The following is a 72,089-nucleotide window of genomic DNA, read 5'->3' as shown; positions in this document are numbered from 1 at the left end:
TGCCACAAATTGGACAACTTAAAAGAAATGGATAAATTGTTAAAAGCATATAACACACCAAAACTAAAGCAGGAAGGAATAGAAAATTTGCACATTACCAGCAATAAAGCTGAATCAGTAATCAAAAAACTACCCACCCAAAAAAAGTCCAGGACCAGACAGCTTCACAAATTCTACCAAAAATGTATATCTATTCTATTAATATCTAATAATATCTGTTAGTATCTATCCTTCTCTATTTCAAAAAATAGAAGAGGAAGAAAACTTCCAAAATCCTTCTATGCTGCCAGACACCAAAACCAAATAAAGATACCACAAAAAAAGAGAACTCCAGGCCAATCTCTCTCATGAATATAGATGCAAAAATCCTCAAAAAATATTAGCAAACCGAATCCAACAATACATTTTAAAAAATCATACACCACAATCCAGTGGGATTTAGTCCCAGGATGCAAGGATGGTTTAATAGTCACAAAACAATCAGCAATGATATGTCACATCAACAAGAAAAAGGATAAAAACCATATGTGAGAGAAGAATCCATCAAAATCCTAGAGGAGAACACAGACAGCAACCTCTTTGACCTTGGCTACAGCAACTTCTTGCTAGACACATCTCCAACAACAAGAGAAACAAAAGGAAAAGTGAACTATTGGGACTTCATCAAGATAAAACCTTTTGCACAGCAAAGGAAACAGTCAACAAAAGTAAAAGGCAACCTACAAAATGGGAGAAGATATTTGAAAATGTCTTATTAGGTAAAGGGCTAGTATCCAAAATCTACAAAGAACTTATCAAACTCAACATCCAAAGAACAAATAATCCAATAAAGAAATGGGCAGAAGACATAAACAGACATTTCTCCAAAGAAGACATACAAATGGCTAACAAGCATATGAAAAAAATGCTCAACATCACTTGGCATCAGGGAAATACAAATCACAACCATAGTAAGATACCAGCTCACACCTGTCACCATGGCTAGCATTAACAACCCAGGAAACAACAGATATTGGTAAGGATGTGGAGAAAGGGGAACCCTCTTACACTATTGGTGGGAATGCAAACTGGTGCAGGCACTCTAGAAAACAGTATGGAAGTTCCTCAAAAAGTTAAAAATAGAATTACTATATGACCCAGCAATTGCACTACTTGGTATTTATCCAAAGGATACAAAAATACTGATTCAAAAGGGCACATGCACCCCAATGCTTATAGCAGCACTATCAACAATAGCCAAATTATGGAAAGAGCCCAAATGTCCATGGACTGATGAATGGATAAAGAAGAATGTACACACACACAATGGAATATTACTCAGCCATCAAAAAGATGAAATCTTGCCATTTACAACAAGTGGATGGAACTAGAATGTATTATGTTAAGTGAAATGTCAGTCAGAGAAAGAAAAATACCATATGATTTCACTCTTATGTGGAATTTAAGAAAGAAAACAGATGGGGGCACCTGGGTGTCTCAGTTGGTTAAGCATCTGACTCTTGATTTCAGCTCAGGTCATGATCTCAGGGTCCTGCAGTTGAGCCTTGCTACAGGCTCCCTGCTCAACGGGGATCTGCTTGTCTCCCTCTCCCTCTACCCCTCCCCCTACTTGTTCTCTCTCTCTCTCTTAAATAAATAAACCTTAGAAGGAAGGAAGGAAGAAAAGAAAAGAGAGAAGAAAAGAAAAGAGAAAAGAAAAGAAAAAAGAAAAAGGAAAGAAAGAAAGAAGGAAAGAAAACAGATGAACATAGGGGAAGGAAAGAAAAAAATAGAATAAGATAAAAACAGAGAGGGGGCCAAACCATAAGAGACTCTTAACATTGTTTAGAGAATAAACTGAGGGATGCTGGAGGGGAGGTGGGTGGGGAGATGAGCTAAATGGGTGGCATTTGTTGTGATGAGCACTGAGTGTTATATGTAAGTGATGAATCACTAAATTCTACTCCTGAAGCCAATACTACACTATCTGTTAACAAATTTGAATTAAATTTTAAAAAATACAATGTCCATATATAAGTGGACCCATGTAATTTAAACCAGTGTTGTTTAAGGGTCAACTGTATAATTTCATAAAGACATATCTTGAAGTAACAAAAATGATAATGTAACTAAGAATAAATCTAATAAATAATTGGTTTCCTAAAACAAACAAACAAACAATGCAATATGGGCAGAAAACTCCCCATTTTGGAGTATGTTGCAGTCTATTGCCACCAAAGACTAAAAGGTGAGGTTTTTTCCATAACCATACATAGACACAATGAGGGACCTTGCCTCCTAATGTTTGGCACAACACTCATAATTAACCTGATGGTCTAAACTAGTTCTCAGAAAAAGGAGCACCTAGGTGGTTAAGCGTCTGCCTTTGGCTCAGGTCATGATCCTGGAGTCCTGGGACCCCTGTCAAGCTCCCTGCTCAGTGGGGAGTCTATTTCTCCTCTCCCTCAGCTCCCCCCTCCCCCCACTGCTTGTGCTCTCTCTCGCTTTTGCTCACTCTCTCTCTCTCAAATAAATAAAATCTTAAATAAATAAACAAACAGACTAGTTCTTAGAATGGAGACTTCTTATTCTGCTGGGAAAAATTTATCATTTTAAACAGTCTTAGAAACTAAAATCATGAACCAATTTTCCTTATAGAGTCAGCAATGTAGCACTAAATGTGGCAAAAAAAAAAAAAAAAGGTTCCTGTTCCTGGGGACTTTACATTCAAATGCATGGAGAAGACATTAAACAAACACACCAGAAAGGAAATAACCTGATAGTGGTGAGTGCTACAATAAAAATATAAGTGTGATATACTGGAAAGGGATGGGGGAAGAGGCTGCTGTGCTAGGTGAGCTGGCCAGGGAGAGCCTTTCTGAACAGGTGGCATTTCAAGAGATATCTGAATGTCTGGAATAATCCCACTATGTGAAGATTTAAAGAAAGAGCCAATAGAAGGCCACAAAGCAGGAAGAGGATGGTGCACTAAAAAGCAGAAAGGAGGAGGACAAAGCAGAAAGGCCACTGTGGCAAAAGAGTAGTGACCAAATAGAAAAAACCCAAAAACATAGGCAAGATAGAGAGGAAGGACCAGATATAGATCAAATGGCAACTGGTCATCATTCTATTTAAGATGTTATAAATAGAGGAGTGCCAATACCTGATTGACATTTTTAAAAGATTATTCTGGTTACTAGTAAAGAATGGGCTTAGAAGGCAAGAGTGGAAGCAAGGGAACCAGTTAGGGAGCATTTGACGTACTGTAGACAAGAGATGATGGTAGGTTAAGCTAGGAGGTGGAACAGGAGATGGAGGGACAATTGTATATCAAAGATATGTTTTGGGGAAATAGTCAAGGGGAAAAGAATGGGATTAAGGGGCATAGAGCATATTCCAAAGGTAATGATAATACCCTTATTTAAAAAAAAGTTGATAGGTGTGCCTGGATTTGTATTCTTATAATTTCTTTTTAAAAATTTTTTATTTAGGGGCGCCTGGGTGGCTCAGTTGTTAAACATCTGCCTTCTCCCTGGCTCAGGGCATGATCCCGGCATTCTGCGATTGAGCCCCACATCAGGCTTCTCCGCTGGGAGCCTGCTGCTTCCTCTCCCACTCCCCCTGCTTGTGTTCCGTCTCTCGCTCTCTCTCTCTCTGTCAAATAAATACATAAATAAAATCTTTAAAAAAACATAAATAATTTTTTAAATTTAAATTCAGTTTAGTTAACATATAGTACATTATTAGTTTCAGGGATAGAATTTAGTGATTCATCAGTTGCATGTAACACCCAGTGCCCATTACATCAAGTGCCCTCCTTAATGACCATCACCCAGTTACCCCATCTCCCCACCCACTTCCCCTCCAGCAACCATCAGTTTGTTTCCTGTAATTAAGAGTCTCTCTGTTTTTATCATTTTTTTCTTCCCTTCCCCTATGTTCATGTGTTTTGTTTCTTAAATTCCATATATGAGTGAAATCATACGATATTTGTCTTTCTCTGACTGACTTATTTCATTTAGCATAATACCCTCTAGTTCCATCCATATTGTTGCACATGACAAGATTTCATTCTCTTTGATGGATGAGTATGTGTGTGTGTGTGTGTCCATTCATCTGTCGATGGACATCTGGACTCTCTTCATATTTTGGCTATTGTGGACATTGCTGCTATAAACATTAGGGTGCATGTGCCCCTTTGAATCACTGTGTTTGTATCCTTCGGATAAATAGCAAGCAGTGTAATTGCTGGGACATAGGGTAGTTCTATTTTTAACTTTCTGAGGAACTTCCATACTGTTTTCGAGAGTGGCTGCACCAGTTTGCATTTCCACCAACAGTGTAAGAAGGTTCCCCTTCCTCTGCATTGTTGTCAACACCTGCTGTTTCCTGGGTTAGTCATTGTGACAGGTGAGAGGTGGTATCTCATTGTGGTTTTGATTTCCCTGATGCTAAGTGATGTTGAGCATTTTTTCATGTGTCTGTTAGCCATTTGTATGTCTTCTTTGGAGGAATGTCTGTTCATGTCTTCTGCCCATTTCTTGACTGGATTTTTGGCTTTGTTGGGTATTGAATTTGGTAAGTAGTTTATAGATTTTGGATACTAGCCCTTTGTCTGATATGTCATTTGCAAGTATCTTCTCCCATTCTATCAGTTGCCTTTTAGTTTTGTTGACTGTTTCCTTTGCTGTGCGAATGCTTTTAATAATAAATATTAGAGCAGAAATCAGTAATAGAGAAATCAAAAAAAATAGAACAGATCAATGGAATTAGGAGCTGGTTCTTTGAAAGAATTAATAAGACCAATAACCCCCTAGCCAGACTTACCAAAAAGAAAAGAGAAAGAACCCAAATAAAATCATGAATGAAGGAGGAGAAATCACCACCAATACAAAAAAAATACAATTATAAGAGAATGTTATGAGGAACTATATGCTAATAAATTGGGCAATCTAGAAGAAATGGATAAATTCCTAGAAACATAGAAACAACCAAAACTGAAACTTCAAGGAAGAAATAGAAAACCTGAACAGACTCAAAACCAGCAAAGAAACTGAAGTAATAATCAAAAATCTCCCAACGAATAAGAGTCCAGGGCCTGATAGCTTCCCAGGGGAATTTTACCAAACGTTTAAAGCAGAATTAATACCTATTCTTCTGAAGCTGTTCCAAAAAAATAGAAATGGAGGGAAAACTTCCAAACTCATTTTATGAGCCCATAATTACCTTGATTCCAAAACCAGACAAAGACTCCTCTACAAAGGAGAATTACAGACCAATATCCCTGATGAACATGGATGCAAAAATATATCATTATAATTTCTATGCTTAGCATATCTCTTTAATAGATAATAAGACTCCATAAATAATAAAAGAAGTGCTATAACGAAATTTTATTTAGTTGAGTAAAAAACTGAGAGAAAGTTTATAATAATTGCTTCCTATGTCATTTCTAGAAGACAAAGTCTGTTACTAAAGTTGTAATTAAATGATTGAAGTACAAGTCCTAGAAAGGTCAATTAAGAAAGATAAAACTTTTAATCACTACAATCTGAGTTGAAGAAGAGGAAAGAAGGTATATACTAATTTTATCTTTGCTCATAACGTGGACCTAAGAGATATTGCCTAAAAATTCCAGAAATGGTTTTATTATATGATATAAATATAAACCCCGGAAAGGTGCTAATATGGTAGTCACTCACCACATGTGACTATTGAGCTCTTGAAATGTGGCTATAACCTGAGGAAATTAATCTTAAATTTTATTAGTTAAAATTTTAAAAGGCACATGTAGCCAATGTATTGGATAGCACAGCTCTAGAATAATATAAGAGCCTTTACTCATTTAACTTAACAGTCCTTCCAATCTATCTGCTATTTTTCATTTTAACCTTTTTGTTTTTTCAGTGTTCTGGAGTGTCACCCAAACCTACAACAGGCTTTATGTGAGAAAGAAACTTCTGATGTGTAACACCAAAGAAATTTTTCTGTCATTTCTATGGTGTAACCTATCAAAACTGGTAACAACCCAAAGTTAAAAGTAAATCCGCATCCTCATCATCTTCTAGAGAAATATAAGGACTACTACACTTAACTCCAATCATACAACTCTTAACTTATGTAAATATTATTTCCATGAACTTTGGTTCTTAACATTTTTCTAGACTTCAGAAGTTTGTTGTCACTCTTGGTAGTTAATACAGTAGACGTTTGTTTAGATTTATCACATACTTGCCATTCTTTTTCTGTCACCTCAAATCTCCTAGCTGGGATCACTTTCTTGTTTCAAGTATATCCTATGAAATTTCTCTTAGTTGATTGTTTGCGAGTGCAAAACTTGTTTCTGTTTTTCTAAGGAGTTTTTATTTTATTCTTACAGAGTTGATAATTATTTTATCTCTGAATATTGAATATAATTCATCATCAGTTTACATTTTTGCTGTTAAAGCAATCTGCTGTTAACTGCCTTTCCCTAGAGAGTAATCTCTGCTTTTGTATTCAGATACTTTCAACATCTGCTGAGTTGTCTTTATGGATTTTATGATGTGTCTCAATGTGTGTTTTTAGAAGTTTTTCCCACAAATATTTTGGTGGGGTCCTTGAGTATGGAGATTAGTGTCTTTTGTTGGTTTGGGAAAATTTTCAGCTTTACGTCTTCAGAATTGCCTCTGCCACCTATCCTCTCCTCCAGGAACTCTGAACTTCCAGTTCTCAATGTCTCTTACCCTCTGTTTCATTCTTTCTATCCATTTTGTTTCTGCCCTGCATTGTCGGTAATTTACCCAGATCTATATTCTAGATTCCTGTTTCTCTCTGAATGTGTCTAATTTGCATTGAGACACATCTGAAGGATTTTTTAACTGAATCTAAGTTCTCTTTGTTTTTCATATAATTTTCCTATTTGTTTTATAGTGTCCTCCTCCTTTTTCATATTTCCAGCCCTTTTTTTATTTCTTGAAAAATACTAAATGTATGCAATTTATATTCTGTGATTCTTTTGTGCTTTCAGTTCTTCTTTCTGTTGTTCTTCTGGCTCTTGCTCCAGAGCCTTGCTGTCTTGTGTGATCACTGATGTCAGACTGTAAGCTTATTTCTTATCTGTAGAATACTTTAAGTCCTGGAATAATGGCAGCATCCACCATAGGGTATTTGTAGTTCCTTCTATCAAGAGGCATTACATCTCTGGAATCAGACACTGTGAATAAAATTATCAGCTAGCAGTGATTCAGACAACTCAATAGTATAAATTCAAACTCAAAATACATGTGTGATTCCACTTACAGTTTATAATTCTTTCTTCTCTTTTTAGCCTTTCAGGTGGTGATTTTTTTAAAACTCTATTTCACCATTACCCTGAGAATATATCTTCTGAGATCTCAGCTTGTTGTGGAGGATTTCCTTGTGAGTGCCCTGGGCTTTGTTACCTATGCATCTCTGTCTCTACCATCAACACAGTGGCCTTAAAAACAGATCACAAATTTTCACAATAAAAGCTGATTTCTAGTCAGCATTTATTTCTCTGAGTTCCCAGTTTCATTTGATTTCTCAATATTTTACATCGCCTTTTTTTTTTTTTTGGCTAGCTAATCAAAGTATTTCAAAAAATGTTATCCAACATGTATATTTGTTTTTAGTGACAGGTTCTGTAAAGCTCTCCAATATGCCACCAGGTGGAAATGGAATGCAGCTCTCTCGTTTCTGTGTTACCGAGGCATGTGGCACTTCATACTGTTCAATCATGCAAATCATCACATCAGTTTCAGTCTTAGATGTAGTTTTAATATGTTTAATATTCAGTATCCACCTTTCTGTCCTTTTTCAGTCTCCTTTCTCAGTCTTCGTGACTGAATGATTTATTGATAGTTTCTTCAAGAAGTTCTTGGAAACAACATTCCCAGAATTCTGTTTAATGTTTGAAACAGTTGGTAGCCTTTTAAATTAAATGCCACTTTTGCTAGGTATATAATCTGAAGGTTACCCTTACTTGTCTGAAGATTTTTATTCCACCTCACCTCAATTTATTGTTAGTTCATTATATTTTATAGCAATGCAGACAGGCAAACTGGCCTGCTTCCAGTAGAGCTGGGTGTGTGGGACTTCACAAATTTTGTTACATGAAAACCCCAATCCCTAGGGAAAAAGAGATTGCCAGTAATGTTTGTTTTTCTACTTACATGTTCATATATTTTTAATTTTTAATGAACATATTATTTTATTAGTTAAAAAACAGAAGAACTGTATTTTTGTTTGGATAATAAAGATGTTTTTTACCAAATGTTACGGTAAAGTTCATCTTGTTAATATTGAGATATTGTTAATATCTTCATTACACTGCTGTGTTTGACATTTTTTCTTCTTATTCCTAGCTTCCCTATTTTCAATAAATACCCTTATGTAGTAGCAGTGTAATGGTGTTTGCAGAGCATATTGAGTCAGTAGTCTTTTCCCCAAAAACATTAATCCTAGCTAAATGAAGGATAAGTGACAAAATGAATAGAAGTCTGACTATTTCAGATACAGAGAAATAACAATGAGGAAACAAAATCTAGAAACATAAATCATTTTTATTATATATATGTACCTATATATCTATATATATTTTGTATGTTAGATCCTCTTTTTCATGCTCTGTTGTGAAATATTAGAGAAGTCTACTATTTTATTCATTTCCAGACAATGAGCAGTCAACTCAAAATTCAGGAGTCATCATTTCCATCAGTGTATCTGGGTTCTTAGAAGAGAAGTCACTCTAACTTTGAAGATGAAAGAGGGTCGTCAAAGAGAAAAAATTCCCAAAGCAAAGAATAAACTTTATGTGCAATCATTCCATCCTGTGTACCTGAGGTTTTCATCATTGTTTCCATCATTCATTTATATATATTCATTCCTGATGCTGACAGATACCTGTTCCCCTCAAAGTCTAGTCATATTATATTATCAAAGAAAACATAAGACTAAAGCTCAGAACACACAAAATCCTCTCACTCTTTGATGAACACTATCCTAGTTTTGAAAGTGGAAGTTAATATAAGTAAATAAATTTATACAAATTCAAATATACTAGTCTATCTTTTATATTCTGAAGCAAGGTCAGTAATCAGGTTCTTAGTATCAGGGAATAATAAATTGATCTCTACTAAATAATTCACTAAAAGATTCTGAGAACCAGTACACCCAAGTCTCTGTCATAGGTACTTAAAAAAAAACGGTTTAATGGGAAAGAACTCTAGATTATAGGGCTAACAAAAGCAGCACCTTACTAATGTAATTTTAACATGAGAAACAGAATTAGAAAATACAGAAAACACACAAAAATGACAAAGGAGATAATCTTTTAAAAATCACACAGCTAGATGTCTGTCAATTCCAGTCAACCTAGACCCCCTTTCCTCCAAATCTGCTTTCACACTGGAGGATGTAAGTAGAGACTGGCTATAAAAACCACTACTTGACTGGCAACTTCCTCTGGAATGTTTGTAGTAACCAAACTCTGCTATGAATTCTTAAAAATTACTTCTAGGATATGGCAAAATCTTGAATTCTATCACCGATCCTTATTTCAATCTCAACTTCTTTGCTTTTTCACCAAATAGAGGGAAAAATCTGAGAATTTAAGAACTCAGATGAAAAGAGGTAGTGAAAGCATTATTACTGCCGCAAATGCTTCCTACTTTAGGACGATGACCTGGAAAGATTGTAGAATATGCCACTTATCTTTCACTTCTCTTTGCATAAAATACATCTGTTGACCAACTTCCTCATGGCTGTCTTTACTTCCTTATTTCGCAAGGTGTAGATAATGGGATTAAGTAAAGGGAATATCACAGTATGGAACACAGACACCACCTTATCTAGGGAAAAAGAGTCAAATGGGCGAGCATAAATGTAGATGGATGGTCCAAACATAAATACCACAATGGTGATGTGGGAATAGCAGGTGGACATGGCCCGGCTGGTACTCTCACCTGAGCCTGAGTGTTTCTTCAGCATGGCCAGGAGGAAGGCATAGGACATTAGGAGAGCAATGAAACATACCACAGAGATCAGACCACTGCTAAAAATCATCACTAACTCCTCTGGGAAGGTATTGGCACAGGCAATCCGGACTACCTGCGTGATGTCACAGAAGTAACTGTCTAACTCATTGGGCCCACAGAAGGGAAGTCGAACAATGAGAGCCACTTGTATTATAGAATGAATAAAGCCCCCCAACCAGGAGAGAGCCACCAGGATACAGCAGAGACGTCGATTCATGATAGTAGCATAGTGGAGAGGGCGGCAGATGGCGGCATAGCGGTCAAAGGCCATTACTGTGAGCAGGAACATCTCAGAGGCCCCAATGAAGTGCAAGAAGAAGAGCTGTGCAATGCACCCACCAAAGGAAATTCTCTTCCTTTCCACAAAGAAATCCACGAGCATTTTAGGGGCTGTGATGGAGGAGTACCAAATGTCAAGGAAAGCCAGATTAGCCAACAGGAAATACATGGGTGAGGTCAGATGAGGGTCAAGCCTGATGGTGCAAATAATAAGAATATTCCCTGGAAGGATGAACAGATAGAAGGATAGAAATATGACAAATAGGACTAGTTGTACCTCTCGAGTCTGGGATAAGCCAGTGAGAACAAATTCGGTCACCCTGGTGTAATTTACGGGTTCCATTTCTTCACTTTTTTTTAAAAATAATATGGCTATAAAAAATACAGAAATTACAATTATTCCAAATAGCATTTAACTAGATTTATTTTACTGCTGTTGAAATCATCAGATTGTTCTGTGTCATTAAGGGACTGTATTAGGATACATTTGATTGTTCCATTTGATGTCTGATAAGCCAAGACAGGGAAAGAGTAAGTGATGACCTGAAAATTAGAAACACTGAAACCATATGAAGTATGTCACATATCTGAAACCAAAATCCCAATCTATTACTGTTATTAATTTCTATTTTTTATGAAACTCAGCAGTGCACTGATCCTTTCCCCATATATCTACCTTAGTAAGCATTATGTGTAACTACTTATGAGAGAAGCTAAATTGTAGACTGGTAACAAGTAAATCTAGTTATTTCTAGATTTTTTGTTGTTGACAAATCTAGCAAACTTGAAAACTTATGCTTCTTGTCTAATATCAGGTACACTGATCTGGCAGTAGTTTCATTTTAATCTTTCAAAAAGATCTCAGGGTTTCATGTGTGGTGAATAGACATTTTTTTCCTTAACCAAAGCCTATACAGCTTAATCCTTGGCAATAGGTAAGCAGCCACAATATGCAACAATGCAGGGCCATATATGAAAATTCTTCGAGCTGTAACCAGATGTCATTATTCCACTGACCATGCAGTTTATCCACTGTTCCATGAAGGTAGGAAGAAGATATAGTGATCTGAGGAATGGGTATGATTGCCACCCAAGCTAACCCATTCTGCCAATTCAAGGTGACAGTGGGAATAAGATTATTGCTAAAATTTTGCTCAAGTCCTAGTATTGAACCTACCACTATAAGATAGAACAAAACCCATCAAATAAAAATAAGATAATCATTCACTTTACCAGATATGCTTCTTCTTTTAAGTAATATAAAAACTGCCCATCAAAGCAAGTATTTCTTGTAACCAACAGCCAATACTGAAGAGTTGTTTCTGTTCTACTGATGTGCAGTTTTATAATATTGCCTCTCTTCAGGAGGTAAGCATAGAAAAACAAACGTAAGATTTTATAAAACAAAAAAACAAAACAAAACAAACAAACAAAAAAAGATTCTATAAAACCAAATAGATTTAACAGCATCCAGGCACTAAAGCTTATGAATACTATTGACTAAAGAAACCCAATGTTTCTTCCCTGCAATCTACTGACTCAATTTGTGCATAATTTTATCAAACATAGACATATGCCTTCCTGATCTGTTAAAAAAGCATTCATAAAGAAGGGATGGTTCACTACAAGTAGACACACAGAGAAAAGACCAGTAATTAGCAGCAATCTGACACAAAAAGCAGAAAACAAAAACACTCAGAAAGCTCAGCATTATGGGACTATTTAGCAAAAGGGTAAATATTCCCACATCCATGAATAGCCCAGGGTGGGCCTCAGTGATTTAATTAATCATGTTTAGTAAGGAAGGAAATTTAAAATTCAGTTTAGAAAGATTTTAGTCGAAAGAAAGATAATGCTGCCAGTTTTCAATCCTCAACTTTCTTAAGAGCATGATTATCCAGAATGACATATTTCCTAGCAACCCAGAAAGCAATGCTTTCATCCTATTTACCTGGAGAAGGTGACTGATAGCCTCCATAAAACTTTACATATGACATTGAAAGCTCTATCCCAAAATAAACACCTTCTGTGTCACTTCTATAAACTGTTTATTCAGCAAGTATTTAGGGGACATCTACCATGTGCTAACTGCTGAGAACAGAACAATGAACAAGGAAGACTCAGTTTCTGCCTCACTGAACTTCCACTTTAGAAATATAGACAAACAACTTAGTAAACATCAATAAGTAAATGAATTATAAATAAGCAAAATAAATAATTACCACTATTAATAAGAGACAAGAGGGAAATAAAAAGGGAATTATGATAGAAAATAAATGGTAGTGGCACATGGTACTGATGGTGAGGATTTTTTTAGAAAAGCATCTTTCAACTGGTGACATTTCAACTAACTTTGAAAATAGGAGAAAAGCGTTTTAGGAATAGAGAATAGCAAATAGGAACTACAGAAGACCTGCAACTTACTGAAGCACAAGAACACAGTAGAAATAGCCAAAGACCAAGTAATGTGGTCAATAAAAAGAAAATTAGATTTTAACAGGTTCCAATATATTTTGGAATATATTGTTATGTTATATAGCTTGCTAAGCTATATAATATAGCTTAACAAAATTTGTGATTTAGAACTATCACCCTGGCTACTTTGCAAATAAATTGAAATAGAATTAGATGTGGCTTAAACTACAGATAAAGCAACAGCTATTGAGAGAAATAAAGTGTTTTCTTTAGAAAATATTTAGGAGATGCAATTGGCAGGATTTAGTGTTAAATTGTAGTCATTATTGTCATACTACCAAAGCCAGTTGGAACTTGAACACCATAACGGCAGGCTATTAAAAATGTAACTTTATATCTTCTATGTCTATAATGAGATTCATCCAACACATTCAAGTTTTTAATAAAATTTGAATGAATCTGCCATAAATATTTAGGAACACTCTGTCCACACTCTAAGAAAAGCTTGGGGATGTGCCAATATAATCTGGAGCAAGGAATTCTGTTTGTGGGAATTCTGGGAGGAGATAAGCCATCCGTGGGTGCTGGGTTAGGGCATTTCCTTCCTAGGCTGTCATCTAGAAAGAGTTAGCTATCCTAAGCCAGCACTTACTCTTAGAGCAGCTGTACTGGTTGGTCGGCAGGTTTTACTTTATCCTGCCTACACTACACCCCCCAAGGCTGCTCCTCTTTTTATTCTCTTTAAGTAAAAATTGTATATATTTAAGGTGTACAACACAATCATTTGATACACATATACAAAGTGAAATAAGTACTATCATCAAGTTAATTAACAGAATCTCTTCACAGTTTTTTCAGTTTTCACAGTTTTTTTCAGTTACAAGAACACCTGAAACCTACTCTCTTAGCATATTTTCAGCATTCAATAGAGTATTATTAATGACAGTCAGTATTCTGTCCATTAGCTCCCCAAACTTATTCATTCATCCTACATAACTGCAACTTTGTTTTTGACCAACATCTCCCTATTTCCCCCACCTCCTTGTCCCTGGTAACAACCACTCTACACTCACATGGAAAAAGGAAATGTGATATAATAATAATATAATAATAATTATATATATATATATATATAATTCTGTCTTTAAAAAAAAGAGATTCTGAAATTTTAGCTATCATCCATTTGCAACAACATGGATGAACCTGGAGGATGTTATGCTGAGTGAAATAAGCTGAACAAAGAAATACTGCATGATCTCACTTATATGTGAAATCTAAAAAAGCCTGCTCCTCTTTTAATAACATCTAGTGAATTCCCATTCCATGCTTAATCTGCAGGGATATAGTATCTAGAGGATGACTATGGAGAAACCTAGAAGTACAGAAGCTTTCCCTACAGGTGAGTGAACCGTGAACTCTCCTCAAGGGAACAAGTGCTTTGGGGAAAAGTAAGAATCTGTGCAGAACTTCTTCCTTACCAACAATGCAGTGTTCGTCCATGTGTCTAGCCAAGCTCTTAGTAACCACACGGAGAATAGTTTTCTTGCCAATTTGAGGAACTGGGGAGTCTAGCACAGAGATCCTGAAATAGTAAAAGATTAAATGACTCAAGAGATACTGGATTACCCTCATACAAGAGGCATTTTAAAATGTTAGCTATCATCATGAGCACTATTGATTCTCTTTCCCCACATAAAGATGTGAATGAGAAGGCAGTGTCTCCCAGAGTAAAAGTCACTCATCTTAGCCCTTCCTGGAAACCAAAAGCTCACAATGCAAAGAACTGCTTTCAGACCCTGCTTTAATAACATAATGTAGAAGGAGCAAGCTGAAACTGAGAGGCTGGGAAAATGGAAGAAAGGGAAATGTACTGATGAAGGGGAAGAAAGCTGTAAAAGAAAGAGGCCGTTATTAGTCCTGCATTTCTTCTGAGAATGAAAACAGTCATCATTATAGGTCACATTGCCACTGGTGAGTATTCATTTAAACGAAAAAGCAAAATAGTTTTATAAAATAAAGAAAGAAAATGTTGATAAATAGATTCAAATGAAGATTTATTGAAAATTCTTCCCCAGAGAAGAATAGTACTTTAGCCTTTCAAACCTGCCGATCATGGGACTGTGGTGAAGGCTTTGTGGTAGAACTTAAGCCTTCCCTGAGCTAGGGAACAGAACAAAGGAAACCCTGAGAAATGGGACTAAGGTCAAGTGAGGAAGGGAGCCTCGAGGGAAGCATAATAGGAAGGTACTAGATTTTTAGAAAACAGAAATATGTGTTTATTTTTAAAGAGTACTCTACCTCAGTAGGATCCATGTTAGAGCAAACCATTCAAAAAAGGATATTTTTAGAACATAGGTTAAGGAATCACAAAAACAAAGTCATTATTTGAAACATTTTATCTTTATGAGTCTTATATTGTTGTATATAGACATGCACATATAATATTATATATTCCTTTAATTTCTCGAAAATCTTTATAAAGAATTGAATTTTAGAAAGTGTGGGGTACTTATGTGACATATACTCCAGTTTGAAAGGCAGCTATAAAGAGTGCTGAAGAAGAATTAAGACACTTGGATTCCCATGAAAGCTTAGCCACCAAAATCTGTGTGACCTTAGGAAGCTCATTCAACTTCCCTCTACAACAGTTTCTTCCTAGCAACATAAGGGATTTCAACTAGAATTTTAATGAATAATTTAGCTGTATAATTCTATGATTTGATGAAGAAAAAAGTGGATTGAGAGTGAAGACCCCAGGATGGTATATTAAGAACAATGTGGGGGACAACGTGCAGGGACAGTGATTTAATCATCATTGTGGATACAGACAACATGTAAAAGAAATAAATTCATTTTTCCGATTGCTAGGACATCGAGCTTACCTATCTTATTCTGTAAGGAGATACTCTGTGACCTCTGAGACTACTCTGTGACCTCTGAGACTACTCTGTGAGGAGGCAGCATACAAACACATCTTTACCATATAGAAGGATATGTGGATACCAGGAATCTTTAGTCTCACAAATAAACCAGCAGCAGAGAATACCAAAGGGTAGTAATTATCTTGATTTCCTATATTCTTTGTGGCCCAAAGGAAACTAGGCAAGAAGAAAGCATTAGGATCAGAGAAGGGCTGATTTCAATATGAGAAAATCTGCTGCTGCTTGTGCATTTCTCTTAAAATAGACAGATACAGAGTGTGAGTGCTTTGGCTCTAATCACAGCTGATAAGTTACTAGTTATGTGACCTTGAGCAACTCACTCACTTCTCTCCCTTAATGTGTCCGTTAGTGCAATGGAGATAGTAATAGTACCTACCTCATAGGTATTATTGTAGGGATTAATGAGCTAATGCATGTAAAGCTCAGAAAAAAAAACCCTGGTATATAATTTATACCTACTTAAATTATTATCACTATTGTCATTTTGATAATAATGATGCTTGTATTTCCTTTGCAAAGAAGCAAGTTCATTAGAGAAACTACTGTTTTTATATATGATTTCCAAAATATTGCCCTTCAATGTCTGTTTAGACGTCTTTATTCCTACTCTATCCCCAACTACTCTCCTTGGATCCAGAAGACTAAATCTGAGAAACAGCTTAGAGAAGAGGCCAAAAAAATCTGACTTCTAAACACTACCATCTTCTCCTGTTTTCCCCAGACTACAATCCTATGCAACTGTTGATAAATCACTATTGTTGGGGATCCTGGGTGGCTCACTCCTTTAAGAGTCCAAGTCTTGGTTTCGGCTTAGGTCATGATTTCATGGGTCACAATCTCATGGGTCATGAGATCAAGCCCGGCATCGGACTCCCCACTCAGTGGGGAGTTTGCTTCTTTTCCTCTTTCTGCCCCTCCCCCCATTTGTGCACACTCTGTCTCTATCTAAAAATAAATCTTTTTTTTAAGAAATCACTATTGTTAAATCATCTGGCTAGTCTCAGAAGGCCTTTATACCAAAATGCCTGAAATTCTGTATGAATAATTTCTAATGAACACTAGACAAATCTGGACTCCCAAAGTAATACTCTGTTCACATCTCAAAACAAAACAAAACCCCTGTACTCATAGCATTGTAGTTTTCAGTTTCTATTTTAGCCAAAATATAACTGAAACTCTGAGCCCCTCAAAAATATGAAGGCATGTCTCATTTGTATGTCTATCTAGTGCCTAATATAATTTCTTGCACACTATGGTCCTTAATATGTGTTTGTTGGATGGATGGATGGATGGATGGATGGATGGATGGATGGATTTGTAAGTGAATAAACTAGTTGATGACCTTATAGGAAAAAACTGTTAAATACTTCTAAGTTTAATTGTTTCCTTAATCCATTTGGTGTTTTCTGACTCTGCTTCATGATTCCGGATTTTGTTTCCTGGAATCCTCTTTTTAAGATACCTATTCTACCCATATTAATTTCAAATAAGAGTCGAGTCTCTTTGCTTTTAAGTTGTTTTTTTTTCTCCTTTATCACCTCCAGAGTTGTTGCTACTACCAACTCCAGTCCCTTCAAGATGAAACATGTCAGGTCCTACTCCCCCATCTTCTTCACACCATCATAAGGTCAGGTTTTTCCTGACTTCATTTTAGGAATGACAGGATTCAAAATTTTGGAAGATTATTTTAATGATTTGGCACTCCCTGAAGACTCTTAAATCAGAACAACCTTCCCTGATCGAGACTGTTTAAGAATGGCTCACCCTGTAAATAAGAGATGACCAAGTCATCCTTCTCAATGCCCTGTTCAGCCTTGATTCAAAATGCCTTCCCTGTGGGCATGAAACAAAAGAAGAACTTGTTTGTCCACCACGGTTAAGGTCTACTCTATAGGATCACTATGTTTCCCTAACACCCTTCCCTACTAGAAGCTTCTGCTTCTTACCACTATTCTTTGAGTACTTTACAGAGTTATTCCCATTACTATATCTACCCCGTTGTCTCAAAAAATAGAGTAGTTTATGTAAATAATATAATGCCAACCTTCCACCTACCAGTTGCTGGCGACAGTTTTGGTGTAGTCAGGGACTATAGAGGGGTAGAGGTTTCTCTTCCCCCATCTACAACAGAAAGCTCTGTCTTCTATATTTTGGGATACATCAGTTCCTTCCATGATGTAACAATGAGCTAACTAGTATCATGGATTGTGACTAAGAAAATCATTTCTCTGGAGGCCAGGGTCAGCCAGCTAGGAATCAAAACAGTGAGGGAATAATTTAAAAGTTGATGTGTGCTTCATCCAAGGAGCATAGAAACACATCTGAATTTCCCATAACAAGTAAGGAAATGGCTCATTTCCCTAGATTAGAAGTAGAAAAAGTTATGATGTGTGATACCCCTCTAGACTGTGATGTGCATTTCCAATTCTACTGTCCCAAAGGACTATATCACTTAGAGATGTTGGATCCTTAGGAAAATGGAGACCTATCCAAACCTAATACTACACGAACTGCTTGAACAGCTTACAGATGTTTGCAATAAAGGCCTTAAGTAATAACTCCTTAATATTTCTTTTATTCAGTGTCTTCTACATGTGCTTAATGATTAGCTACTGTATGTCAGACACTGTACTAGGCACCAAGCATATAATGATGAATAAGAGAGAAACTCCTTATTTCCCTAAATCAACCTGTAACTGACTGTCCCATCTATGAATCCACAAATACTTGTCAATACCTCTCACCTAGAAATGTTCTCTGATAAAGAACTTTAGGTTCTATCTCAATTTAATTCTATCAGCCTGATCTCCATTTCATGTTTTTCAGAAATTTTTCTTCCTAAAATTATCTTTATATTATACTCTGTGAAGTGATGATGACAGAATTACCTTTAGTAAAGTTGCAGATACAAAATTAATACATGGAAATTTGTTGCATTTATATACACTAATAACAAATAGCAGAAAAAGAAACTAAGAAAATATCCCATTTGCAATTACACCAAAAAGAATAAAGCAGCTAGAAATAAGCTTAACCAAAGAGGTGAAAGAACTATACTCTGAAAACTATAAAACACTGATGAAAGAAATTGAAGACAACAAAAACAAATGGAGAGATTTTCTATGCCCATGGGTTGGAAGAATTAATGTTAAAAAGGACATACTACCCAAAGAATTCTACAGATGCAATGCAATCCCTATCAAAATACCAACAGCATTTTTCACAGAACTAGAACAAATAATCCTAACATGTGTATGGAACCAAAAAAGACCCTGAATAGCCAAAGCAATCTTGAGAAAGAGGAACAAAGCTAGAGGTATCACACAATACCAGATTTAAAGATATACTACAAAGTGGTAGTAATCCAAACATTATGGTACTGGCACGAAAAGAGATACACAAATCAATGAAACAGGATACAGGTCCCAGAAATAAACTCACACTTACATGGTCAACTAATCTATCACAAAGGAGGCAAGAATATACAGTGGGAAAAAGACTGTCTATTCAACAAATGGTGTTGAGAAGACTGGACAGCAACATAGAAAAGAATGAAACTGGACCACTTTCTTATACCATACATAAAAATAAACTCAATATGGATTAAAAACCTAAATATGACACCTGAAACCATAAAACTTCTAGACCAGAACATAGGAAGTGATTTCTCTGACATCAGCCATAGCAACATTTTTCTAGATATGTCTCCTCAGGCAAGAGAAACAAAACCAAAAATAAACTATTCAGACTATGTCAAAATAAAAAGTTTCTTCCCAGCAAAGGAAAAAAAAAAAAAAACAGTAAAACAAAAAGGTAACCTACTGAATGGGACGAGATATTTGCAATAATAATGTATCCAACAAGGGGTTAATAGCCAAAATATATAAAAAGCTTATACAACTCAACATCAAAAAAAAAAAAGTCCAATTTAAAAGTGGGCAGAGGATGCGGCACCTGAGTGGCTCAGTTGGTTAAGCGGCTGCCTTCGGCTCAGGTCATGATCTCAGGGTCCTGGGATGGAGCCCTGCATTGGGCTCCCTGCTCAGCAGGGAGCCTGCTTCTCCTTCTCCCTCTGCCCCTCCCTCTGCTTGTGCTCTCTCTCTCTCTCTCTCTCTTTCTCTCTCTGTGTCAAATAAATAAAATCTTAATAAATACATAAATACATAAATACATAAAATAAATAAATAAATAAATATGGGCAGAGAATCTGAATAGACATTTTTCCAAAGAAGACACCTGGCCAACAGACATATAAAGGGATGCTCAGCATTACTAATCATCAGAGAAATGCAAATCAAAACCACAATGAGATATCACCTTACACCTGTCAGAATGGCTAGAATCAAAAAGATAAGAAATAACAAGTATTGGTGAAGATATGGAGAAAAAGGAAACCTTGTGCACAGTTAGTGGGAATATAAATTGGTATAGCCACTATGGAAAACAGGATGGAGGTTTTCCCAAAAATTAAAAATAGAAATACCATATGATCCAGTAATTCTGCTACTAGGTATATACCTAAAGATAATGGAAAATGGTACCAAAAGATTGGGATCATGCCCTGCATATTTTCAGACCACAACGCTTTGAAACTGGAACTCAATCACAAGAGGAAATTTGGAAAGAACTCAAATACATGGAGGCTAAAGAGCATCCTACTAAAGAATAAATGGGTCAACAAGGAAATTAAAGAATTTTTAAAAATCATGGAAACAAATGAAAACGAAAACAAAACTGTTCAAAACCTTTGGAATGCAGCAAAGGTGGTCCTAAGAGAGAAGTACATAGCAGTACAAGCCTTTCTCAAGAAACAGGAAAGGTCTCAAATGCACAAGCTAACCTTACACCTAAAGGAGCTGGAGAAAGAACAGCAAATAAAGCCTAAATCCAGAAGAAGAGAAATAATAAAGATCAGAGCAGAAATCAATGAAATAGAAACCAAAAGAACAGTAGAACAGATCAATGAAACTAAGAACTGGTTCTTTGAAAGAATAAGATTGAAGAGATAATGTGAATGCTTATGTTTATTGCAGTATTACCTACAATAGCTAAGATATAGAAGCAACACAAGTGTCCACTGATAGATGAATGGATAAAAAAGATGTGGTGTATATCTACAATAGAATACTATTCAGCCATAAAAAATAATGAGATCTTGCCATTTGCAACAACATGGGTGGACCAAGAGGGTATTATGCTGAGTGGAATAAGTCAGACAGAGAAAGACAAGTGGCATATGATTTTACCCAGAGGTGAAATATATATATAGCAGAAAGAGACCCATAAATACAGGGGGAAAAAACAGGTGGTTGCTGGAGGAGAGGAGGTTGGGGGGATAGGCAAAATGGGTGAGTGGGAGATACAGACTTCCATTTGTGGAATGAATAAGTCACAGGGGTAAAAGATTAAGAATAGGGAATATAGTCAATGGTATTATAATAGTGTTGTAAGATGACAAATGATACCTATGCTAGTTGTTAACGTAGCATAATATATAGACTTATCAAATCATTATGGTATACACCTAAAATTAATGTAACATTGTGTGTCAATTATATTTCAACTGAAAAAAAAGGAACATGGAGGAAACTTAAAGGCATAGTACTAAGTGAAAGAAGCCAATCTGAAAATGCTACATACTATATAATTCCAATTATATGACATCTGGAAAAGGCAAAACTATGGAGGCAGTAAAAAGATCAACGGTTACCAGGTCTTGGGGGGCAGGGGGCGGGGGTGGGGATAAGGAAGGATGAAAAGGCAGAGCACAGAGAATTTTTAGGGCAATGACACTACTCTGTATAATAATATCATGATAGATCCATGTCATTATACATTTGTCCAAACCTACAAAATATTCAGCACCAAGAGTAAGCCATAATGTAAGCTATGGACATTGGGTGATTATGATGTTTTGTAACAAATATACCACTCTGCTGGAGGACACTGAAAATGAGGGAAGCTATGCATGTGTGGGGGCAGGGGAGGTATGGAAAATCTTTGTACCTTTACTTTAATTTTGCTGTGGACCTAAGACTGTTTTAAGATAATTAAGTCTTAATTTTAAAAAATCGAGAAGAAACTCTCTCTCTTTTTGGATTTATCTACCCTTTCTGCCAATCCCTTTAGGCATAATGGTGTTAACAGCTCTACTGCTTCTAATCCCTGGTTATGGTACTGCCCCATATGACTCCTCCATATCTAACATTTTATAGACAGTCCATCTGTGAGTTTCTCTTTGTGAATTATTCTATTTGGAGTGTGTCATCAGTTTTCTCTTAGGGTTCTAAATGATATAGATAATTTTCTATAAATGTGTCCTTAAGCCCATCAACTTGTTCCGTCCTATTTCCTATGCCCTTATGACTAAGATGCTCCATCATCATAGATAATACAAATTCCCACTTATCTCTGTTTTCTGAAGCCTCCCGTCCTGGGGCTTCTATCCTTCTGCTTTCTATCGCCCCCTATGCCTGCTAGACAGCTCTCACCTTAAAAGTGCTTTGGGCCACCCCTACACGGATTCCTTGAGCTTATCTCTTCCTCTTTGTTGCTTTTGCTGGGACACATCCTCCCATACATTCAAAGAAAGGGTACTTATAAATTTTATAAATCTTTGCATGGCTGAAAAGGTCTTATACTACTTTCATATCTGATTGGTGGTTTTGTTCTGTCTAGAATTCTAGGCTGAAAATCAGTTTCGGACACTTTTCTACCGTATTGAAGGGTCCAGTGTTGTTACTACTCTAATGCCTTTTGGATTTTACTTACTGTTTTGTGGCCTACATTTTTTTCTGTCTCTCTCAATAATTTTATAATCTTCTCAACCTCTAGGGGAATAAAATTGCATAATAAAGCACCTTAGTTCTTGTTTTCACATACTAGGGTGGGCAATCAATACATATTTTGTATCTGGAGACTTAAACTTTCCTGCTATGAGTTTTCCTTTCATTGTTTCTTTTAAATTCTTCCCTCTGTTTTTTCTGGAAACAAATATGAGTTGAATGTTTTACCTCTTGCTTAGATTTTTCATATTTTTTTCTATTGTTCATTTCTTTGATTTTTTTAAAATTCTACTTTCATGGAGACTTCTTTGACTCTATCTTTCAACCTCTGTTGATTTGTCTTAATTTTATTTATTACTCCTTTTATTTTGTTTCCAAAAATAATATTTTTATTGTTTAGTTTTTTTTAATATCATGTTCTCATTTCAGAATTGCAAATATTATCTCTGATCAATGTAAAGATATCAGTGGTTTTCAAAGTGAATTTTTTTCTGTGTTATCTTGGATTCCACAAAATTCCTGTGGGCCTTCCTAAAGTCTTACTTTTTACTTTAACATCTTATATGTATTAAAGAATTTGGCGCCAAAATTTTGACCAAAAACTCTGGATCAATAGAGCAGAGCCAACGAACTGGTTGGATTCTGGTCAGGGTTCTAGCAGAGAAACAGCCATCCAATTTATGATCTCCAAAGGCAGAACGTGAAAGACTTTTCTCTAATATAATTTAATTTCTTAATGCAAAGATATCAATATTCTGTATGTGAAGCATAAGCCTGTGTGAGCCTTTGGGAGTGAAGAGAGAGGATGGGAGACTGAACCATTCCTTTCTCTTAATCTCCCTATTACTAGCCCTGAATGCCACCATCTCCTTTACGTGGTGCCCTGGCATCTCAAACATGTCAGGGATTCTGGGAGATAAATCTGTCTATTTCTCCTCAGTATCCCCCTCAGTTGCTATTTTAGCGTTAGCCTTTTTATATGGCCAAAGCAATTACACCTTTGTCTTCTCTTTTCCAAATATTTGTTGGAATCTTCTGTCTGCACAGTCTAACTTCTGTCCTGTTTTCTTTGTTGCTCTGAGTATAAACTTGTTTCCCCATTGCTGTTGTTATTGTTGTTAACTTATTTAGATCTTAGAGAGAAAAGGGAAAACTAATGTAGCCCACAGTTTTAAATATAAGTTCAACATATTTATTTTTTTAAATAGGTATAAGTAAAAAGGATAGACTGATCCTTTTCTCCAGAGAAAAAATAATATGAAAAATATAATGACATATAAAATAACACATGTAATAAAAATATAGTGACATATAAGAAAATAACATAAAAAAGTGTTAGTGGTGATCATGTATAGAAAGCCTAAGGGCACAGAAATCATTTTAAAGAGTTTTCAAAAGTCTCACTCACCAACTACAACCAACATCATAGTATCCACCTCCCGTGAAAGGGACAGACTGGTAAATGTAATGTTTCAGTGGGGCCACCATAAGTAATGTCAAGTCTCTGTTACTAAGGAAAAAGGAACCATGGATACTGGGGTAACAACAGGTAGACTGTGTCACAAGAATCTATGGTGCATCCAGCACTGTGCCATATACGGGGAGTGGAAAAGAAGTAAGATACATTACTTACATCCTTAATAAGCCATAGAAATGAGACTAAATACACTAAGGGAAAATAATCAGGGCAGAATTTTTGGAAGATATGAGTCATGAACAAGATCTAGAGTTCCTCAGAGGGTGCCCAGCTGGCTCAGTCAGTGGAGCATGCGACTCATGATCTTGGGATTGTGAGATCAAGCCCCACATTGGGTGTAGAGACTGTTTAAAAATAAAATCTTGGGGTGCCTGGGTGGCTCAGTGGATGCGTGTCAAACTCTTGGTTTCAGCTCAAGTATGATCATGAGATCAAGACCACATCAGGCTCTGGGCTCAGCAGGGAGTCTGCTTGAAGATTCTCTCCCTCTGCCCCTCCCTCCATGTGCACACACTCTCTGTCTCTCCAAAATAAGTAGAATAAATGTTTTAAAAAATAAAATAAAATCTTAAGAGTAAAAAAATAAAGAGTAAATTAAAAGTTCTTCAGAATAAAATTGCCTTTTCCACCCAGCTATTCTACTCAGCTATTACACTTCCGTTTTTAAGAGAAATGGTCAGATTCCTCAGAGACAGTTTTCTCTTGTAACCTCATTCTAAATCATTCAATTACAGATTAAGAAAGCTTAATTTGAATCAAAGGGGTCTACAACATGAGACCCCTTTAACTGAGATACTGAGTTGGAGTTTTTACCCTCCTACTCTAAAAGTAAAAGAAGATAAACCTTGACAGTATGGAAACGTCTAAGTTTAGCCCACCTAAAGACAGAAAAAGAAAACTGTCTCAAATTATTGCCTGTTCAGGGAAAACCTTGTACAAGACAGTTGAATTTTAAAGACTATTCCTTAAACTCATTACTAAGTTACAGACCACTGAAGGCATCAGCTAATTCTCTGATTTTGCAATTCTGACGATCTATCCCTTCTGCTTTTCCTTCAAGGAGACCTTGCGACTCCATATCCATTTCATGGCATTCTTTACATCCTCATTCCCCAGAGTGTAGATGAGTGGGTTTAACATCGGGGTAATGGTAGTATAGAACACAGACACAGCCTTATCCAGTGGGAAAGTAGTGGATGGACGCAGATAAATAAAGAAACAAGGGACAAAGAAGAAAGTTACTACAGTGAAATGAGACCCACAGGTAGAGAGAGCCTTGCGCTGGCTCTCTGAAGACCGCTTGCGAAGACTGAATAGAATGACGGTGTAGGAGGCCAGTAGAATGAGGAAACACCCCAGAGAGATGAGACCACTGTTGGCAATCACCAACATATTTACCAGGGTTGTTTTAGTCAAGTTTTAGGACTGGGTGGACATCACAAAAGTAGTGGTCAATGACCTGATTATTGCAGAAAGGCAGCTGAAAGGTCAGGAGGGTCTGAACAAAGGAATGACCCACTACAACACTACAACAAAAACTTATGATTTACTATATGCTGACTAACTGAACATAATAAAAAAAAGAAATAAAATTCAGTTTGGTTGAACACATAATAGTACATTTTTAAGAATGCTAGATATGTGGAAGTAATGCTAGCTCGTGTGATCAGTGCAACCAGTAGATGAAATGTATTAAAATCAGATTAAGCAGTTTTTCCATGTGAAAACAAAGTGGTCTTACAAAAAATAAAATGCATATTTGTATTATATTCTAATCTGTAATAAAATGATGAAGAAAAACACAGCTCTTTTGAAAGTAAACTAGCCAAACCATTCTGATTTGTACAAGGAATCATTCTGAATACCTGAACTTGGATTCTTACATATAAATGCTTCTTAGCTAGCAGTTTCTGTTAGAAGTTGTTCATATATTTTTTCTTAAAAGGCTAGCACATTTAAATTATTAGAAATTCAATTTCTTTCTCCCCTCGAAATTCTTTCCCTTGTTTAAAATTTATGAAAGCACTTATTTTGCTCTATGACCAACTAGAATTGGAGCTCCATTAAATTGAAGAAACATTAAAATCGAATGTATGGATTTCTTCTGGGAACAAGAAAAATATTTGGTACTCATACAAGGAGGATAAAGTATTTTGTCATTTACAAACACACAGTGAATTTTCACCTACAGTTAACAAATCCAGCCATAGGTGATAAACAAATATGAACACAGATAACATGTAAAACTCCTATAGGAAATAAAGAATGTGTATTTTCATTCAACAAATATTTATTGAGCTGCAAATATATGCCAGCAGTGTGCTAATGACTGAGGTGATTATGATTTTGAACAGAATAGAAGAGATACTATCCCTTGTGGAGTAAGCATTCTTTTTTTTTTTTTTAAAGATTTTATTTGTTTATTCGACAGAGATAGAGACAGCCAGCGAGAGAGGGAACACAAGCAGGGGGAGTGGGAGAGGAAGAAACAGGCTCCTAGCGGAGGAGCCTGATGTGGGGCTCGATCCCATCACGCCGGGATCACGCCCTGAGCCGAAGGCAGACGCTTAACCGCTGTGCCACCCAGGCGCCCCTGGAGTAAGCATTCTAATACGAAAGACAGACAAGGTACAAAATAATTGCAGATTTTGATAACTGCTATGAACAAATAAAACAATGTGACAGAGAGCAAGTAAGAGGTGTCAACTTCAGAGAGCACTGTGACTGAAATACAGTGAATAAGGGGGAGTATGAGATGAGTTTGAACAGGTAGTCAGAAGTCAGAACCTATAGAGTCCTAGAGGTCATGGTAAGGAGTTTTGGCTTTATTCTAAAAAGAGTGGAAAGAATTCAAAAGAATTTTTTTGAAGTAATTGAAATTATTTCATAAATGTTTTTTGACTGTCACTCTAGAAGGATCAGACAGGTGAAAATGGGAAAGCAGGTAACTGACTGCCTTCCAGAAAATAACCAATAATATTAACACTAGGATACTGCCAAAGGAAAAAAAAACATAAATGGATAGATTTGGTGTTTTTAAGAGATAAGACATTTTAAAAAGCATGAATTAATGTGAAAGCAGTAGAAACAAAGAGAAATGGACAAATTAAGATTTTTTTAGAAGTGGAAATGACAGGAGTTGCCTTAATTACTAATAATGGAAAACTAGATTGTTCAGAATTACTACCAACAGGGAAAAAAATTAATAAAATGCATCAAAAAGCTAACAAGATAGAAAGCAACACCAACAGTGGATTTTTTGGGTGATTCAGAACCCAGAAAGTTAAACACTGGAGCACCAAACTTTCATTTTCCCTGACAGCATTTCCAAATGTGGTGAATTTGGGGATTTGTTTCAGAAGCTTTGCAAAAGGAAGTTAAGTCTCAGGGTCTTCCCTAGATGGGGAGCCTTATAGGAAATACTCTTTTTTTAAAAAAGATTTTATTTATTTATCTGAGAGAAAGAATGAGGGGAGAGAGAAAGAGATGGAAAGAGATAAAGAGAGAGAGAGAGAGCATGATCGGGGGAGAGACAGAAGGAGAAGCAGGCTCCCTGCTGATAAGGGAGTCCAATGCAGGACTCGATTCCAGGACCCTGAGATCATGACCTGAGCTGAAGGCAGATGCTGAACATACTGAGCCACCCAGGTGCCCCTAGGAAATACTCTTCATCTTAAACTGGGACACAAAGAGGTACATCTTTAGGATAAGTGGAAAACAGAACTACCAGGTATTTACCCAAAGAAAACAAAAACACTAATTCAAAAAGATAATGTGCTCTCTTAGTTTATTGCAGCATTATTTACAATAGCCAAGATATGGAAGCAACCTAAGTGTCCAGGAAGACAAATGGATAAGGAAGGTATGGTATATATATACACAATGGAATATTACTCAGTCATAAAAAAGAACAAGATCCTGCCATTTGTAACAACATGGACCACCCTAAGGAGCATTATGCTAAGAGAAATAAGTCGGACTGAGAAAGACAAATACCATATGGTTTTGCTCATATGTGGAATCTAAAAGACAAAACAAATAAACAAACAAGAAGAATCAGATCTATAAATACAGAGAACAAACTCATGGTTGAGAAATGGGAGGGGAATGTGGAGATGGGCAAAATGGGTGAAGGGGAGTGGGAGATACGGGCTTCCAGTTATGGAATGAATAAGTCAAGGGAATAGAAGGCACAGCATAGGGAATATGGTCAACGGTATTGGAACAGCGTTGCATGGTGACAGATGATAGTTGCTCTTGTGGTGATCATTGTATAACATAGAGACTTCTCAAATCACTATGTGGTACACCTGAAACTAACATTGTGGGCCAACTACACTCAAAGAATATTTTTAAAATTAAAAAAATAAAACAGAACTTAGTGTGCTTCCTAACACAATTCAAATGAACTGTACAGAAGGGTGCCTTAACAATGAATATGGTAGGGCCATGGAGGAGAGAAAAATCTTTGAGAAGTCTGGACCAGACAGAGACACTCATGAAGGTAGCAGCCTTAGTATATATATTGGGAATCTCAGACTTTGCTTCTGCTTAACGATATCCCTAACAAAGTGTCCTCAGGTGCCTGACAGACACAAACACAAATCCTCCGGGAAGGAAGGTGTTCTCCTGCTGGGCCTTAGAGAAAACCCACAAAGAACTTTTCAAGGGCAGTAAGCAGACAGAGCCAAAATTAACTGTGTTACTTTTCTATTGGCAATGTAATGTAACAAATTACCACAAACTGGTGGCTTAAACAAATTTATCATGTTATAGTTCTGAAGATTAGCAGTTTGACAAGACCACTCTGGGCTAAAAATCAAGGTGTAGGGAGAGTTACATTCCTTCCTGGAGGCTCTAGGGAAGAATCTGTACCCTTCCCTTCTTTGGTTTTTAAAGGCTTCCCCTCTTCCCTGGCTGGTAGCTCCCTTCCTCCTTCTTCAAAGCCAGCAAGGGTAAGTGAATTCCTTCTCATGCTACCATCTCTCTGGTTTCTGAAGTTAAGGGCCTACTGAGAGAAATGAGGACAATCCCCAGTCCTTAATCTTAATCACATCTGAAAAATCCATTTCGCCATGTGAAGTAGCAGGTTGACAGAGTTTGAATATGTTATCCTGAGGATTTAGGCCATGGACATCTATGGAGGCCATTATTTTACCTACCACAATATATCATGAAATAAGGTGCTATGCACGAGAGCCAACAAACACCTCAGACAGAAGAAACAGAACACTCAGACATCACACACTGGGCTTATCACACATCATATATAAAAGAACTTTCAGAGAAAGATTTTTTTAAAAAATAATTGTGCCTAAAGAAGGAAAACACAAAGTTTGCCTATTATCACAGTTAAGAAGGGCACATTTTCCACCTTCTCCACATTGCTTCTATTTATCATGTCATTACTTTATTTTTACCACATTATCCTTCACAGATGTTGTTCTTGCTGATACAATCCTAGTACGGCAGTTACCCTCCCATTCCCACAACATTCAAGATATAATCCCTTGTATCTGGTTTTCACTGTAACTGTTCAGAAATCAACTTTCTGCCTAATGTTGTTTTTGGAATGCTAATCTGTTTTTCCCTTATACCTTTTCAGCTATTATTATTTTTTAAAGATTTATTCATTTATTTGAGAGAGAGAGAGAGAGAGAAAGAGCACACACAGGTGAATGAATGTAGGGGCAGAGGGAGAGGGTGAGAGAGAATCTCAAGCAGACTCCCCTCTGAGTGCAGAGACTGACATGGGGCTCCATTCCATGACCCTGAGATCATGACCTGAGCCAAAACCAAGAGTTGGACACTTAACTGACTGAGCCACTCATGCCCCCTGAGTTATTACTTTTGTCCTTAGTTTCCATTTTTTACAATTTGTATATCACAAATTTTTAATTTTATACTGTTAGAACGTGTTAGACTTGCTCTTTGAAGTTTTAGATTTTTGTGCTTGACCAAATCTATAAAAATTTTCAGATATTAGCTCTTTAAATATCACTTGACTCTTCCTTTCTTTGGAATTGTCAATTAAACCAATGTTAGACTTCCACATTTAACTTCTCTTTCATTTTTCTCTTTTTGTCTCTTCACAATGCATTAATGTCCGACGTCTTCTGATGTAGTCTCTAGTTAATTTATTCTCCTATGTGCTCTCCCATCCACTATTAAATCTGTCCAATGAGTTTTTAATTTTCATTATTATATTTTTTTTATTCTGGATAGTTATATTTTCTCCAAAAAAAAAAAATCCCACATCCATTAACCAGTGTGTTGACACATCTACCTGGTGTCAGTGGATGAAAGTGTAACACCACAGAGAAGTTTAAATCAATTTCCATGATGGAAGAAGCTCTCAATACCTTCATGAAGAAAAGTTAGTAAGAGAAGTGATGTCTAGACTTTTAAAAAAATCAGTTAAAGTCCTTACGTCTTTCTGTTTTGTTAGGGTTGGAAGGGATGGGTGTTAAAGAAAAAAAAAATGCTGACCCCTAACTGTTAGGGAGAAGAAATGCCTGCTGGCTGCTAACTCTCCTGGTGAAGCTGCAAAAAAGGGACTATGTCAGCAGAAAGTGAATCTAAATACCACAGAAAACAAATCCACATGCCAAATGTTACTGTCCACAAAGGCAGAAGAAAATTCCAGTGAATTTCCAGCTTGTGAAATAGAAGGGAAAGATCTTTGCAAGCTTGATCCTCATGAAAGCATTTCCATCACAACGTGAAATTCCCTACCATGTTGCACACAAAATTTGGAAAATCTTTCTTCACTTCATTACAACGTGGACATACTTCCATTTGGGATGGTACAAAAGCCAATGTAGTAAGCAACCTATGGTAGCCTGCCACAGATGACATTAAGATAGAAAGAACGGATCCTAGACAAAATTATTATTAAGTGGAGAAATGCACTTGGTTCTTGTTCACTCTCCCTTTTGTACCCCATTCCCAACACCCTATACATACTGTGGTTCTACTACCTCAAGCTGACTGTTGATGCACAGAGATCCCCATATTGCATGATAATGACCTATAAATGCTTTATATTCCAATCATTCTTTTTTTCTGGTTCTTAAGGAGTTTTATTGGTCAACTTTAACCCCATCCCTGGATTTCTGACCCAGGAGGAAGCTTACCACAGCCTGGACTGAGTCTAGAGCCCCTTGAAAAATAAAAGACCTATTTACATACAAAACACAGACACAGACATCTGGAAACTTACTGGCCTATACCAAACAACATAAAAAAACATTCTCAGAAATCTCCAGAGAAGGTCAGCTCACCTCCTGCTGCTCTCCGCCCTGCCCACCCCTTATCCCCTGCTCCCACGTGGGTTCTAGTCCACAGGATGGCATAAACATTTCACAAAAGTGCCCAGCTCGGAGACAGCATGGTTCTATTTCTCCTGGGGTTAGCTGTCAGAAGTGAGATTAACGCCAGACAACAGAGACCCTCCTCCATGCTTCCCATAGGAGGTTAGCCTCCAGATGCAGTGCGGAGCTGGGCCATCGTTATCTTCTCTGTAGAGTGTTCTATGGTCTATGATCTTACGGCTCCCCTGCCCAACAAGGTAGGCATTGTTGTTTCTATTTAACAAGGAAACTGTTGCTCAGAGAGATTAGAGGACTTGTCCAAGATCATACAGACAAAAAAGCGATGAAAGCAGGACTCAAAGCAAAGTCTTTGAAGTACAAAACTGGTGTCCCTTCTCCCAGTCATCACAACGGGCAACGGTTTACCTGGTACTGACTTGGACACGAGCAAGAGGAACTGTGGTGTGAGGAGGGGTGGCTTACATATGCAGGGCAGGAAACTTCAGCAGCTCATGCTGGCATGGGAGGCTCCTAAACCCAGCTCCTCCAGGATGGATGGACAAGGAAGAAGTGGTTGAATGTCAGGGGCTCACATGGGCAACAGAAGACAGTAGAGAGACCGTGGGCCCTCACATCTGCCTTGAGCCTTGGTCCCATTAGCGTCTGTGTCCCATGCCCCAGTTCTTCAACAGTGAAGGCTAGGGACACTTTGCTCACTCACAACACTCAGTTTAGGTTCTTCTAAGGAAGCCGAAGGAGGCTTCTCAGAGCTGAGTGACCTCTTAAAGCTCAAAGTTACGGCCATTTCCTACAGTTTCCTAAGAGTAGAGGGCAGAGAGCCTGTTCCCTGGAGCTGCTCTCAGGAGCTCTTAATCAGATCAGCAGCCCCTTCCACTAGTAGAGAGCTCCTGGGTCTTCCAACCTCTTTTACATCCACAGTCCTATTTGACTTCGTAACAGAGACGAAGGATTAGCCAGCATTCTCCCCACATTGGCCATCAGTCGTGGCAGAACCAAGACTTTTCAGCTGACGCTCTTTCAGGATTAGAATCCGGAATTCAGGTGGGGAAGCCACCCCGTGATCTAAATCCCACTGTTGATCACGAGGATACACAGGGCAAAGCCCCGAGTCTACCTGCTCGGCTGTCCCTCCCAGGTTTAGCATCACAGAATGGAGGGCAAAAGTAGACGGTATGACCACGGTGGGACCCACAGCCACCAGAATTGAGTCAAAGGGTATAAATGTCATTGTCATGAAAATCCAGCAACTCTTCTAGAGCCTGTTGGTTAGAAAGAGCTCTGCTATAACCCCATGCCCAGTCTTGCAAAGTCATGACAGGGCAGAGCTGGGAAAGACCAAGGTCCATGATGATCCATAAGTGGGTCATCTCTGTCCTAACGGGTGAGAAGACAGAGGCCCAGGGAAGGGAGGGCACCTTCCCAAGGTCCTACAGGTACCTGACGGCAGAGCCGAGTCTCAAATCCTGGGCTCCTGACTTCATCACAGCACGCATGGCTCATAGGGAAGCTCTGAAAAGCCTCAAGGAAGTCTAGAGTCATGATCCAGCCACACTTTTTATAAGGATGTCTCCCCTGAGCCATCCCAGAGGAGGGTGCCGTGTGGATCCCTTGGGGGAGGAAGGAGAGCCACCAACGCGTGCTGCCTCAGAGGCTTTGCCCACTCTTAATCTTACTGTAACCATCTTCATCTTCTGCTTTCCTCCCTCCCTCGCCTACTCCCTCCCAGGGGGTCACCCCCCTGAGGGTTTACTTTGCCCTGTCATCCATCCTGTAAGGGTGGGTGATATGGGGAGAAGAAAAAAGAGCATTTGTGGAATTTCTACCAGTTACAGGTGCATCTCCCTTCAGCAGACAGGCGGGCACAGCGGGCAAAGCTGGTGTACCTGCTGTAACCCCCCCTTTGGTTCTTTCATGAAAGAAGCCTCCCTATACAAACAAACAAACCTGGGATCTAGACAGAGAAAGAGGATCTTTCTCACAGGTTCTCACTTCTCCCCCCTCCTGGTTGCACTGGGTGTGCTAGTCGGGTTAGGATGGGGACAAACAGTCAAGGCGGGAGAGCAGCCCGAGTCTCTGCCACCTGCAGACCCCCAGACAGGACCACCCTCAGCCCGCCTGAGATCTGGGGCACCACACCCACCACACGCGTGGGCCCCCAGGCACCCTGTGAATGCACAGGATCAGGGAAGCGAGGCTTTGACTCTCCCTGATTCCCAAGGTGGGAGATTGGGAGCAAACGAGGGTCCGCCCGCACACCAGAGGCACCTGTAATACCACGGGTAGGACGGCCATTCTGGCCCCCTCACCCTGCTTCAAAGTGGGCTCCCCCTACTCCAACCCTGGCCCTCCCAGCTTTTACACCCAGTGCTGAGATGAGCAGAGCTCCTCCACCAGTCCCACAGGCAAGTGTTCCCTAAAAGGCGATGGTCTCAGTGGAGGCCTCGCCGTCCACCTGCACTGAGTCCTTTGGTGAGCCTTCAGGCCCAGGGTCCCCGCTGAGTCTGGGGCTGAGGGTGAGGGTGGGCAAGCCGCTGGAGCATGTCAGCAGGGTGGTGCGGCGGCTCGAGGGGCTGTCGCTGGAGTGCCATGAGCGGGGCCGGGGCCGGGGTCCCCCACAGCAGGCCAGGCAGCACAGGGGGTGAGGCCGCAAGTGGCTGTTGAAGCCCATGTAGACCCAGGGATTGCAACAGCTGCTGAGGCTGCCCAGGAGCATGGAGATGGTGAAGGCCACGTCGGTGGAATCTTCATCAGGGGCATTCTTGTCCCACACAGACCACATGTGGATGCTGAAGAAGGGTGCCCAGCAGGCGATGTAGGCCAGCATGATGACAAAAGTCATTTTCACGGTTTGGATCTTGGCCCTGGAGATGGTGCTGATGCTGCTGACACAGGACGGCAGCCCCCGCATGGCTGCAGCTGGGCCAGAAGGTGAGGTCCTGTCCCAAGTCCTCCAGCCCCTTCCTTCCACCTTCTGGGTCTGCGTCTTGACTTCTAGGTTTTTACAGATCTCGTGGTAGATGAGGCTGTAGCAGGCCATGAGCATGGCCACAGGCAGGACAAAGATGGCCAGGGTGGTCCACGTGATATAGACCCGAGGCCCCCAGGGGTTGCGGAAGTCTGCCCAGCAGTCCAGCACCCCAGTGCCCTGGATCACCTCCCGCAAAGAAAAGATGAAGACTTGAGTCAGGCTGAGGATGGCAGCCAGCAGCCAGGGAGCAGCGATGAGCTGGTAGGTGGACTGGCTGGGCTGCCGGAGGCTGCGCAGGGGGCGGCAAACAGCCAGGTAGTGGTCCAGCGTCATGGCCAGCAGCATGTAGGTGGAGGCAAACATGCTAAGCCCCTGCAGATACTTGACGGCCCGGCAGAGGAGGTCAGGGCCCCGGAAGCGGTAGGTGATGTCCCACAGCAGCTGGGGCAGCACCTGGAAGAGTGCCACGCCCAGGTCAGTCAGGGCCAGGTGCAGAACAAACAGGTGCATGCGGGAGCGCTTGTGGCTGGGCTGTCCCAGGGTCAGCAGCACAGTCAGATTGCCCCCTGTCGCCAGCACCAGGACGGTGCCCAGGACTCTGATCTCTACCTTGGCCAGCTCCTCATCCCGGCCCAGCCAGGGTGTGGTGGCATTGGGGGCAGAGAAGGGGCCCAGAGGAGTGGGGTTGGCAGCCCAGGCAGGCCCATAATCCATGGCTGACTTTGCTGGGAGGGAAGGGAAGGAGGCTGAGAGAGGGGCGGACAGTGTGGAGGCAAGTGGAGAGGTTTGATGGGTGAAATGGAGGGAAAAGGGCAAGGTTTCAGATGGGGAGAAGGGGGAATGACAGGGAGAAGGTGAAAATAGGTAGGAATAGAGAGGAGGAGAGAGAAAGAGATAAGGAAGGAGGAGATCCTGATCCCACAATGTGGAGGGAAGCTTAGGAGCGAGGAGAAAGAGGGCTCAGGGAGGAGGACAGGGTGTCAGGAAAAGAAGAATGGTTGAGGCTGTGCAGGGTGAGGCTTCTGGAAGGGAAGGAAGCCTGGGGAGCTGCCACCACTTCCCAATCCACCGGAAATTCACTTTCTCCCAACTTTTCTGGAAGCGGAAAGCGGATGTCCCTAAGCCTGCTTGGTGGTGAGGTCAGGGCCATGGGGGACGCCCGCTGGGCTGGAAGCCCCAGGGAAGCCCGCGGGGGGCGGGAGCCCTGACCAGCAGAGGAGGGAGCACAGCGGCTGGAGCCCAGTGGGGGTTTTATGGGCTTGCTGGGGGCGTGGCCGCAGGTGGCTGTTGAAGCCCATGTAGACCCAGGGGTTGCAACAGCTGCTGAGGCTGCCCAGGAGCATGGAGATGGTGAAGGCCACGTCGGTGGAATCTTCATCAGGGGCATTCTTGTCCCACACAGACCACATGTGGACGCTGAAGAAGGGTGCCCGGCAGGCGATGTAGGCCAGCACGATGACAAAAGTCATTTTCCCGGTTTGGATCTTGGCCCTGGAGATGGTGCTGATGCTGCTGACACGGGGCGGCAGCCCCCGCATGGCTGCAGCTGGGCCAGAAGGTGAGGTCCTGTCCCAAGTCCTCCAGCCCCTTCCTTCCACCTTCTGGGTCTGCGTCTTGACTTCTAGGTTTTTACAGATCTCGTGGTAGATGAGGCTGTAGCAGGCCGTGAGCATGGCCATGGGCAGGACACAGATGGCCAGGGTGGTCCACGTGATATAGACCTGAGGCCCCCAGGGGATGCGGAAGTCTGCCCAGCAGTCCAGCACTCCAGTGCCCTGGATCACCTCCCACAAAGAAAAGATGAAGACTTGAGGCAGGCTGAGGATGGCAGCCAGCAGCCAGGGAGCAGCGATGAGCCAGTAGGTGGACAGGCTGGGCTGCTGGAGGCTGCGCAGGGGGCGGCAAACAGCCAGGTAGTGGTCCAGCGTCATGGCCAGCAGCATGTAGGTGGTGGCAAACATGCTAAGCACCTGCAGATACTTGACGGCCCGGCAGAGGAGGTCAGGGCTCTGGAAGTGGTAGGTGATGTCCCACAGCAGCTGTGGCAGCACCTGGAAGAGTGCCCATGCCCAGGTCAGTCAGGGCCAGGTGCAGAACAAACAGGTGCATGTGGGAGCGCTTACGGCTGGGCTGCCCCGGGGTCAGTAGCACAGTCAGATTGCCCCATGTCGCCAGCACCAGGACGGTGCCCAGGACTCTGATCTCTACCTTGGCCAGCTCCTCATCCCGGCCCAGCCAGGGTGTGGTGGCACTGGGGGCAGAGAAGGGGCCCAGAGGAGTGGGGTTGGCAGCCCAGGCAGGCCCATAATCCATGGCTGACTTTGCTGGGAGGGAAGGGAAGGAGGCCGAGAGAGGGATGGACAGTGTGGGGGCAAGTGGAGAGGTTTGATGGGTGAAATGGAGGGAAAAGGGCAAGGTTTCAGATGGGGAGAAGGGGGGAATGACAGGGAGAAGGTGAAAATAGGTAGGAATAGAGAGGAGGAGAGAGAAAGAGATAAGGAAGGAGGAGATGCTGATCCCACAATGCGGAGGGAAGCTTAGGAGCGAAGAGAAAGAGGGCTCAGGGAGGAGGACAGGGTGTCAGGAAAAGAAGAATGGTTGAGGCTGTGCAGGGTGAGGCTTCTGGAAGGGAAGGAAGCCTGGGGAGCTGCCACCACTTCCCAATTCACCCCAAATTCACTTTCTCCCAACTTTTCTGGAAACGGAAAGTCCCTAAGACCGCTTGGTGGCGAGGTCCGGGCCACGGGGGACGCCCGCTGGGCTGGAAGCCCCAGGGAAGCCCGCGCGGGGCCAGGAGCCCTGACCAGCAGAGGAGGGAGCGCAGCGGCTGGAGTCCAGTGGGGGTTTTATGGGCTTGCAGCAGGAGCCCAGCGGCCCCTCCGCGTGCTGGTTGGCTCAGGCAGAGGAGGGCAGAGTGAGGCTCCCCCACGCGCTGCCTGCAGGGGGACCAAGAGGCTGGGAAGGGGCGGGGGGTGGGGTGTCGGGGAGGGAGAAGGGGCAGCCGAGCAGGGACAGGGAGCAAGAGGAGCAGAAGACGCAGACAAGCGCTCACAGGCCTGCCAGACCCCCGGACTTCATCTATGCTCGCACCCCGGAACCATCGGACTGTCTCCCAAGACAGGTGCACGCTCAGGGAGGAGGGGGTGGTTCCTCTGCGACGCGGGGCCCCTAAGACTGGCAGCGCTGCTGGGAGTGTCCCCTGCCCAGGGCTCCCTGATAGGCCGCGAAGGGTCCAGAGTCTGCAGGGGTGGTCAGGTGGGCGAGGTGGCGCCCCCAGACGGAGCTCTCAAGCCCTTGGCGACGACGTCTGACCGCAGCCACTGGTGGGAGACTTGGAGCCACAAGGCAGGAAGAGAAAGCCGAGTGTGGAGAGGGAGCGGTGGCAGAGATAGGACAGAGGCGCGGGGTGGACCCCGGAGCCCTGGGGCGCTGGGGGAGGGGGGGGGAGGTCCGCTGTGTGTGTCCGCAGAAGTCCTAACCCGCGGCCTCCCCACAGTGTTTCATGGACAAAATCGCAAACGCGGTTAACCACCCTGAGGGGGCAGAAAACAGGCCCAGAAAAGTGGCGTGACTTGCTCTAGAAGATCACAGAACCAGTATGCCACAGGGGCAGAACCTTCCCGCGCTGCGTGCCTTTCCAAGAAGGAAGCTAATGCCCAGTGTGTGAGAAGCACTGGTGCTCAGGGGACATACAGCAGGTGGATTACAGATGAGAAGTTCTTTGGGAGTGACAACAGCATAGTCCACCACCCTCAGAAAGCGCAGGGTCCATCATTGATCAGAAGTCCTCTTGTCTCTCCCTGTCATCAAACCAGATGCCCCTTCAGTGTCACCCACCCACCCACGCAATTAACATGCTTCTTGAAGAGATTACCTCCTAAACACCTACAAATTCATCTCCACTTCCTCCCACTGCCTGGGTGCAAACACCATCTCTCCCCCCAAATACTGTAGCATCCCCTCCTGCACTTCAACCCAGGCCCCACCTTCTCCAGGATTTTGCTCTCTTTGAATGATAATTTTAAGTCTCTCTACTGGTTCATTCCCCTCTGCAGGCAAACAAACTCTACTGTTGTCCATTAAAAAAAAAGTCATCACCCTCCTCAGACCCTGTACCCCCACCTCTAGCTACAGCCATCTCTCGCCTCTCACAGCAGAATTTCTATAAAGGGCTGTCTAGCTGGTCTCTGTTTTCTTGTTCCCATTTATTTCTGGATATATTCATTAAAATTATGTATACTTACACATTTTTAGAATATTGTGTATTACATAAATGATACCATAGTAGAAATACCACTCTAGAACGTACTTATAAAATTCTAGTTGATTTTTGAGATCTGTCCATGATCATACGTGAGATAGATCAAGTTCATTCAGTTTAATTACTGCACGTATTCAAACGTGAATATGACACATTTTATTTATCCTGAACCCTATTTTTATCATTGAATTTAGTTCTAGCTATTTATTTATTTATTTATTTTTATTTATTTATTATTTATGCTATTTTTTAAAATGCTACAATGACTATTCTTATGTATGCCTCCTTGTGTTCATGTGTGAGAATTTTCTGGGGTTTACATCCAGAAGTATATGCTGGGTATTGGTATTCTTGGGTCATACAATGCATGAATTTTCAATTAGGTAGGACCATATCCTAACTTTTATCTCTAAATTCATTGTATTGATCTATTCTCCCACTGGCTGCATATGACTTTCCTGACATCCTCACAGTCAGAATTGTTCATTTTCACAAACCTGATTGGTGTGAAATAGAATCCCATTTTGCTTTTCCTTTTTCTCTGATCCCTAATTATTGGAGGTAAATTTCCATATATTTTTTTGTTGTTTGGGTTTCCTCTTCCTTTGATTAGGCCATTTTTCTTACTGATTTGTAGGACTTCTTTACATGTTCTTTTCTTTTTTTTTTTTTTTAAAGATTTTATTTATTTATTCGACAGAGATAGAGACAGCCAGCGAGAGAGGGAACACAAGCAGGGGGAGTGGGAGAGGAAGAAGCAGGCTCATAGCGGAGAAGCCTGATGTGGGGCTCGATCCCACAACGCCGGGATCACGCCCTGAGCCGAAGGCAGACGCTTAACCGCTGTGCCACCCAGGCGCCCCTAACTTCTTTACATGTTCTGATATGAACTTTTATGGATTCTGATACATAGTAGATATTTTCCTCTATCTGCCACTTATCATTTAACTTTGTTTATGGGGTCATTTGTGACACAAAAAATTTACATTTTAATGTCATCAATACTTTGTTTTATCATTTCTGCTCTTCTTTTTTTAAATATTTTTTATTACATTATGTTAGTCACCATACAGTACATCCCTGGTTTCTGAGCAAGGTTCTATGATTCATTAGTTGCGTATAACACCCAGTGCACCTTGCAATATGTGCCCTCCTTACTACCCATCACCAGTTTATCCCATTCCCCCACCCCTGCCCCTCTGAAGCCCTCAGTTTGTTTCTCAGAGTCCGTAGTCTCCCCTGCTTCACTTCCCCTTCTGATTACCCCCCTTTCTTTATCCCTTTCTTCCCCTACCGATCTTCCTAGTTCTTATGTTCCATAAATGAGAGAAATCATATGATAATTGTCTTTCTCTGCTTGCCTTATTTCACTTAGCATTACCTCCTCCAGTGCCGTCCATGTTGCAGCAAATGTTGAGAAATCGTTCCTTCTGATAGCTGAGTAATATTCCACTGTATATATGGACCACAGCTTCTTAATCCAGTCATCTGTTGAAGAGCATCTCGGTTCCTTCCACAATTTAGCTATTGCGGATAATGATGCTATGAACATTGGGGTGCATATGGCCCTTCTCTTCACTACGTCTGTATCTTTGGGGTAAATACCCGGTATTGCAGTGGCTGGGTCATAGGGTAGCTCAATTTTTAACTTTTTAAGGGACCTCCACACTGTTTTCCAGAGTGGCTGAACCAACCTGCATTCCCACCAATAATGTAGGAGGGATCCCCTTTCTCCACATCCTCTCCAGCAATTGCTGTTTCCTGCCTTGTTGATTTTTGCCATTCTAACTGGCATAAGGTGGTATCTTAGTGTGGTTTTGATTTGAATTTCCCTGATGGCTAATGATTTTGAACATTTTTTCATGTGTCTGTTAGCCATTTGTATGTCCTCATTGGAAAAGTGTCTGTTCATATCTTCTGCCCATTTTATGATTTGTTTATTTGTTTCTCGTGTATTGAGTTTGAGAAGTTCTTTGTAGATCTTGGATACCAGTCTTTTATCTGTAGTGTCATTTGCAAATATCTTCTCCCATTCCGTGGGCTGCCTCTTAGTTTTTTTGACTGTTTCCTTGGCTGTGCAGAAGCTTTTGATCTTGATGAAGTCCCACAAGTTCATTTTATCTTTTGTTTCTCTTATCTTTGGAGATGTGTCATGAAAAAGGTTGCTGTGGCCGATGTCGTAGAGGTTGCTGCCTATGTTCTCCTCTAGAATTTTGATGGATTCCTGTCTCACATCGAGGTCTTTCATCCATTTGGAGTTTATTTTTGTGTATGGTGTGAGAGAGTGGTCAAGTTTCATTCTTTTGCATGTAGCTGTCCAATTTTCCCAGCACCATTTATTGAAGAGACTGTCTTTTTTCCACCGGATGTTTTTTCCTGCTTTATCAAAGATTAGTTGCCCAAAGAGCCGAGGGTCCATTTCTGGGCTCTCTATTCTGTTCCATTGGTCTATGTGTCTGTTTTTGTGCCAGTACCATGCTGTCTTTGTGATCACAGCTTTGTAGTACAGCTCGAAATCCGGCATTGTGATGCCCCCAGCTTTGTTTTTCCTTTTCAACAGTTCCTTGGAGATTCGGGGCCTTTTCTGTTTCCATACAAATTTAAGGACTGTTTGTTCCAGTTCTTTGAAAAATGTCCTTGGTATTTTGATCGGGATAGCATTGAAAGTGTAGATTGCTCTGGGTAGCATGGACATTTTAACTATGTTAATTCTTCCGATCCATGAGCATGGAATATCTTTCCATCTTTTTATGTCTTCCTCAATGTCTTTCAAGAGTGATTTATAGTTTCTAGAATATAGGTCCTTTACGTCTCTGGTTAAGTTAATTCCAAGGTAACGTATGGTTTTTGGTGCTATTGTAAATGGGATGGATTCCCTAATTTCTCTTTCTTCGGTCTCGTTATTCGTGTATAGAAATGCAACTGATTTCTGAGCATTGATTTTGTATCCCGCCACGTTACTGAATTGCTCTATAACTTCTAATAGTTTGGGAGTGGCTTCTTTTGGGTTTTCCATATAGAGTATCATGTCATCTGCAAAGAGAGACATTTTGACTTCTTCTTTGCCAATTTGAATACCTTTGATCCCTTTTTGTCGTCTGATTGCTGTTGCAAGGACTTCTAGTACTATGTTGAATAATAGTGGCGAGAGTGGGCATCCTTGTCGAGTTCCTGATCTTAAGGGAAAGGCTTCCAGCTTTTCCCCATTGAGAATAATATTTGCAGTAGGCTTTTCATAGATGGCTTTTATGAGATTGAGAAATGTACCTTCTATTCCTACACTCTGAAGGGTTTTAATCAGGAAAGGATGCTGTATTTTGTCAAATGCTTTTTCGGCATCGATTGAGAGGATCATATGGTTCCTGAGTCTTTTCTTGTTGATATGATGTATCACGCTGATTGATTTGCGAATATTGAACCACGCTTGCATCCCAGGTATGAATCCCACTTGATCGTGATGGATAATCCTTTTAATGTACTGTTGGATTCTATTAGCAAGTATCTTGTTGAGGATTTTGGCGTCCATATTCATTAGGGAAATCGGTCTGTAATTCTCCTTTTTGATGGGGTCTTTGCCTGGTTTGGGGATCAAGGTAATATTGGCCTCATAGAATGAGTTTGGTAGCTTTCCTTCTGTTTCTATTTTTTGAAATAGCTTTAGGAGAATAGGTATTATTTCTTCTTTGAATGTTTGGTAGAATTCCCCAGGAAAACCGTCCGGGCCTGGAGTTTTGTTATTTGGAAGGTTGTTTATCACTGACTCAATTTCTTCATAATTAATTGGCCTGTTTAAGGAATCAATTTCTTCCGGTTTCAATCTTGGTAGTTTATAGGTTTCCAGGAAGGATTCCATCTCTTCCAGATTGCTTAGTTTATTGGCATATAGCTGTTGATAAAAGTTTCTAATAATCCTTCCAATTTCAATGGTGTTCGTCGTGACCTCTCCTTTTTCATTCATAATTTTAATAATCTGGGTCCTTTCTCTTTTCTTTTGGATAAGTCTTGCCAGTGGTCTGTCAATTTTATTGATTCTCTCAAAGAACCAGCTTCTAGTCCTGTTGATCTGCTCTACTGTACTCCTGCTTTCTAATTCATTGATTTCTGCTCTACTCTTGGTCAACTGCTTCCTTGTGAGTGGATTAGGCCTGTCCCTCTGTTGCTGTTCCAGCTTCTTGAGGTGAGAATATAAAAACTGCATTTTAGATTTTTCTATTCTTTTGAGTGAGGCTTGGATGGCTATGTATTTCCCCCTTAGGACTGCCTTTGCTGTATCCCATAGGTTTTGGACCATTGTGTTTTCATTCTTGTTGGTCTCCATAAATTGTTTAATTTGATTTTTGATATCCTGGTTTATTGAATCATTCCTGAGCAGGATGATTCTTAGACTCCAAGTGTTTGAGTTTCTTCCAAATTTTTCCTTGTGGTTGAGTTCCACTTTCAAAGCGTTGTGGTCTGAGAATATACAGGGAATCATTTCAGTCTTTTGGTATCGGTTGAGACCTGTTTTGTGTCCCAGAGCATGGTCTATTCTTGAGAATGTTCCATGGGTATCAGAATAGAATGAGTATTCTTTGGTTCTGGGGTATAGTGTTCTATATATATCTATGAGGTCCAACTCATCGAGTATGGCATTCAAAGCCTTTGATTCTTTGCTTAGTTTTTGTAAGGGTGTTCTGTCTATTTCTGATAGTGGGGTGTTGAGGTCCCCTACTATTAATGTATTTTTATCTATATGTCTCTTTATTCTGGGTAAGAGTTGGCTTGTGTATCTTGCTGCTCCCCTGTTGGGGGCATAGATATTTATAATTGCCATATCCACTTGTTGGATACATCTTTTAAGAATAATATAGTGCCCTTCTGTATCTCTAACTATAGTCTTTAGTTTAAAATCCAATCTATCTGATATGAGAATTGCTACCCCAGGTTTCTTTTGAGGTCCATTTGCGTGAAAGATGTTCCTCCATCCCTTTACTTTCAGTCTGAATGTATCAATTATTCTTTTTGCTCAAATACCAAATGGGAATGAGCATTTTATTATTCTGTATTACTATGCCTGACTCCAGAAATTCCCTAGAAACGCATTCACATGGTGATATCTTAAAGAAATATGCAGGAAACATATTAGATAAAATATTTTTGTAATATGATTATATGGGCTCCTTACACTCATGAAAAAAGGAAAACTCTTTAAAAAAATACATGCACACAGTAAAGCTTAAAAGAATATTGGAAATATTTGCAAGAATCTTAAGAGAACTCATCATGCTATGACAGCACAAAGCTAATAGAAATAGGGGTGCCCAGGTGGCTCAGTCGACTGAACCGCTGCCCTTGGCTGAGGTCATGATCCCTGGGGTCCCAGTATCAAGGCCCACACTGAGGTCCCAGGATTGAGGCCCACATTGGGCTCCCTGCTCAACGGGGAGCCTGCTTCTCCTTCTCCCTCTGCCCCTACTCCCCAGCTCATGCTCTCTCGCTCTGGAATAAATACATATCTTAAAATTTTTTTTAAAGTCTAAAGCTAGTTAAATTAGACCACTGATGCTGAAGAAACCCAAAAATGTGCCATAATGGATTTACTTCATGCATTAGAAACAGTGGTGTCATTGTCTTTAATTTGTCTATTTTTAATTCCTCACAAGCCAGAAAACTTTTTTCTATATCTCTCTGGGGATTGACTATATGCCTGTCTTTTTCCCTAGAGGAACCTTGGTTTTACAGAGTAAAGGACAATTCATAATTAGCTTTGAGTTCCGGAGACACAGCCACATATTCATTCCACACAACTGTTTATTTTTCCTAGTTGCTCTCCTGAAGGCACTTAATCACAGAAGGTAAAGGTAGATGCTGGCCTGAGAGACTAGCCTGCCCAAAGGACTACTGAAGTGAGGAGTCAATTTTTTAAATACACAGGGGGCCAATCCCTAGAAACACATACCAAAAATATATGAAGAATAGAGTCCTCTCCAGAACACCATTTCTGGATTAAACATTTTATACAGGTGTTACTTAAATCCTTTCTTGCAAATTAAAAATTGGAAACAACGTCCAATATCTCACATGCATCATCTTCATGCATTTCCCCTAATGATATTCTGGCAGTCGCTGCACAGTTAATTGTACAAAAGGGAGTTTGTCTTTCAGTGATGGTCCTGGAATCCATACTTTTGAGAGTGAGACTGAGAAGAAAGGACACAGCTGACCCATTCCTCCCAGGCATAGCTCCCAGGTATGCAGAAATTACATCCTGTCCCTACTTTTTTTTCCCTAGAGAAATAATCCTAACTTTCTGTTGTTGTTGATAAAAGATCTAAAGGACAAAATCCAAATAGCTTCAATTCCTGGGAAACTAAGGTAAGTATAGATGAATCTGTTTCCTAAAATATTAATTTTTCTAGCTTTTTCACAACTCCAAGTAAGTTACAGTATGCTCTTTTGAAAATAAGAGTCCAGTTATGACGAAGAACCCATAGAAGATAATGTTAAACAGGACTGAGCCTATTGTTTCCCTGATTCCATTTTAGGAGCCATATCTACACATCACTACAGGGTCCCAAAGAGACACAGAACTGAAGACAAAAGCTACAATACACAAATACTCTCCACTAGGAAGTTTTAGCAGGAAATGAAATTAGGAAAAGCAAATCAGTTTTGAGATGTTTCATGAGTGCATTTAAAAAATAAAAGAATGTTGGCTCTTCATGTTTTGTTTTTACACACAAACAAAATGTGTGTGTGTGTGTGTGTGTGTGTGTGTGTGTGTGTGTATTGGTTTAACTTGTGAGTAGCCATGACTGGGGAAATCTCAGTAACGATTTTATCTGGTAAAAATAAATCCCATGATATCACTGCAAGCTGAGAGTAGGAGACCCTAGCAGAAAACCTGGCCAAACTGAGGCAACACGGCATGGACAAATTAAGAGATCTGAATGATGTGTCAGACATAAATATACTTAACACATAAATAAATATACTCCTTGGGAAAAGAAAGTATTTCTTTACCTTAAGTAAAGAAACTAGATTAAACTTTTTAGGTCTTTCTTTTCCCTAGGTTGGATAGATTTTCTTCAGAAGATTGAGCATCAGAAACCAGAGCATTAAATGTTTTAGAAGATAATCAACTCAATCTAGATCAGAGTACCAAGCCTTATTTCTTCTTAACTACTAAGTCAATCTGTCTCATTGGTTGCTTCCTCCAGTTGTATTTTTTCTAGGGCTTCATGGAGTATTTGTCTTCTAATAATGCCTTTAGAGATATCTGAATTGAAGTAGCAGCTATCCAAAGGAATAGTTCAAAAAAGAGGAGCAGAGTTGCTGAAAAAAATACTTCTGGATCCAAAAATGCTGCTTTACTGAGTAATTCGGTCTTGAGGGAAAGAAACCTATCAGGACTGAATCTACCCACCCTAGCACCTTGGCCGTGTAGCCTCAGTTGACAACTAGGGTATTCAGACTGCACAGGACATCAAGCAGTCCTGAGAAAGCAATTTAGGCAGCTCCTTGTTGTGGTCCCCAGGTGTCTTCTCAGCAGTTTCACTGGCCATGCCAACAATATTTCCTTCTTCTCTGTGGACAACTGAAACAAATAGACCTCAATAAGATCCAAAGGAACCAGTGCATATACATTTTTCAGGTAGGCTGGCTCAACTTCAGGATATCATATAGGGTGACCAACCATCCATCACGGCTTCCCTGGGCCTAATGGGCTTCCTGAATCACAAGACCTTCAGTGCTAAAATGGGGACAATCCGAGACAAACAGGAACATTTGGTTAATCACATACCATATTGGTCTACCACCTCCTCTTTTCAGCATGCCCTTACTCTCATCTGCCCCCACCACTTCCCTCCCTGCTTCAAGGTCCTTTCCTTATATATGTGAAATGACTAAGGCTTCTAGATGGAAAACTGAATGAAGATTCAACTGAAGGTATAATGATTTATTCATTTAGCAAGCAATCACATAGTAAATATTGCCTAAAAGATAATGTGTTAGATACTGAAAAGGAATCAAAGATGATTAACACTCAGTCTCTGTTCTCAGAGCTTGATAGTCGAGTAGGTAAATTAAGACATGTAAAGAAATATCCATGATACAAGGTGTAAAGGGTAAATTATTCAGTGCAGAAAACTACTACAGCTTTCAGAATGTCACTTCTCATTCATTCTAGCTTTACAAAATAATGTGTCCCTTGTTTAATTTTGATTCAGCAAATATGCTGGCACACCTAAGAAGGAGACTGTGCTGTGCTATGCATTGATAATATAGAAATGAAAAATACAACCTCTGCCTCATGAAGCTTACAGATTAAGAGATAGAAAAGCAACTTGTTCAGAGGGGAGTGGGGGTGAGGGAATGGGATAGGCTGGTGATGGGTAGTAAGGAGGGCACGTATTGCATGGTGCACTGGGTGTTCTATGCAACTAATGAATCATCGAACTTTACATCAGAAACCAGGGACGTACTGTATGGTGACTAACATAATAAAAAAACATTAAAATAAAAAAAGAGTCACACACTCTACCAACTGAGCCAGCCAGGCGCCCCCTGCCCCACAAGTGAGTGAAGGAGGCAACTAAACCAATAGTGTAAATTGCAAGTACAAGTTACCCAGGCCAATAATAATAATAATAATAATAATGATGATGATGATGATGATGATGATGTAAAAAGAAGGAAAAAGGGAAAGGAAGAAATTCGGAAGAGAGGGGCAAAAAGAGGAAGAGAGAAGGAAAGAAGGAAGAAGGAACAGACACCTCAGGTAGGGAGAACAGCATGTCATTTGGTGGAAGTGTCACTCTTCTTTTCTTATTGGGCCTAGAACTCAAAGGGGCACAGGAAAGACATGAGCTTAAATAAGTAGATAAAGATCAGATCCTGAAGGACCTTGTCTGTTATGCTCAGTTGTTAGGATTTGGTCTCATGGTGATGTCTCATTGCAGCACAGCTTACAGCCTAAATGAACATGTCTGGCTCCGGATCTTCTTCTGAGTCAGTGAGGGAATTCATCCTTCTGGGTTTTTCCTGCAGCAGGGAGATTCAGGTTGTCCTGTTTATGTTCTTCTCAACTGTCTACCTCCTGACTCTCGTGGGAAATGGAGCCATTATCAGTGCTGTAGTTTGGGACCAGCATCTCTACACGCCCATGTACATCCTGCTGGGGAATTTTGCATTCCTGGAGATCTGGTATGTCAATTCCACTGTTCCAAACATGCTGATCAACTTCCTCTCAGAGACCAAAGCCATCTCTTTCACTGGATGCTTCCTTCAATTATACTTTTTCTTTTCCATGGGTTCCACGGAGTGCTTCTTTCTCTCAGCAATGGCCTTTGATCGCTACTTTGCCATCTGTCATCCTCTGCATTATGCCACAATTATGACAGGACAACGTTGTTTCAACCTAGCGATTTCCTGTTGGGTGTGTGGCTTTCTCTGGTATCTGGTGCCTGTTATTCTCATCTCCCGACTGCCTTTCTGCGATCCTAATGCAATTGATCATTTTGTATGTGACTCAGGCCCATTGCTGACCCTTTCATGTGCTCCTGCCCCTGTGTCCAAACTCATCAGCTATACCCTAAGCTCCCTCATCATCCTCCTGAGCTTCTTTTTCATCGTCCTCTCCTATGTCCTTGTACTAAGTACTTGCTGTGCTTCGGTTGCCCTCAGCATCTAGTCGGCATAAGGCCTTTTCAACGTGTGGATCCCATTTGTCTGTGGTGCTGCTATTCTACGGGACCATTATGGTGATGCATGTGAGCCCTGGATCCAGCCACTCTACCCTGATGCCAAAGATCATGACCTTGTTCTATGCAATGGTGACTCCACTCTTCAACCCTTTGATTTATAGTCTCAGGAATAAGGAAATGAAAAATGCTCTCTGGAAAGTTCTGGAAAAGTTTAAAATTTCTTTGAAAGTCTTTGGCAGTAGACCCAGCAGAAGTGTGGAATAATCTAGTTTAGTGTGAAATGGGTGAAATGGCCACCCTTTTACTTTTACTCATTTGTGCAGTCACTCATCTGACAAATAGTCTCTGAAAGCCTCCTCTGTATTAGACACTTTGCTTAGTACTAGATTATGAAGATAATTTTGAAGATAACTCAGACACAGCCTCTTCCCTCAACTGGCAATCTAGTAGGGGAGGCAGGCAGGTAAGAAGATAATCACCATAAAATGCAATAAATATCTTATCAATATATGTACCAGTTGTCACAGAAACATGAAGAAAGAAACACCTGATTTTGCCTGGGGTTTTGTGGTGGAAGAAATTAGTGTTAGGGAAAACTTCAGTCAATGCAATACTAGACATGTGTGCTCTGCAGTGGGGAGAGGGAAAGCCTCGTATTTCTGTTCAGCTTGTAGCGAGGTTTCTTTGTCAATCATCTTGTGATATCTTTGAACGTGTACGAGACTTTAAATCAGAAGATTTGGATAGGAATTCAAACCTTCCATTAATCAACCATATGAATTTGGCAAGTCATTTAATTTCAGCTCAAATTAGAATGGCAATTCCTACCCCAGAGAAAATTAGTGTGTGGTTTTAATGAGATAATGGTTATAAACGTTGGAAAACAATCCCAGGCATGTAGAAAGCCAGCAATAAATGTTAGTTTAATATGAATATTGACGAATTCTGTGCTTTCATGTTCCTTATCATAATCAGAAGAATTCTCAGACTACCCCATGAAAGTCACTTCCCATTACTTTTGTCAAAGCCTCTTTACAACAGATCTCCTCAACTTTTCTTGAGATGTGGAGGACGTTGCTTTTCCTCCTTTACACTCAAAGCGCCCAGTGATTAGTTTTGCTTTGTTTTGGTTTAGTTTTGGTGTACACACACATAGTATTCTAGAGAATTAATCCTCAACCTGGGTTTTGTATATCCCTGGGGGTACATGAAGACTTTCTAAGAGGTACATAAACATAGACAGTTTAATTTCCACATCTTCAACTTATATATGTATGTTTTCCTAAATGTCCTGTGCCTAAGAACACATATGTTGTAGAAGCTTCATATTGTCTTATTTGACACATCTTTCACAATCAGTCCTCCCATTTTAAATATAAAGCTTGCCTTTTACCTATTCTGATCTTAATATTTTACATTGCTCAAGTATATATACTTCTAGTCAGGGCATTAAATGAATAATTTGAAATACCGATCTCTCTACTGAGAAAGTTAGTGAATTTAACTTTCAGAAATAAATCCTTTCATTACCAGGTGGTTTACAATTTTTTCTAACACAATCAAAGGAGAAGGACTTATTTTGGGTTGTCCCAAAAGAAAAACTGAGGCAAAGACTTGGGTGTAGGTAGTTTATTGGGAAGTAGTTTCAGGAAGCAGAAATCAGGAATGAGAAGAAGCTACAGTAATCAGTGAGGAATTGACTCTACTAGAACCGCTGAGAATTGTCTGCCTGAATGGCACGAAGCTAAGGCATTTATCGACTAACTATGGCTGTACCTTAACTCCTTATGTTTCCAAAATACATTAGCTGGTATGCCAAGCCAGTCCAAGCAAGTGTGACCTCTGAAAAGGCCCTGGGAAGAAGGCAGAACAACACGTGGGCATGGACTGAGGTGGACGGGATGCCATCAGCCTGAACCTGAGCTCCTGAGGGACTGCCTGCCATCTGTACAGCTAAAATCAGAGGTAGATTCAGCACAGAGCCTACTTAATTAATTCACTTGTGAGCAGATAATTACAAATAATGTTGTAGTTAACAGGCAGCATGGGGTAGTGGTAAGCACCAGACAGCTTGAATTCAAATTCTGGCTCCTCCCACCAGCATGACTTCATGTGTGCCTCCATTACCTCATATTTAAACAGGTAAATATAATAGAACTTTCTCCACAGTGCTGTGGTAAGGACCAAGTGAAGTAATCTGCTTGTCAGGGAGCCTAAAAAAATGTGAACACTCAAATATCTCCATCATTACAGTATTTCATGCTTTTGTCCACAGGGAATCTGTTCTCAGTATGAGCTCTCATTCTGAAGTTAATTTTCTGTCCAAAAGAAAATTCCCAATTACTAGAATGTAGCTGAAAACGTGGGCATTGGAACAGAGTTAACTAGTCAAAACAATGCACACTCAGACTAGAGAGTGATAGAGTATAGAGGACACCAATAATATAGACATTCCTGAATCATGAAGCAGAAATGTTAGTGTGTTGAAGGAAATGCAGGCTTTCTCAGCAATACAACTGACAAAGACTATGTTCACATAAGTTAGGAGCAAATCCTGAATCACACATACAAAAAGAATGTCCTTATGTAAGAGAACATCAGACATGCATTAAATCATTGGTATAGTCAAGACACTGTAAAAACATTTTATAAACAAATGCATCCCAGAACAAAACAGATGATTATGTTATTATCATAGGCACTTATTTCATGAGAAGGAAGTAGAACTTAATATCAGATTTCTACTTTCAATAGTTTATTGTATAAACCTATACTTTACTGAATACATCATATCTAAGATCATACACATTTCTCATTTTAATGCGTAAGTTGGCCTTTCACAGATAATGTGTTCTCTGTCTTCTTCAAACTCCTAGTTAACCTCTCCACTTCTAGTATTGCTATACATCATTGATTCTCAACTAGGAGTATGTATCAAAATCAATAGGACCTTTTTACAAATTGTACTTGCCCTGAACCCTATACCTGGAGATTCTAATTCAGAAGGTGAATGATGGGTCTTAATGTCAATTTTGTAAAAAAGTCTCTATGGATGAGTTTTGGATTTTCTTCCTTGTAGGCATTATGGCCCTACTCAGGAGAGCATTTGCCAAATGATGCATAATCGCTGAACCGTCTTTACCAAATAGCAAGTTTACATATCATCCAGTCACAGGTTCTTAAGAATGGAAAGAAACTACTAGATAATCCCATTCAGCTGTACATCTAATGCTTCACCCAACAACTGGGTCTCTGACTTGTTGAATCCCACCCCACCCAGTGAGGAAAAAGCTATTTGATTTCTGCCCAAGAAAAAAACCCTTGTAATTATGTGTCGTGATTGTGATGGATGTTAATTGGACCTATTATGGAGATCATGTTGCAATCCATACAAATATTGAATCATTATTTTGTACACATGAAACTAACATAATGTTATATGTCAATTACATTTCAGTAAAAATTTTAAAATGTGTTTAAAAGTTTCAGAGACCTGTGGGACAACAAAATACATGTACTTATAAAATATATTAACAGGTCAAGGCTAAAAGTCAACTCACCTGAACATAATCTCTTTATTTGCTAACAATGGACAATTAAAATCAAATTAGTCTAAATGACCATTATTTGTGACCATTTTCTTGTTTTCAACCTAAGTCCTCCCATCAACAATATTGTACAATAAATACCCATACAACAATATGGGAGGAAGAGCCTATGAATTTGGGAAGATTTAATCAAGGCAAAGCATATAAGAGGATGAAGAAAAGAAACTAATTGCAGTAGGTATGGGTGTAGAGAGCTTATTAATATTAAACTAGTCCTCTAGCTATTTAGTGTTTTAAGAATTCAGAATAGATGCAGAATGCTGGCCTGGGGGGATGGATCCTGAAAACATTTTTTAGAGTGATGTGACTTTAGGCAAGAAATTTGATAATCTGATGGGTCTCTAACCTGTCTATTTCTCTTTCATTCTCTGGTGGAATACAGTGGTGGAATGGATGAAAAAAGACACATATATAGGCTGCCTACAAGAGACACACCTCAGAAGGAAAGACATAAACAGACTGAAAGTGAAGTGATGAAAAACATTCACCATGAAAACGGAAGCAGAAAATTAAAAAAAAAAAAGCTGGGGTAGCGAAACTTGTATCAGACAAAATAGACATTAAAACAAAGACTATAAGAAGAGACAAAGAGAGGTATTACATAATGATAAAGGGATCAACCCCAAAAGAGGATATAATAATTGGAAAGATCTAGTCACACAACACTGGAATACCTAAATGCATAAAACAAATATTAACAGACAAGAGAGAAAAGTTCATGTGAATACAGTAGTACTAGGGGACTTTAACTCTCCACTTACATTAATGGACAGATCATTTAGACACAAAATAAATAGGAAACAATGTCTTTGAATGACACATGGGCCATGTTCCATTATCACCATAGATAATACAAATTCCCACTCTTCTCTGTTTTCTGAAGCCTCCCTTTCTAGGGCTTCTATCCTTCTGCTTTCATCCGTTTCTATCACCCCCTATGCCCCTAGACAGCTCTCATCTTAAAAGTGCTCTGGGCCACCCCTGCACTGATTTCTTGAGCCTATCTCTTCCTCTTTGTTGCTTTTGCTGGGACACATCCTCCCATACTTTCAAAGAAAGTGTACTTATAGAGTAAATTTTGTAAATTTTTGCGTGACTGAAAAGGTCTTATTCTACTTTCATACCTGATTGATGGTTTTGTTCTGTCTAGAATTCTAGGTGGAAAATCAGATTCAGGTACTTTTCTACTGTACTGAAGGGTCCAGCGTTGTTACTGAATACTCTAATGCCTTTTGGGTTTTGCATACTTTTTGTGGCCTATTTTTTTTCTGTCCCTCTCAATAATTTTATAATCTTCGCAACCTCTAGGGTAATAAAATTGCATAATATTGTGCCTTAGTTATTGTTTTCTCATCACTAGGGTGGGCACTCAGCACACCTTCTTTATCTGTAGACTTAAACCCTCCTGCGATGAGTTTTCCTTTCATTGTTTCTTTTAAATTCTTCCCCTCTGTTTTCTCTATTCTCCTGGAACAAATATGAGTTGAATGCTTTACCTTTTATCTAGATTTTTCATAATTTTTTCTTTTTTTCATTTCTTTGACTTTTTAAAATTCTACTTTCTCGGAGAACTTCTTTCCCTCTATTTTTCAACCCTCTACTGATTTGTCTTAATTTTATTTATTTCTCATTTTATTTAGTTTCCAATTTTTTATTGTTTATTTTTTTAAAGTATCTTTTTTAGAAATTTTTTTATTATGTTAGTCACCATACAGTACTTTATTAGTTTTTGATGTAGGGTTTCACAGTTCATTGTTTGTGTATAACACCCACTGCTCATTGAAATACGTGCCCTCCTTAATACCCATCACTGGGCTAACCCATCCCACTACCCCCCTCCCCTCTGAAACCCTCACTTTGTTTCCTAGAGTCCTTAGTCTCTCATGGTTCATCTCCCCTCTGATTTGCCCCCTTCATTTTCCCTTTCCTTCTAATGTCCTCTATGCTATTCCTTATGTTCCACATGTAAGTGAAACCATATAATTGTCTTTCTCTGCTTGATTTATTTCACTTAGCATAATCTCCTCCAGTTCTATCCATGTCAGTGCAAATGGTGGGTAATCATCCTTTCTGATGGCTGAGTAATATTCCCTTATATATAAGGGCCACATCTTCTTTATCCAGTCGTCTGTTGAAGGGCATCTTAGCTCCTTCCACAGTTTGGCTATTGTGGACATTGCTGCTATGAACATTGGGGTGCGTATGCCCCTTCATTTCACTACATCTATATCTTTGGAATAAATACCCAGTAGTACAATTGCTGGGTCATAGAACAGCTCTATTTTTAACTTTTTGGGGAACCTCCATACCATTTTCCAAAGTAGCCATACCAACTTGCACTCCCACCAACAGTTTAAGAGGGTTCCCCTTTCTCTACAACGTCTCCAACATTTGTTGTTTCTTGCCTTGTCAATTTTTGCCATTGTAACTGGTATAAGGTGGTATCTCAATGTGGTTTTGATTTGAATTTCCCTGATGGCTAATGGCGTTGAGCATCTTTTCATGTGTCTATTAGCCATTCCTATGTCTTCTTTGGAAAAGTGTCTGTTCATGTCTTCTGCCCATTTTTTGACTTGATTATTTGTTTTTAAGGTGTTGAGTTTGAGAAGTGCTTTATAGATCTTGGATCCAGCCTTTTATCTGTAGTATCATTTGCAAATACCTTCTCCCATTCTGTGGTTTGCCTCTTTCTTTTGTTGACCATTTCCTTTCCTGTGTAGGAGCTTTTTATCTTGATGAAGTTCCAAAAGTTCATTTTCACTTTTGCTTCCCTTGCCTTTGGAGACATGTCTTGAAAGAAGTTGCTGTGGCCGATGTCAAAGAGGTTATTACCTATATTCTCCTCTATGATTTTGATGGATTCCTGTCTTACATTGAGGTCTTTCATCCATTTTGAGTTTATTTTGGTGTATGGTGTAAGAGAATGGTTGAGTTTCATTCTTCTGTGTATAGCTGTTCAATTTTCCCAGCACCATTTATTGAAGAGACTGTCTTTTTTCCATTGGATATTTTTTTCCTGCATTGTTGAAGATTAGTTGATTGTAGAGTTGAGGGTCCCTATCTGGGCTCTCTATTCTTTCCCACTGATCTATGTGTCTGTTTTTGTGCCAGTACCATGCTGCCTTAGTGATCACATCTTTGTAATATAGCTTGAAATCAGGCAATGTGATGCCCCCAGCTTTATCTTTTTCAACATTTCCTTGGCAATTCGGGGTCTTTTCTGGTTTCATACAAATTTTAGGATTGTTTGTCCCAGCACTTTAAAAAATTCCATTGGTGTTTTGATCAGGTTGGAATTAAATGTATAGATTTCTCTGGGCAGCATAGACATTCAGGATTACAAATATTTTCAGGATTACAAATATTTTCTCTGATCAATGTGAAGATATCAGTAGTTTTCAAAGTGAATTTTTTTCTGCGTCATCTCAGATCCCACCAAAAACCGTGGGGCCTTCCTAAACTCTCACTTTTTCAAAAAATATTTTTATTTATTTATTTGACAGACAGAGAGACAGCCAGTGAGAGAGGGAACACAAGCAGGGGGAGTAGGAAAGGAAGAAGCAGGCTCCCAGTGGAGGAGCCCGATGTGGGGCTCGATCCCAGAATGCTGGGATCACACCCTTAGCTGAAGGCAGATGCCCAACGACTGAGCCACCCATGTGCCCCCTAAACTCTCACTTTTTACCCCAAATATCTTATGTGCATTAAAGAATTTGGCACCAAAATTTTACCCAAATGCTCTGGATCGATAGAGCAGATCTTACTAATCAGTGGGCTTCTGGCCAGAGTTCTAGCAAAAAGGCAGCCATCTCTTTGTGATGTCCAAAGGCAGAAACTGAAAGACTTTTCTCTAATATAATTTAATTTCTTAATGCAAAGATGTCAATATTCTGTTTGTGAAGCGTATGCCTGTGTAAGCATCTGAGAGTGAAAAGAGAGAATGGGAGACTGAACCATTCCTGTCTCTTAATCTCCCTATTACTAGTCCTGAAACCCACCATCTTCCTTTCCTGGTGCCCTGGCATCTCAAACATGTCAAGGATTCTGGAAGATCAATCTGTGCATTTCTCCTCAGTATCCCCCTCAGTTCCTACTTTAGTGTTAGCCTTCTCTACCCAGCCAAATCAGTTACCACACTTTGTCTTCTCTTTTCCAAACATTTATTGGACTCTTTTGTCTGCAGAATCTCACTACTGTCCTGTTTTCTTTGTTACTGTGAGTCTAAACTTGTTTCCCTATTATGGTTGTTGTTGTTGCTGCTGCTGGTGTCTTATTTAGATCTCAGGGGGAAAAGGGAAAGCTAATGTAGCCCACAAATTTAAATACAAGTTCAGTGTATTTATTGTTTTAAATAGGTATTAATAAAAAGGACAGTTTGATCCCTTTTTGCTGAGGAAAGGTAATATGAAAAATAACTATAAGGACATGCAACAAGGTATTAGTGGTGATCATGTATAGAAAGCCTGAATGTAGAGAAACCATTTTAAAGAGTTTTCAAAAATCTCACTCATCAACTATAACCAACATCATAGTGACCACCAGCAGTGAAAAGGAGAGACTGGTAAATGTAATGTTTCGGTGGGGCCACCATAAATAATGTCAAGTCTCTGTTACTAAGGAAAACAAGGAACCATGGATAGTGGGGTAACAACAGGTAGACTGTGTCACAAGAATCTATTGTACATCCAGCCCTGTGCCATATACGGGGAGTGGAAAAGAGGTAAGATACATTACTTACATCTTTAATAAGCCGTAGAAATGAGATTAATCCACTAAGAGGAAAAAAAAAACAGAAAAAAATGTGTCTGATACCATTTCATAAACTATATGGAGGTGTGCTTAAGGCACACAGAAAAGAAATGTTGGATGAAAATAATTGGGGCAGAATTCTTGAAAGATGTGAGTCAAAGAGCAAGATCTAAAATTTCCTTAAAATAAAACTGCCTTATCTGAAGTACTGAGGCACTCAGGGATTCTCTGACTTTACTAAGAACACCACAAAAGGGGTACCTGGGTGACTCAGTTGGTTAAGTGTCTACTTTCCACTCAGTTTATGATTCTGGGGTCCTCCCCACATCAGGCTTCTTGCTCAATGGGGAGCCAGATTATCCCTCTCCCTCTGCCTGCTGCTCCCCCTGCTTGTGCCCTTTCTTTCTGTCAAATAAATAAATACAATCTTGGAAAATAAAATAAATTTATAAAAAAAAGAGCACAACAAAAAGAAAGAATTTTGTCCTTTTAAAAAACTGAAAATACTTTTAACCAAAAATTTGTAATACATCTCTTTGATTTAGTCATTTCAATAGTTCAAAGTCAATTCATTTTAGTTGCTTTAATGACTCTAGTCTGTGTATTGCAAAAATAAAAGTAGGATAATTTTCAGTAAAAACAATATGCTACTGGGATAATAGAGTATTCAAATTTTCCAGTAAGTTCTCTTAAACATTGTTCCACTCCAAAATATGTAAAATGTTCCTTTCCCCCTTATACAGAGACCATCCTTTGAGCAGTTTGTGAATTTACACTAACCTCTTAATGGTGTGCAGTGTATATTTCTATGTATTTATTTCTATATTTGTTATATTGTGTCATCATTATCTCTTTGTGAATGCATTTCCCCTACTATATTATGTGATATTTGTGGGGAAAGACTAGGAAAGGAAGGAAGAGGGTAAAAGGAAGAAAGCAAGAAAAGGAGGAGGGAGGAAGAGAAGCAAGGGAGAGAGGGTGGGAGGGACACAAGGAGGCAGTCTCTGGGGAGATACACTTCTGTTTTTAAGAGAAATGGTCAAAGTCCTCAGAGATATCTTTCTCTTGTAACCTCATTCTAAATCATTCATTATACAGTAAGAAATCTTAACTTGAATCGAAGGGATCTATCAAGCAGTTAAATGAGATACTCACACTGTTTACTTTCCTACTTTAAAGTAAGAGAAGATAAACCTTGACAGTATGGAAAGGTCTAAGTTTAGTCCACCTAAAGACAAAAAAAGAAAATTGTCTTAAATTTTTGCCTGTCCAAGGAAATCTTACAAGACAGTTCAATTTTAGAGAGTATTCCTTAAATTCATTAGTAAGTTACAGACTACTGAAGGTATCAGCTAATTCTCTCATTTTGCAATTCTGACGAGCTATCCCTCCTGCTTTTCCTTCAAGGAGACCTTGTGATTCCATATCTGTTTCATGGCATTCTTTACATCCTCATTCCTCAGAGTGTAGATGAGTGGGTTTAACATCGGGGTGATGGTAGTATAGAACACAGACACAGCCTTATCCAGTGGGAAAGTAGTGGATGGACACAGATAAATAAAGAAACAAGGGACAAAGAAGAAAGTTACTACAGTGAAATGAGACCCACAGGTAGAGAGAGCCTTATGCCGGCTCTCTGAAGACCGCTTGCGAAGACTGAATAGAATGACGGTGTAGGAGGCCAGAAGAATGAGGAAACACCCCAGAGCAAGAAGACCACTGTTAACAACCACCAACATATTTACCAGGGTTGTATCAGCACAGGCAAGTTTTAGGACTGGGTGGATATCACAAACATAATGGTCAATGACCCGATTATTGCAGAAAGGCAGCTGAAAGGTCAGGAGGGTCTGAACAAAGGAATGACCCAGAGCTCCTATCCAGGACAGTGATGCCAGCACAATACAAGCATTGGCACTCATGATAGTGGTATAACGGAGAGGCTGGCAGATGGCAGCGTAGTGGTCAAAAGCCATAACTATCAAGACAAAAATCTTAGCACAACCAAAAAAGTGGAAGGTGAACATCTGAGTTACACAGCCCCAGTAGGAAATGGTCTTTTTCTCAGAAATAAAGTCTGCAATCATCTTGGGTGCTGTGGCTGAGGAATAGGCAATGTCCACAAAGGACAGGTTACTGAGGAAGAAATACATGGGTGTATGGAGCGGGGGATCAGAAAAGACCGTAAGCAGAATGAGCAGTTTTCCCACCGTGATCACGATGTAGAAGAGGAGGACTAAGGCAAAGAACATCAGTTGCATTCCAGGATCTTGGGAAAGTCCTAGGAATATAAACTCAGTGACATTGTTAGCTACTGTGGGGACCCAGATGATACTGGCTTGGTGGCTCTGGCTCTCTGCAAAAATAAATAAATATCACAAACCACTGTAAGCATGGTAAAGCCTAACAGGAACAGTCTTATGAAAATATTTAAGTGATGCTAAATAGGAGATGAAATTCTTCATATTTCTTGAACATAGTTAATGGGTATTTTCCTCACCATTAATTTTCTTACCACATTATTGACTCGCATTGGATTTTCTGTTAAACTTAGACCTATACTTCTCAAGTGTTAAATATGTGTAAGAATAGTACACACCATGGGGTGCCTGGGTGACTCAGGCTGTTGGCCATCTGCCTTATGCTCAGGTCATGATCCCATAGTCATGGTACTTAGTCCCGCATGGGGCTCCCTGCTCTGCGGGGATTCTGCTTCTCCTTCTCCCTGCCATTCCCTCTGCTTGTAGTCACTCTCTCTCTGTCAAATAAATAAATAAAATCTATTAAAAAAAGAAAAGGAACAGTACACACCATAGAAGTGCTGTAAGGATCACCTTTGAAGTACCTGTCACCCTGTAAGAGAATATGTAATTATCATCACTCCTCTAAAAGTGACCAGAGAACGTGCTGAATGGAAGAAGGGAGAAAGCCTGGAGCAGAGTCATCTAAGGACACTAAACTCCTTTGTATGTTCACATCCTAATTCCCATTTATATGTATTTCCATGCTTTCCATGTTTAGAAAATGTATCTACTGCTGACACCCACCTGCTCAAATACATTCTTTGACTAGAGTAGTACCAGAATATAGTCCATATTCCTGAATGGCTTCCTGTCTGAGTTCAGGAAAGATGACTCAAAGATGTTCAGACAGCTGGTATATTCTTCCTGAATCATGGCTATCTCAACTCGATCTGGGGCTGAGAAAATTATTCCAAGTCTAAGACCCAAGATCTTTCTATTGTCTTCACTGGGAGAAAGAGCATAGGATTTAAAGATAGACCAATAGGGCCTGACTCAACAACCCTACCTCTTACAGGCTGTGTGATCTTAACACAATTTTCCTCACTTTGATTAACTTCAAAGTCCTTCCCTGGGAAAGAATAATGCCACTCATGTAAGGATTGAATTAATTAATGAGCATAAAAGCAACCAGTTACCAGTAAATCAAAGTCATATCACTTCAGTGAAAGAATTTCAGCAGCATCAGTATCAAATATCTGAACACTGTGGACCAGGGCCTATATGGGATGGATCATTTCCATTCATCTGCCCAGGTTCTTAGGTCAGATTTAGTCTCTCAGATAATGCCAAAGAATATATACTAGTTATAATGGTGTTAAAGAAATAAGATTGGGGGCACCTGGGTGGCTCAGCCATTAAGCATCTGCCTTTGGTTCAGGTCATCATCCCAGGGTTCTGGTATCGAGCCCCACATTGGGCTCCCTGCTTGGTGGGAAGCCTATTTCTCCCTCTCCCATTGCCCTTGCTTGTGTTCCCTCTCTCGCTGTCTCTCTCTCTCTCTCTGAGAAAGAAAGAAAGAAAGAAAGAAAGAAAGAAAGAAAGAAAAAGAAAGATTGCACCCTTATTTCACTTCATAAGGCCACCTAAATTATTTCAAATAAAACAAATAGTAAGACTGCAACTCCCTGAAATCCTCTGGGAAAAAGATTTAGTCTTTTTATTTTTTAATTTTTTATTATGTTATGTTAGTCACCATACAGTACATCATTAGTTTTTGACGTAGTGTTCCATGATTCATTGTCTGCGTATAACACCCAGTGCTCTATGCAATACGTGCCCTCCTTAACACCCAAAGATATTTAGTCTTAGTTTCTTCTGTGAGCTCTTTGCAAGGAAAAGAGATAAAATACTCTGGATCTCTTTCCTAACAGCAAGTTCCATCCCACAGTAAGTTCTTTATGCAATAGTGTCTTTGACAATATCCCTCATAGAGACATTATGTCAATATCCCTCATATAGACATTATGACATTATGACATTATGACAATATCCCTCATAGTCAATATCCCTCATAGAGACATTATGACTCATGTGCATGTTTTCATGTCTCTGGTCACTTGACATCATTTTATAACCTGTCAATCCTTTGAACTTTTACATATAGAAACATTTAAAGTCCCAATTTATCCTGTTCTTTTAATTGTTCACAACTGAGGAAGTAACTTACTAAGTATTTGTGGAACTGAGAAATAAGGAATAATAATCTGAATAAGTCTTGAAAAAAAAATCTGCTCATGCGTAAATGTACCACAACATAGACTCTTTTAGATACCATCTATATGATCTTCTACATTTCACACAGCACAATATTTATCCTTTCAGTTGATAAATATTTATGGAGCACATTCTCTGTGTCTGGCATTGTGCTTGGAACATAAAAAGATAAATAAAATCCAATACCTGACATAAAGTCTTTCATTTTAGAGTAATACCTTTAAAAGACCTTTTCAAATCCTCTTAGACTGGACCATAATTCATGAAAATCCTATACTTGTATAGATGAGAAAAAAAAAAAAAACCTTAGTTATCACCTGACTGTATTCCACTCATCTAACCACTGGTGAAAGTAAAGTTCAGGGAGAAAACTGAATTATCTAGGCTGCACGGTTAGTGTAAAGCTGGAACTAAATTCCAATTGAAATAATATTGATACACTTTAAGTTACAGTAAACTACTTCCCAAATTACTCGATAGAGTTATTAGAACAGATGTTATAAGTGGTTGAAGAATTTAAATATTCCTTTTTATCCTTGAATATGATTTGAATATATTAAAATTGTCCTCGCCTCTCTCCCTGGTTGTTATCTTGTCATTACAGATGGGAAACTTACTCTGGCCATCTTCTTGAGTCTGGTCCCACGACATGGATTTGGACAATCTGAGATCTTCTTGGATCAATAAACCTTTCTGAGATGGAAATGGGATCTGTATCTAGATATTCATGCTAAAAGATTGAAACCTATATAGTGATGTTTCTCTTATGAGTTTGTCCCATTTCACAAAAGGATTACACCTACAGCCTGAAAAGAGGTCCTACATTATTTATTCTTTCTCTCTTTTAAAATTTGCTGAAGCTCAAGTACACAAGCACAATGTGCTAATTGGTGGCACAGTAAAGATAATGCCTCAGCCCTATATTGACCTGAATGAGTCTCTAAGGCATTGAGGTCAAGGGGGCTTCACAAGAATTGAGCATTATACCCCTGCAATCTAGTGTAAAATTTGTTACTGAATTACAGCGTGAACGTTCAGGTCATGCCTAAAGTTCTGTGTGTTTGAGTGGCACAACCTCAACAATGAGAAATGCAGTAACTCAAATAGCATTCATCTCAGTTAGGCAGAAAGGATTATCACGTTGCAGCACAGAAGTGCCTTTTGTTGTTGTTGAAAACAGTTTATTGTTCTATGACTCTCTAAGTTACAAATAAAGGGCTGTTTAGATAAGGAATGGCCGACTGTGGAAGTACTGTTTTTACTGAATTCCCCAAATTCTTTTTGAGATGAAAATCTGTCACTGTTTCTCTCTATTATGTTATGTTAGTCACTATACAGTACATCATTAGTTTTTGATGTAGCGTACCACGGTTCATTGTTTGCGTATAACACCCAGTGCTCCATGCAATACGTGCCCTTCTTAATACCCATCACAAGGCTAACCCATCCCCTCAGTCTCCTCCCCCAATAAAACCCTCAGATAGTTTCTGGGAGTTGACAGTTCTCATGGTTTGTCTCCCCTTCTGACTCCCCCACCTTCATTTTTCCCTCCTTCTCTTAATGTCCTCCATGCTATTACTTTGTTCCACATATAAGTGAAACCATATGATAATTGTCATTCTCTGCTTGACTTATTTCACTTAGCATAATCTCCTCCAGTTCCATCCATGTCAATGCAAATGGTGGGTAATCATTCTTTGTGATGGCTGAGTAATATTCCATTGTATATATGGACCACATCTTCTTTATCCAGTGGTCTGTTGAAGGGCATCTCGGCTCCTTCCACAGTTTGGCTATTTAGACATTGCTGCTATGAACATTGGGATGCATATGCCCCTTCATTTCACTACATCTGTATCATTGGGGTAAATACCCAGCAGTGGAATTGCTGGGTCATTAACTTTTTGGGGAACCCCCACACTGTTTTCCAAAGTGGCTATACCAACTGGCATTCCCACCAACAGTGTAAGAGGGTTCCCCTTTCTCCAAAACATCTCCAACACTTGTTGTTTCTTGCCTTGTTGATTTTTGCCATTCTAACTGGTGTAAGGTGGTATCTCAATGTGGTTTTGATTTGAATTTCCCTGATGGCTGATGATGTTGAGCATCTTTTCATGTGTCTATTAGCCATTCCTATGTCTTCTTTGGAAAAGTGTCTGTTCATGTCTTCTGCCCATTTTTTGACTGATTATTTGTTTTTAAGGTGTTGAGTTTGAGAAGTGCTTTATACATCTTGGATCCAGCCCTTTATCTGTAGTGTAATTTGCAAATACCTTCTCCCATTCTGTGGTTTGCCTCTTTCTTTTGTTGACCATTTCCTTTCCTGTGTAGGAGCTTTTTATCTTGATGAAGTTCCAAAAGTTCATTTTCACTTTTGTTTCCCTTGCCTTTGGAGACATGTCTTGAAAGAAGTTGCTGTGGCCGATGTCAAAGAGATTATTACCTACATTCTCCTCTATGATTTTGATGGATTCCTGTCTTACATTGAGGTCTTTCATCCATTTTGAGTTTATTTTGGTGTATGGTATAAGAGAATGGTTGAGTTTCATTCTTCTGTGTATACCTGTCCAATTTTCCTAGCACTATTTACTGAAGAGACTGTCTTTTTCCCATTGGATATTTTTTTTCCTGCTTTGTTGAAGATTAGTTGATTGTAGAGTTGAGGGTCCATATCTGGGCTCTCTATTCTTTCCCATTGATCTATGTGTCTGTTTTTGTGCCAGTTCCATGCTGTCTTGGTGATCACATCTTTGTAATATAGCTTGAAATCAGGCAACATGATGCCCCCAGCTTTGTTTTTCTTGTCCAACATTTCCTTGGTGATTGGGGATCTTTTCTGTCTCTATACAAATTTTAGGATTGTTTGTTCCAGCACTTTAAAAAAATGTCATTGGTATTTTGATTAGGATGGCATTGAAAGTATAGATTGCTCTGGGTAGCACAGACATTTTAACAATGTTTATTCTTCCTAACCATTAGCATAGAATGGTTTTCCATCTTTTTGTGTCTTCTTCAATTACTTTCATAAGTGTTCTGTAGTTTCTAGAGTACAGTTCCTTTACCTCTTTGGTTAGGTTTATTCCAAGGTATGTTATTATTATTTTTTTTTGGTGCTATTGTAAATGGAATTCACTAATTTCTTTTTCTACAGTTGCATTATTAGTGTACAGGAAAGAAACTGAGTTCTGTGCATTGATTTTGTATCCTGCCACATTACTGAATTGTTCTATGAGTTCCAGTAATTTGCAGGTGGAGTCTTTTGGGTTTTCCACGTAAAGTATCGTGTCATCTGTAAAGAGAGAGAGTTTGACTTCTTTTCCAATATGAATACCTTTTATTGTCTGATTGCTGTTGCTAGGACTTCCGGTACTATGTTGAACAATAGTGGAGAGAGAGGGCATCCTTGCTGTGTTCCTGATCTTAAGGGAAATACTCTCAGCTTTTCCCCATTGAGAATGATATTCGCTGTGGGCTTTTCATAGATGGTTTTTATGAATTTGTGGAATGTACCCTCTATCCCTACACTCTGAAGAGTTTTAATCAGGAAAGGATGCTGTATTTTGTCAAATGCTTTTCTGCATCAATTGAGAGGATCATATAGTTCTTGTGTCTTTTGTTGTTTGGGCCACCCCTGCACTGATTTCTTGAGCCTATCTCTTCCTCTTTGTTGCTTTTGCTGGGACACATCCTCCCATACTTTCAAAGAAAGGGTACTTATAAAGTAAATTTTGTAAATCTTTGCATGAATGAAAAGTTCTTATTCTACTTTCATACCTGATTGATGGTTTCGTTCTGTCTAGAATTCTAGGTGGAAAATCAGATTCAGGCACTTTTCTACTGTACTGAAGGGTCTAGCGTTGTTACTAAACACTCTAATGCCTTTTGGGTTTTGCATACTTTTTGTGGCCTATATTTTTTTTGTCCCTCTCAATAATTTTACAATCTTCTTAACCTCTAGGGTAATAAAACTGCATAATAATGTGTCTTAGTTATTGTTTTCTCATCACTAGGGTGGGCACTCAGTACATCTTCTGGATCTGGAGACTTAAACCTTCCTCCTAAGAGTTTTCCTTTCATTGTTCCTTTTAAATTTTTCTCCTCTGTTTTCTCTGTTCTCCTGGAACAAATATGAGTTGAATGTTTTACCTCTTGCCTAGATTTTTCATATTTTTTTCCTATTTTTCTTTTCTTTGATTTTTTAAAACTCTACTTTCTTAGAGAAGTTCTTTGACTCTATATTCCAACCCTCTATTGACTTGTCTTAATTTCATTATTCTCTTATTTTGTTTTCAAAAATAATTCTTTTGATTTTTTTTTTTTGTATCATGTTCTCATTGCACTACTGGAAATACTTTCTGTATATTGGATGGGTATGGATGCTGTATATTGTCAAATGCTTTTTCTGCATCAATTGAGAGGATCATATGGTTCTTGTCTCTTCTCTTAGTAATGTGTTCTATCACACTGATTGATTTGAGAATGTTGAACCACCTTGCATCCCAGGGATGAATCCCATCTTGTCCTGATGGATAATCCTTTTAATGTATTGTTGGATCCTATTAGCTGAGATCTTGTTGAGAATTTTGGCAACCATATTTTTCAGGGATATTGGTCTGTAATTCTCCTTTTTGATGGGATCAAGGTAATGCTGGCCTCATAGAATGAGTTTGGAATTTTTCCTTCTGTTTCTATTTTTGAAACAGCTTCAGGAGAATAGGTATTATTTCTTCTTTGAATGTTTGGTAGAATTCCCCGGGGAATCTGTCAGGCCCTGGACTCTTGTTTTTTGGGAGGTTTCTGATCACTGCTTCAATTTCACTACTTGTTATTGGTCTATTCCGGTTGTCAATTTTTTTCCTGTTTCAGTCTTGGTAGTTTATACGTTTCCAGGAAGGCATCCATTTCTTCCAGGTTGCTTAATTTATTGGCATATAGGTGTTGATAATTGTTTCTAATGATTGTTTCTATATACTTGGTGTTAGTGGTGATCTCTCCCTTTCATTCATAATTTTATTGATTTGGGTCCTTTCTCTTTTCTTTTGGATAAGTCTGGCCAATGGTTTATCTATCTTATTAATTCTTTCAAAGAACCAGCTTCTAGTTTCGTTGATCTACTCTACTGTATTTCTACTCTATTTCTGGTTTCTAATTCATTGATCTCTGCTTTAATCTTTATTATTTCTTTTCTAGTGCATGGCTTAGGCCTTCTTTGTTGTTCCCTCTCCAATTCTTTAAGGTGTAAATATAGATTGTGTATTCTAGATTTCTCTATTTTTTTGAGTGGTGCTTGGATGGCTATGTATTTCCCCCATAGGACCACCTTTGCAGTATCCTGTAGGTTTTGGACCAAAATATTTTCATTCTCATTCATTTTCATAAATTGTTTAAGTTCTTCTTTGATTTCCTGGTTGACCCAAACATTCTTTTTTTTAATGTTTTTTTATTATATTATGTTAGTCACCATACAGTACATCCCTGGTTTCTGATGTAAAGTTCGATGATTCATTAGTTGCATATAACACACAGACCCAAACATTCTTAAGCAGTGTTTGAATTTCTTCCAAATTTTTCTCATGACTGAGTTCCAGTTTCAAAGCATTGTGGTCTGAGAATACACAGGAAATAATCTCAATCTTTTGGTATCTGTTGAGACCTGATTTGTGACCCAGTATGTGGTCTACTCTGGAGAAAGTCTCATGTGCATTCAAGAAGAATGAGTATTCTGTTGTTTTAGGGTAGAATGTTCTGTATATATCAATGAGGTCCATCTGGTCCAGTGCATCATTCAAAGCTCTTTTTTCTTTGTTTATTTTCTGCTTAGATGATCTGTCTATTGCTGAGAGTGGAGTGTTGAGGTCCACTACTATTAATGTATTATTATCAACATGTCCCTTTATTTTGGTTAACAGTTGGCTTATGTAGTTGGCTGCTCCCATGTTGGGAGCATAGATATTTATAATTGTTAGATCCTCTTGTTGGATAGACACTTTAAGAATGATATAGTGTCCTTCTGTATCTCTAACTACAGTCTTTAGCTTAAAATCTAATTTGTCTGATATGAGAATTGCTACCCCAGCTTTCTTTTGAGGTCCGTTGGCATGAACAATTGTTCTCCATCCCTTCACTTTCAGTCTCGATGTATCTTTAGTATCGAAATGAGTCCCTTGTAGACAGCATATGGATGGGTCATCTCTTTTTATCCAATCTGCAACCCTGTGGTGTTTCATGGGAGCATTTAGGCCATTCATATTGAGAGTGATTACTGAAAGATATGATTTTAATGTCATCTTGTTGCCTGTGAAGTCCTTGTTTCTATAGATTGTCTCTGTAAATTTCTGTTCTATATCAATCCTGGGGTCTTTCTCCTTTTACAGAGCCCCCTTTAACATTTCTTGCAGGGCTGGCTTGGTGGTCACATATTCTTTCTCCTTGTGTCTCCATCCATTCTGAATGACAGCCTTGCTGGATAAAGTATCCTTGGCTGCATGTTCTTCTCATTTAGTAGGCTTGAATATGTCTTGCCAGCCCTTTCTGTCTTGCCAGGTCTCTGTGGAATGATCTGACATTATTCTGATGCTCCTCCTTCTGTACATAAGAAATCTCTTCCCCCTTGCCACTTTCAAGATTGTTTCCTTGGATCTAAGATTTGCAAATTGTACTGCTAGATGTCTATATCTATATCTATATCTAGATATAGATATAGATATCTATAGATATCTATATCTATATCTATCTATCTATATCTATCTATCTATCTATATATCTATATCTATATCTATATTTATATCTATCTATATCTATATATCTATATCTATCTATATCTAGTTATAGATATAGATATAGATATAGATATAGATATATAGATATATATTGGTCTAGTCTCATTGATCTTGGGAGGGGTCCTCTCTGCCTCTTGGACACTAATACTTTCTTCCTTTCCCAGATTAGGGAAGATCTCAACTATGATTTACTCAAATACATCTTCTAGACCTCTCTTTTTCTCCACCCCCCGGGGAGCCCAATAATTCTGATATTGGAACTCTTCATTGAGTCACTAATCTCGTTCAGTTTGATTCCTTGGATTTTAATTTGTTTTCCCCATAACACCTCATTTTTCTTCTTTTCTATCATCTTACCCTCTAACTCATTAATTTGTTTTTCTGCCTTGTTTTCCCTGCCAGTCAGAGCATCCAGTTTAGACTGCATTTCATTCATAGCATTTTTAAGCTTGGCCTGATTAGATCTCATTTCTGCCCTTAAGGATTCTACATTGCCATTAATATCTTTCTCAAGCCTAGGTATTGCCTTGATAACTTACTCTGAAATCTATTTCTGACATCTTGGTTATATCCATATCCATTAGTTCTGTGGCAGAGATTACAGTCTCTGATTCTTTCCTTTCTTGGGTGTTCTTCCGCTTAGTCATTCTGTTCAGGGGTCATTGAGGGAATGTATAGAGTCCAAATTATTGACCAGGACCCAAGCAAGATGCACCTGTTTTATACGTTCCTTAGGGTTGTGGGCCTCTTGTTCTTCCAGCCTGTCTTCTGGGGGAAGAGCCCGCTGTACTGTTACTCAGGCAATCCTATTTGGGCAGAGTTGCCCTGCCCCCTGTGGGGAGAGGGTGGGCTCAGTGAAAACTGGTTTTGGGGAGACTTTTGTTCTCTGGTGGCTTTCTTTGTCAGCTTTCTGCATTTCTTCCATGAGTCAGAACAGAAGTGACCGTATCCAAACCTCTGTCTCAGAACAGAGAGATCGCAGTCTGTTCTTCACTGAGCTCTCCAGGCCACACTGTCTCTGTTTCTGTCTGTGCTGCTAAAACCCCGCAATGTCCTGGGTTGTGGGCCCCACAGCAGCTCTCCCAGCCCTCACTCCCAGGGCTGGGCACGTCTCTGCCCTTTGTGCTTCTAAAACCACCAGCCATCCCTGGTTCACAGGCATGCCTGTGTAGATCCAGGTTGCAGTCTGGGGCACTGCCCTAAAGTTCTTTCCCTACCACTACAAGTGAATCTGTACCCAGTCCCCAGAGTGGGATGCTTTTGCCTTCCTGGTGCAAGTTCATGGAGTCCCCTTCCCCCTTCCGTTTATCTTCCAGTATCTGCCTGCAGAATCACGGCTCCCCATTTCATACCTCGAGACCAACTGCTGGAGATATTCTGCTTGTGGAGATCCAGATATATCTTCTTACATCTCAGGCTGATTTCATGGGTGTTCAGAAGGGTCTGGTAGATACCCAGCTCAATCCAGGGAACTGGTTTAAATAGGGTCCCCTACTCTGCCATTTTTCCCTTCTGTTTCTCTCTTTCTCTGTCTTCCTCATCTTTCTGTTCTTTCCTTCCTTCCTCCCTCCTTTCCTCTTCCCTAAGGTCCTCTTTTTCTTCATTTCCTTTTCTCTTTTCTTCAAAAACACATCTCATCAGAGAAAGACAAATAGGTGATTTCATTTATATGTGGAATCTAAAAAAGGCAAACTTGTAGAAACAGACAGTAGAATGGTGGTTACAGAGGAAGGAGGTAGGGGAATTGGGAGATGTTGTGAAGGGGTACCAACTTGCAACTAGAAGATGAATAGGTTTTAAGGATCTAATGCATAGAATGGTGATTATAGTCAATAGTTCAAAACTGCTAAGAGAGTATATCTTAAATGTTTTCACCATTAAAAAGAAATGATGATTTCATGATATGATAGAAGTGTTAGCCAAAGTTATGGAGGTATCATGTTGCAATAAATAAATACCAAATTAACATGTTTTACAACTTAAACTTACACATTGTTTTATGTCAATTACATCTCAATTTGGAAATAAAAAAAGAGAGATTTAGCAAGCATTTTTCTTCACTGGGCACTGTGCCAGATCCTCCAGATATAAAGACCACCAAATAATGGGACAGCCCTATTAGTGAGAAGAAAATTGCAATAGGTATAGTGAGTATTATGCTGATTAAAGATAAACTGTGCTATGAGAATTCATATGAGGAACAATTAATAAAACCATACAAGGAAAAGATCAGAGACAACATCCAAGAAGATAAGACTCTCAATCTGAGTACTAAAAGTAAGAAGTGGGTCGGGGAGCCTGGGTCGCGCAGTCATTAAGCATCTGCCTTTGTCTCAGGGCATGATCCCTGCATTCTGGGATCGAGCCTTGCATCAGGCTCTTCCACTGGGAGCCTGCTTCTTCCTTTCCCACTCCCCCTGCTTGTGTTCCCTCTCTCACTGGCTGTCTCTCTGTCAAATAAATAAATAAATAAAATCTTTAAAAAAATAAATAAAATAAAGGTAAGAAGTGGGTCAATAACTCTAGCAAAGGAAGCAACATCTTCAGAGATCTAGAGATATGAGGAAACCGCAATGAGTTCAAAGGCTCATACAATGGGATAGGACTGGCACCATAAGTGGGCACTGAGAGCAAGACTTGGTCTCAGAACAAGCTTAGTCTTTAGAACTGGACCCAAGGTTTAGAGTGATACTATAGCACAGTGAATAATGTGGGGACACCTAGGTATTACCCTAGATTTCCTTATCTCCCCCACACCCTTATCCCTTCAAGTTCCCATGATGATATGTGTATCAGACTGGGACAAGATGGAACTTGCAGATGAGAAACCATATACCTGAAGAAAGAAGTGGAAGAGACTGATGGGGACAGGAAAGAGATATTCACTTGAGAGGAAGCAGACTGTACTGTGAGTGTTTCCATTATGGATTTCACTATTTTCTCTAAGTAAAACAATCTCACCAGTTGCCTTGTTTGTTTATGGGATAATTACAAAAACTTCTTGGAAAAATAAAGAGCATAAGGACAATAAATCAATACCTAGCAAGTCAATAAATAAAAAATAGGTAACTTCGATAAGCTTATTCATTAAGGAAAAACAGCTGAAATGTAATTTAATAAAATAAACCTAAATAAAATGTGGTGTTTAGCTAATCATAATGTATCAGCATTGGCTCAGTAGTTCTGAGAACTATACCATAAAATGTAAGATGTTAACAAAAGGGCAAATAGTGTAAACTATACAGAAACTCTGTACTATCTTTGCAATGTTTCTCTAAATTTTAGACTGTCCTAAATTTTTTTAAATATTTAAATTAAAATGATGGCTCTGAATTATGATGTTAACCAGAATATTTTTAAGACACTTAAAATGTGTTTTGAGGATACATATATCACCTAACATGAAGTTCTTGGATCAAGGCTGGTTTGTTTTTTTTAATTTAAATTCAATTAGTCAACATATAGTACATCATTAGATTTTAATGTAATGTTCAATAATTCATTAGTTGCATATAACATCCATTGCTGGTTTCAATATGAATGGAGGAGTTCCTAAGGATTTTATTGTCATGTGGCAGGGGTCTGGAGTCAAAAGCTCTAATTCATCTTTCTGTCCTGTGTTTCTCTAGGATCAAACAATTGTATAGCCTTCTAGCAGCTTTTATTTTCCTTTTAACATAACACTTAATGATAATGGTAATATAAGCAGTCAATACTTTCTGAGCTCCAACCTTATATAAAAATGCTTATTAGAGCTTTACAAGTATTATTTTGTATAGTTTTCTTGAGAAACCTATGAGGTGTATTCTATTACTGTCCTCACTGTATACTCAAAGGAGCATCAAGAGGTTAAGTTGCTTGTACCATGGTGAGTAGTGAGCTGGGCATGATGAAGCTGTCTGCCTCCACAGTCCATATTTTTGCCCTACTCTCTCCTCTCTGCTCTACTCTTCCCAATCACCTGAGCTTACATATTGTCTTAGAACATTCTTCACCTTCCTCTGGTGTTTATTTGAAGACTTTAGATATGTAGGTGATCCGTTGATGCTTGGTGAAACACCCAAAGGCAAGATGTCTACCACACTTCCTGGCACATAAAGGGACTCAGCAGACAATTGTTAAATTAATGAATGGTTAATAAATTAATAATGAATTAATGACTTAATGGATGAATGAATATTAATAGATCAAAAAATCACTAGGAGTTGTTTATTAGAAGAACATCTCCCAGGAACTATTTTCTATAAATTAAAAGCAAATGTTTTGGTGACAT

The 72,089-nt window shown here is 39.4% G+C and overlaps 6 protein-coding genes across 6 annotated transcripts; 1 reads left to right on the top strand and 5 right to left on the bottom strand.

The window, feature by feature from the left end:
- Nucleotides 1–9,696: 9,696 nt before the first annotated feature.
- Nucleotides 9,697–10,644, bottom strand: LOC103680919 (olfactory receptor 4M1). Its single transcript, XM_008710433.2, has one exon. The coding sequence runs from the start codon at nucleotides 10,636–10,638 to the stop codon at nucleotides 9,697–9,699; it is 942 nt and encodes a 313-aa protein (XP_008708655.2). The 5' UTR covers nucleotides 10,639–10,644.
- Nucleotides 10,645–24,949: 14,305 nt separating this feature from the next.
- On the bottom strand, nucleotides 24,950–33,540 carry LOC103680929 (olfactory receptor 4S2-like). The gene is given in 3 exon segments (XM_008710441.2): nucleotides 24,950–25,328; nucleotides 25,330–25,440; nucleotides 33,389–33,540. Coding segments are annotated over 3 exon segments (642 nt in total).
- Nucleotides 33,541–33,661: 121 nt separating this feature from the next.
- LOC103680928 (vasopressin V1b receptor-like) lies at nucleotides 33,662–35,372 on the bottom strand. The gene has a single exon (XM_040621914.1). It carries the CDS (start codon nucleotides 34,928–34,930, stop codon nucleotides 33,662–33,664), a length of 1,269 nt encoding a protein of 422 aa, XP_040477848.1. The 5' UTR covers nucleotides 34,931–35,372.
- On the bottom strand, nucleotides 35,335–36,529 carry LOC103680927 (vasopressin V1b receptor-like). Its single transcript, XM_040621912.1, is given in 2 exon segments — nucleotides 35,335–36,279; nucleotides 36,281–36,529. Coding segments are annotated over 2 exon segments (1,194 nt in total).
- A 10,528-nt stretch (nucleotides 36,530–47,057) lies between these two features.
- On the top strand, nucleotides 47,058–48,525 carry LOC103680918 (olfactory receptor 11H12-like). Its single transcript, XM_008710432.2, is given in 2 exon segments — nucleotides 47,058–48,120; nucleotides 48,122–48,525. Coding segments are annotated over 2 exon segments (990 nt in total). The 5' UTR covers nucleotides 47,058–47,436; the 3' UTR covers nucleotides 48,428–48,525.
- A 9,377-nt stretch (nucleotides 48,526–57,902) lies between these two features.
- Nucleotides 57,903–58,866, bottom strand: LOC103680926 (olfactory receptor 4S2-like). The gene has a single exon (XM_008710440.2). The coding sequence runs from the start codon at nucleotides 58,779–58,781 to the stop codon at nucleotides 57,903–57,905; it is 879 nt and encodes a 292-aa protein (XP_008708662.2). The 5' UTR covers nucleotides 58,782–58,866.
- Between the last annotated feature and the right edge of the window lie 13,223 nt (nucleotides 58,867–72,089).

Source organism: Ursus maritimus, unplaced genomic scaffold (genome assembly GCF_017311325.1).
Source record: "Ursus maritimus isolate PB19 unplaced genomic scaffold, ASM1731132v1 scaffold_46, whole genome shotgun sequence".
NCBI classification, from domain to species: Eukaryota; Metazoa; Chordata; class Mammalia; order Carnivora; family Ursidae; genus Ursus; species Ursus maritimus.
Note: the sequence above shows the minus strand (reverse complement) of the source record. Positions and strands in the feature narration are given on the sequence as shown.

Excerpts from the sequence above, each read along its gene's own strand:
- LOC103680928 (XM_040621914.1), bottom strand. The coding sequence starts at position 34,930 with ATGGATTATGGGCCTGCCTGGGCTGCCAACCCCACTCCTCTGGGCCCC.
- LOC103680919 (XM_008710433.2), bottom strand. The coding sequence starts at position 10,638 with ATGGAACCCGTAAATTACACCAGGGTGACCGAATTTGTTCTCACTGGC.
- LOC103680926 (XM_008710440.2), bottom strand. The coding sequence starts at position 58,781 with ATGCAACTGATGTTCTTTGCCTTAGTCCTCCTCTTCTACATCGTGATC.